The 72,089-nt window shown below is 38.0% G+C and overlaps 1 long non-coding RNA gene across 2 annotated transcripts; it reads left to right on the top strand.

Moving 5' to 3' along the window:
• Window positions 1–26,211: 26,211 nt before the first annotated feature.
• On the top strand, window positions 26,212–55,204 carry LOC129047526 (uncharacterized). 2 transcript variants are annotated; one of them, XR_008509265.2, is made up of 5 exons: window positions 26,212–26,263; window positions 27,607–27,752; window positions 39,521–39,640; window positions 43,717–43,881; window positions 54,922–55,204. It is a non-coding gene; the product is annotated as an uncharacterized LOC129047526 (long non-coding RNA). The 2 variants fall into 2 exon arrangements; XR_008509266.2 differs by lacking the exon at window positions 54,922–55,204 and adding an exon at window positions 52,246–52,416.
• The last annotated feature ends 16,885 nt before the right edge of the window (window positions 55,205–72,089 follow it).

Raw genomic sequence — 72,089 nt, 5'->3', positions numbered from 1 at the left:
GATCTTTCAAATCCTTAAGAGTGTCTTTTTCTATGAGTTAATGAAAGATTAAAATTGGCAACCATGATGGTGTATTTGTCTAATTATTTTGTTAGTTAAATCCGTTTTTTCATGTGCTTTAAGGCTATGTCATTAGATGCATAAAAATTTAGGTGCTAAAATTTGATATTGTTGTATTTTCTGATTCAAGTGACCTCTTTATCATTATGAAATATTTGTTTTTCTCCAGTAGTAATTCTTTGCTTTACAGCCGACTTTGTTGATATTAATATAGCTATGCCAACTTTAATTTTTGAACATTTTTAAATCTAGTTTTATTACCTTTGATTTATAAAATAGGGTATTTTTATTTAATATAATTAATGACATATTTGCTTTTAAATCAACTAATTCCTGTTGGTTTTATATTTGTCTCATTTGTTCTCCATTCCTATTATTTTCTTTTTCTTGAATTTTTAAAAAAGTACTTGAATTATTAGTCTTTTCTGATTACCCATTTTCCCTGTATTCAATTATTAATTAATTAATTATTATTATTTTGATGTGTACTATAGGGAAATTTTTTTTTTTTTTTTTTTTTTTTGAGACGAAGTTTTGCTCTTGCTGCCCAGGCTGGAGAGCAATGGTGCGATCTTGGCTCACTGCAACCTCCGCCTCCCAGGTTCAAGCGATTCTCCTGCCTCAGCCTTCTGAGTAGCTGGGATTACAGGCATGCAGCACCATGCCCGGCTAATTTTGTATTTTTAGTAGAGATGGGGTTTCTCCATGTTGGTCAGGCTGGTCTCGAACTCCCAACCTCAAGTGATCTGCCCACCTTGCCTCCCAAAGTGTTGGGATTACAGGCAGGAGCCACCGCACCCGGCTGGGAAATGTATTCTTATAACAGTCTACCTCAAATTTGTACTTTTACCAACTCCCAGACAAATGAAGAGTCAGTTGCCTATAAAAAAGAACTTAAAAAAAAAAACCCCAAAAGTGGGCTAATAACATGTTTATTGTTTCTCTCGCATAAAAGATATCCAGAAGTGTGCATTCTAGGGGTAATATGGGAATTTTATAAAGTCAGGAATTTTAGCATTTGGATATTATCTTAAAGCCACAGTTCCTAGAAAGCTAGCCAATAAATTCTGCTTTTATCTCATTGGCTAAAACTTAGTCACATGGCCACATCTCCCTAGGAGGCTGGGTGAGAATGTTTTTGTTTCTCTGTTGTCTTGTTTTCTTTTGTTTTTATAGCTGGGCACATTCCCCAGGATTCTCATTAGGAAGAAGGAGAGCATCAAAAAGGCAGGAGGCAAGGCAAGGGTTTTCGAATATTTATGGCAACAAAAGAAATCCCATTCAACTCTGTTTCTAGATCTAACTGGTTTTAGGGATTTTTTTTTTTTTTTTGAAAGTTTCCTTTTGTGTTTCTATTTCTATATTTTAGTTTATTTAAATGCAATGATTTTATAATCTCTAGTCAGTATGTTTACTGACATTATTTTGCTAGTGGGAATTGGGAGTCAGGGAGCAGGGAACTAATTCTACCTCTGCTGAATCTCTCATGGTTGGTTGTTTCTGTGTTTTGGAATTTCAGATTGTGAGCTCATCATCCTCAGTGTTTAATTTGTAGAAATCTCTTGCAGAATAAGATAAATGGAAGTCTTTCTGTAGTTCTTTACATTTGATTCTCTGGTAGAAACAAATGTTTCTAATACAAAAACCTCAGAAGTCATCAGTAGCTCAGAGTCACTTTGAATCTTAATTTATTAGTTTGGAGACTTCTGAAGTCTAATTCATATGAATTTGATTCCCAGACTTACATGAGGAATAGGTCTACAGTATAAATTCTCAGTGGACTTTTTTTTTTTTTCTATACTGTATAGAGCTCAGTGGGAAAGATTTTTTTGTTATCAGCCTATGGTGGTGAGTAGATTTTTCCACTAGTCCAATTTTTACTTTGGATACAGACCTTGGTGGGTTCAGAATCCAAATGAGGGATATCAGTCCCAACATCCAGTGAAGCATAGGCTCAAGGTTTCTCTCCCATCACTGGTTGTATATAAAAAACCAGTTACCCCATCCCCTAAACCCCAAATAAATTGTAGTTGATGTCTGCCCAGCAACCTGGCTTTTTAGTGTTGCTTTGTTTTTAACCCCTGGGGGACATAACTTACATTATTGTGAGCTTAGTGGTGCATTTAAAAGAAATGTTTGTTATATTTTATCCATTATTTATGGAATTTTGTATTAAAGTGTTTTTGAGTAACCTTGTCTGTCATAATTCTGTAATTAGAAGTCAAGAGTGCTTCTTTTAAAATGATTTATTGTCTATTTGAGTTTTTGAAGTTCATATCATAAACATCCAAATTCTGTAAATGGAATTTTGTGCCCTCATCAAAATGGGACCACCCTGACAGAACCTTAAGTTCCCATTATGATTGTCAGTCTCCAAAGAACTCCATCCAGTTACGCCAGTCCTCTCCTAGGCTGGAATCCAATTTTGGAGAGTCCTGGGAGCCCATTCCTGCCATGGCCTGTGTTTCTTCTCCACCCTTCTCTACCTATTAGGCCAAAATCTGATTGTAAAGTTGGACTGTGTTTTTATTTTTGCTATATAAAACCTCACACTCTCCTTTGGAGGAACTGGGATTTAGGTAGATAATAACAGTACATGTCTTTTTTTTTTTCCTGTGTATAGTCTTTTTGGTAATACAAACCTCAACACTAAGTCTAGAGAACCCTGCCCCAGTTTTTTCCTTTGACAATTACATAACTATGAACTGGCAGAACTGGGGTTCAAACCCAGAAGGACATTTTCTCTCCAGAACCAAAATTCGTAATTAACACAAGTTAGTATTTTTCTCCTTTGTGTATTTTTTCTAATCATGCATACCCTTGATTCCTTACGGTTGATCCTCAGTTTTCTTCCTTTGGCTTCTAGTATTAGCCTTTGACAAGACCAGAAGGAAAAGATTCTCTAAATGACTTCTGAAGATATGTATCTGGTTTTAAAATCCCTGTTGTTTTTCTACATATTTTTCCCCTGTGGTTTCTCACCTAAAGGTAGTGATGACAGCAGCAGCCCATCTAGAGTGACCATTGCCAAGATGCCAGCTGCAGCGGGGAGGTGGGCCCAGGCCTCCCACTCCATGGAGCAGGCAGGAGCCCTGCCCACCTGGGCCTGAGCCTCCCACTCCATGGAGCAAGTAGGAGCCCTGCTCCCTCCAGGTGCCGCTACAGTCGCCCTCCCAGGTGTAGGGGCTTGGGTGTAGGGCTTGGTGTAGGGCTTGGGTGTCTCTCCAATCTGCACCCTCGGGGGCCTGGGAAGGGCCCCCACACCTCCCATTCACAGGCTTGGGGGTGTCTGCTCCCACTGCCTGGCCTCTCCCCGCTCCCAGCACCTACTCCAATCTCAGAGTGTGATTGGACTGAGCCTGGAAGCTGTTACAGCCAAACAGGGTTTGTGCACACTCAGGGCAGCACTGACATGCTGGCCCCTTGCTGCCTCAGCCCCCTCTGGGCTTTTGGTGCTGACAAACGTGGAAGGGAAAGCTGAGTGTGGGCTGAGGGCAGCTCTGTGCTGACCTGCTGGTGCCCCTTGGTGCGAGCAGCCTAGGTGCCACGCACCGCTGCGGGAGGCAGTCAGGCTCCTGGGCGGAAGGCAGCAGGTCCCCAGTGAAGCCCCATCTTCAGGCCGGGGAAGGCCTGAAGCCTGGGGGCCAGGCTGCCAGTCCTGTGGAACAAAGGGGCAACTCATGGTGCTTTTTCCAGGGCCTGCCCATGGCTGCCCATGGACCAATCAACACAGACTTCCTCCCTCTGAGGCCTGTGGAGAGGAGCAACCCACTCCAGGGCCTCCTCCTCTCCGCTGAGGGCTGAACACTCATTGGGACACTTTGGCTGCAGAAAGGAGCTACCCACAGTGGGTCTCTGAACTGTTCTACTGCTCTGTAAAGCTCCTCTTTGTTTTGCTTACTCTTCGCTTGTCTGTGTGCCTCATTCTTCCTGGTCATAGGACAAGAACTTGGGACCTGCCAAATGGAGAGGCTAAAAGAGCTATAACACAAACAAGGGTGAAACACACCCCTTGCTCACCACGTTGCAGGCAAAGAGAGGGAGAGAAGAGCTGTGGCCCTTTGGGGACCCCAGACCTGGGAGCTCCCTGAGCCACGGCTGTGACTTCCTTTTTGAGGCCCTGCGGTTCCTGGCATCTCCAAGCTTCCAGGCGCCACTGCATTTCCTGGTGACAGTCGGGGAAGTTGCTGGCAGTGCACCTGGTCTAGCTGCAGCATCGCAGAGAGCTGGTGCCTGGGCTGGCACCTGGAACCAGCACTGACTGTGCAGTGGGCCGACCCCACACTCAGTCGCTCACATACTTCTTGTTGCTTCACGCCTGGCTTGCCCTTGGCATGCATGGGATCCAGGCCAGTAGCGTGAGCCGAGCGCAGCCTGCCAGGCTGAGTGGGTGGAACTAGTCAAGTAGGCCCGGGCAAAAGTCAAGCAAAGGCGCCACCAGCCACAATTTCCAGTGAGAACAGTGACATCCCAAAAATCCCCTGACAGTAGATTATCACTTTTTTGGTAAAAGCTGCTGGAAAACATCTTGCTAAGATTCAATTCTAAGCAAAATGTCCAAGTCAACTTAGAAACTCCAAGAAATATTCAATTTACAATGGAAATGCTGAGTTCATCATTAGATTTTGCTCTATGAATAAAGCATCCTGAGCAACACTATTTTTTAAAGCCCATAAACCACTTTGGTCTTAGTACTGCTAATCCTGTCTTTCAGTTTCTCACTTGCCAGAGCATAGCTTATAAAAAGTTACTCTTAAAGACAAGATGGAAGAAGCTCTTTGACAAAACATCCCATTCAGGGGATAAAAAGATCTTAAACCTTGAAAGGAAAGGATTATTTAGTCTGCCCTCATCAGTTTTCAGAGAAGAGAGGAGAGAATCTGAGAGGGACGTGACTTGCCCAGTATTGCATGATGGCCACATGGCAAAGCTTCCTGCAAGGTCTAGAGGCCAGGTGGCCTGAGCGCAATCCAGTCTTCTTTCCACTTCCCCACGTTTTTAATCTCATTGAATTTGGCAGTTGTTTTAGCCTGTTTTTAGAGGTTCTGTGTAATTTGTGTTACATTGCTGCTTGAACAAAGGAGCGATTTAAGGTGGTAATATACAGCACTAGAAAAAAAGTGGTATTACTTATAGGTGGCTTGGGATCTATACCTCATTACCTACTTGATCTCATTTATTCATCTATTCAATCAATAAGAACTGCTCCACACACTCAGACCACAAATGCAGTCTCCATTCTTTTCATTCATTATGGAATAACAAAGAAACACAGGTATGTCTTCTTGGCAGGAAAGAGTCCAAGATCTTCTTTAGGCTTTACTTGGAATTCCCAAAGAATTCTAAAACTGCATACAGTCTAAAAGATAGGATCAACCAGGTTTCTACAGCCATGCCAAGCTAGAGATAAAACTTTACCAGACCACAGCTGCTAATGAGTCTCAATATTCTCTGGAGTTGTAATGGAAAAAAATGGTTGGACAGAGTCACACATAAAGAGGGGCACCCACTGATTCAGATTCTAGAACTGAACACTATGGTCTTTAGAGAAGGATCCCACTCTCAATTACAAACCTATCCTCAGGTACTCTGGGAATGTGTTTGCAAGGCTGCAGTTTTTATGTTCAAATGCACAGAACCTCCAAATGAGCCAGCCACACTCCAGGATGCCTGGTGATTTATTTATTCACATAATACATATTTACCCAGTATATGAGGCAAAATGAAAAAACTCGTAGTTTTTTGTATCTTTCTTCATGCCTGGCTTCTGGTTGCTGGGGTCAGAGGCAAATATGGAGATGGGATATGAGTTAAATATTTGTAACTGGAATTAAATGATGTAATTAACTATGAATTATATAATTGTAAAGTAATAGAATAAAATATCAACTGTCCAGTTCCCAATGACATGAGAGAGTATAGAGCTCTTTCAAAGAAAAAATAAACACATTGACATCAAATATTTATAATAAAGCTAATAAGGTTACAACTAATGGTCCTGGTGTCCATGCCAAAAAATATAATTGAATGGGACCCCAAAATTAAAGGATGTGACCCAACCAAACTCACTTATAATTATAACAGAGAGATAAGCAAAATAAACCATTTAGTTAAAGAAAAACTCAACTTTGCCCTCACTGCCCCCTGAAGATTTTAGCATAGTTCTACATTAGGGGAACAAATCCTGATACCACTCTCTTTCACTCACAAAGACAGGAGTGACAGAAGAAAAGATGAAAAATAGTGTCATCTCCTGGATCCCTTCTTCCTGAAGGCTAACATGTAAGCTCATTGTTTAGCTAAGCACATTATTGAATCTTTGGATATGGAACAATGTGATGGCTAATTTTATACGTCAACATGACTGGACTACAGGGGGCCCAAATGTTTGGTTAAACACTATTTTGGGTGTGTCTGTGAGGGTGTTTCTAGATGAGATTAACATTTGAATCTGTTGACTGAGTAAACCAGATTGCCCTCACCAATGTGGGTGGCCCTCATCCAATCCACTGAAGGCCAGAAAAGATAAAAGACCAAGTAGGAAAGAATTCTCTCTCTGTCTATGTTAGAGCTTCCTTCTTTTGAAGGAAGAAGACTGATTATGTCTTCTTCCTTCAGACTGGAACTTACACCATCAACTCTCTCCTGGGTCTCCAGCTTGCCAACTGCATATCTTGAGACTTCTTAGCCTCCATAATTATATGAGCCTATTCCTTGTTTTATATAATGAATTTAGTATAAGATATATGTGTTACATATATCTTATATTTTATATAAGATACATGTATCTTTTTTTTTTGAGACAGAGTCTCGCTCTATCACCCAGGCTGGAGTGTAGTGGTGCAATCTCGGCTCACTGCAACCTCTACCTCCCAGATTCTCATGCCTCAGCCTCCTGAGTAGCTGGGATTATCGGCATGCACCACCGTGCCTGGCTAATTTTTATAATTTTTGGTAGATACAGGATTTCACCATGTTGGCCAGGCTGGTCTCAAGCTCCCGGCCTCAAGAGATCCACCTGCCTTGGATATATGTATTGGTTCTTTTTTTCTGGAAAACCCTGACTAATATACACAACCAGACACTTAGGGAAAGCAAAGTTACTCTCCATCTTAAAAAAGTGAGAGGAATTAGATTTCCAAGAAGGAGCTCAGGGAACAGGGCTCTGGCTAAGAAGAAAGTGAGGAGTCCTGCATAAAAGGAGCTTACACCAGGAAAGAGGCTACATCTATGGAGAAAGGTAGTGAATAAAAGTATTACATAGGTGAAAGAGCTTGGAGGAGAGAGATATCTTGAGTGAACTGTTTGGTTTCTTGCCAATGGGAGGAGGGACAGCCTGTGATTCAATTCCCTTTGTGACCCTAAACTTTCAGTAACATCTGCTACTCACTCAGGTGTCCTGTGGAAGTGGTCATTGGGAGGAATAATAGAAAACATAGTATATTTCAGACCTATGCTGGCATTGCAAGTACCAGGCCCAGCTCTTACAGGCACAAAGGAAAGACAATCTTCCAGAGCTGAGCTTCTAAACATTAGCATACTGACATTTCGGACTGCATAGCTTTGTTGTGGGAATCTGTGTGTTGTTGACTATTTAGCAGCAGCATATTTGTCCTCTATACATTAGATGACAGCATCACCTCCCCGTGTGGCAACAAAAAGTTCTCCAAACATTGCCAAATGTCCCTTGGGTGGAGGAAGAGAGTTCTACCTTCATTTCAGAACCTCTAGTCTAAAGTATATGTAGAAAGAGCTTTACAGAAGGGGAGATCTTACTTTAGGACAAACCTACCAGGGTCCAACCAATGGAAGGAAAGGCTAAAAATGCAAACCGGACCTCACTTTGAAGAGAAATATTTTCTTAGTCCCTCTTATGTATAAATAGTATACATTTATACTATTTATAATATAAATATACATTTATATTATATTATATATAAGTCCCTCTTATGTATAAAGAAAGAATTGTCAAATTCTTTAAACTTTGCAAAAATTAGTAAAGGTTTCCCCGACAAATTTATAAATCACTACTGCATATAACATACTGGGAGGAGAAATGAACATATTATTTTATTTATTTTATCTGACATCCTAGCATTCTCCATAAGGTCAAACACAATAAAATCGCTAACAATAAATAGATAGGTGACAGGAAGACAGGTAAATAAAATCCTTGGCTTGATTAATTATAATACTATTACTGGGAGGGGAAAGATTGGAGCAAATTAACCAAGTGGAAGGAGATCAGACTAGGTATTTGTATAGTTCATAGTAACAATAATATTGTTCAAATAATTTTTTTTTTCTGTAGCTTTACTTTGTCACCAAAAAGTAAATAATTTGGACTAGGCAAATACCGAAATTTCTTCTGTTTGATAGGGATCTTCAGTACTACTCAGTCTGGATTGAGGAAAAATAAAACATTTTCCCGAATATAGAAAAAGGACATTCCTGGAGAAAAAATGTGTTTCCAACAGTTCTACCAGCCCTTGAGAAATGAAGGGAATAAGCAAGATAATAAAGCCCATTTTTGCCTTGGACTTGATGTTAAGAAACTTCTGCCAGAAACGAAAAGAACAGAACTGCAGAGGGTCAGGACGATAAAGATGTGAGCCATCTAGAAAGTTACTGCATAAACATAGTAATTCCTTTGTGCAGAAAAACCACATGAATTCTGTGATAATCATTTGTGAAAGAAAGAAAAATATGTTGTGTTTCAGAGAAGAGTGAAGGGCTTTCGGCTCAGCATCATAAAAGTGACTATTAGAAAGGGGAAAAATACAAATCCCAAAGCAACTATTAAAACAACACCAATAACAAATAATGGTTCCTCCATAAATTTATTTTGATGGTTATACCTTGTGTTCTATCTCACAACAAACTGTCAGCAGCAAGACATGCAGACAGATGTAAGTTTTAAACTGTTTAACTCCACCTAAGAGTGAAATTAGACCACAGTTTCTGTCTTCAATGAAACTTCACTGAAACTGATGCAGATCCCTCCTCTGTGATGTCATGGTTCTCTTCTCACCAGAGAATCATCTCAAATTCCTCTGTAACGCCCCTTGATTCTACAATTTTGGATGGAATTTTACACATAAAAATCACACAAGTGTGTTTACCTTCTCATAAAAAATCATTGTATAATTCACAGGGGCCCTTCCCTGCCCGTGAAATAAGATAGCCTCCCTCTTCTCATTTGTATAGGTGCAGGATGGCACAAGAGGTCCCACACAGTTTACAGAAAGGAAGCCAGTTGATGCCCTGAATGGAAAGTACATCACAATAATAAATCTACATACAAACCATAAAATTAGAAGATGGTGAATAACTTAGGCAGAAGAGAATTTCCCGTTAAAAAATAGAGAGAGAGAGACCTTCTCTGGGGTTTCCCATTTCTCTGGGAAGTAGTATGTGGCAGGTGTTGTCTTCATTCCACTGACAGCAATGAATGAGAGGTCAAGAGTCAGTGGGTTTGAATGTGAGCTCTCTGGCTTCTAGGTTACTGCCACGCAGCCAGGACCTCTGTCCATTTGCCTGTGCAGTTGCCTCCCCATTGGCATTGGTCAAAAGAATATTCTGTGCCACTTTCCAAGAACTGCAGTCAGATACCAGTGGTCTAAGAGATATTCAGAGTTCTGGTCAGGTAAACTAGTTTCTTGTTCCAAGCCAGTAGGCATTCCCATGCTACAATTGCCAAGACTCATAGGAGAGAAGAGAGTGTTGGTCTAACCTATCCTCTTCTGAATGTAGAAGAATGTGTATTCTTTGGTCAGAAAGAGAGGGGGAGGGATCAAGAAAGATACAGTAAGAAAGAGAGGTTAAAAATAATGACAAGCATCTCATAAGATTTACAGTCTACAGCAATCTTTTGCATGCATGTTTTCATTTTCCATGCCAGCACCATTTTTTTTTAAGATGTACTGTTTTTACACAGGAAAAAAATTAAGATTCAGAGGGGCTAAGAGGTTTATCCAAGTGAGTGGAAAAACAAACAAAATATCAGAATTCCAAATCCTTGTTTTTTCTTGTTTCCTAGTACACAGGGACTTAGATTTTGTTTGGAGATTAATATTTTTGTAGGGTCTTCATTGGTCAGTTTTCTTAGGTGGACAGATAACCATTTTGCTGGATCCTATATCAATTCTGCCCTTTTCCTAACCAATTTCAATTCTTTCATTAGAGAAATGAAACAATTGACTGTCCCTCTTCTCTTCCCTCTGTCCTTGCTAGTGAGCCCCGACAAAGCAGGGAGGTGTGAAGTACTGATGAAGATGTGGAAGGTGTGTTGGCTCCTGTGCCCTAAGGAAACATGAATAAATGCAAGGATCACTTTCAACTGGTTGACTTTGATTTGAGATCCCTGTCTCTAGAGTTGGATTTCCCTTACTTATGTATCAATCATGCCCTAAATGACCTACTTTTTCCCCAAAGTCTGCACTGACTGAGGTGTCCATCTCATGTCACAATTTCTCTATAATTATGTGATTTCTATATATCTTATCCCCTCAACCATGGACACAATGTTATACCTTGGATACAAATCTTTCTATGACTGGGTCTGTGATGTTTACAGTGTGTGCCCTGATAACCACCTGCCTACTTGAACTTCTGCTGATTACCAGTTATCAGCTCACTGGCCAATTATCTTGTCAAACAATAAAAGAAATTGCTACCATTTATCGAGCATATGAGTGCCTTGTACTGTGCTAAGCACTTTACTTGAGTTATCTTATTTGCTTCTTAAAGTATCCCTGTAAGGACCATGTATCTAGATCTCTGGATCTTGAATGTCTTTTACCCTTGGATTAGGAATGGGTGAATGAAAGAGTGATTTGTGGAAAAAAAAAAAAAAATCTGTCAGACACAGATACCACTGATTCCATTTAAATGTGGGCCAGCAGGATATGTCTTCAAATATGTAAAAGCAAAGAGATATGTGTTCAAAATAACTTGGCAGGAATATTTTATATAATGGAAAATGAAGGTCTATGTGTTTTAAATCCTTATAATGCATGTATAAAAACCATAAATCCTTAAATTGCCAACTAAATAAATGCTTTGTAGTGACTTGCCCCTTAATCATCCAGGAAAATTAGATAAGAACTAAGAAGTTATAAGAGCTCTTCCTTTGGGACGTATTGTTTCACTTTGGCAAAGTGATGCGAGGTCGTGGGAGGGAAAACAAAGTGAGTTTTTTCTGCTTAGGCAAACATGAAAGTAAAAACTATCACCAGTGATTTTTGAGGCAATTGAAGCCTCTATATTGAAATGCATTGGGAGTTTGTTATGCTATTAGAAAAATACACAGTCCATTTACTATTATTTAACCACATTAATCATTATGATGAAATACGTTGTGAGCTAATTCATGAATTTCATACTTAGACGATTACAGTGCTGCATGGGGTAATGATTTTAAGCAGTGACAGGTAAACTTTTTCCATTTTGGCAAAAATGAATAAGTACAGATTTTCCTCTGCAGGGACCAGAGATTCTTGACACACCCAAACTTCTATAGACATATACCAGTAATGTGAAAATGGAATCCATCCATTATTACTTTAATGTTAACCTTCAGTTAAAAAAAAAAAATCTTCTACAAGGGTTTGACATCATTGCCTTGGCAATTATAAATTAAGCAGGGGCAGAATTCTGCCTATTATAGGGAATCTAAATTCTCAGAAATTTCACTATCCAAGCTTATGATCTCTCCAAACAATCAAATGTCAGTTCTGAAGGTCATTCCTTTTGCAGATGTCTTCTCACAATAGATGACAATGGGTATGGTGTTAATGGCTCAATGGTTCAACTAGGGTAGTGACTATATATAATTGCACATCACTGCACCCTACTCTGTAACACAGTACCTGGCACGTAATAAAAGCTCCATATGTAATGACTATTCCAGGTCCTAATATCTGACACTAATTGCCTGTGTGATTTTGGGATAGTCATTTAATACATTAAGGGATTTGAACTTAAAGGGCACTAATATCTTTTCCAACTCTGATATTTTACTAGTCATTGACTGAAGTCCCTGGGTGTTCACCAGTTTACTATAATGACTACAGAGAAAAACAGTGTTCCTCCCAAAAACACTTAAAATGAAATAATCCCTATCTCCTTCATTCAACCAATTCATGACTGTTCCTCACGCAATCTATCATTTGCCAGAGGAAAAGCCATTGCTCATCTTTTATAAAAAGTGTTCTCAAAATCCAACCCATAATGAACTAACAGTTTCTTGTCCAACATAGGAAACATATTAACCTGATTTGATTCTGTTCCCATTTTGGTTCTCAGAATTTCAATCTCCTTTGGAACCTTTATTATTGTCATTTAATTAAACCAATTCCTCCCATACCTTTTAATTTGTTTAAACAAACAAAAAACACTCTTTTCTCTACCACTAGGAGGCAGTGTTTCAGTAGGTCTAAGCTAAACAAAGACTGATCAGCCCAGAACACTGAAGTGGAATTCGACTCCTCAAACATAAAAGTTTCCCTTAGACTTTGGTTCTTCAAGAAATAGGGGAAATAACATCTTTCTCACCAAGAAATAACCAATACATATCTTTTCACCATTAAATCACTAATAGTCCTAAAAGATACATGCAAACTCCTGTTGGAATATATTTTTTAAAAGACTCTGCGGTTTATAGTGCTATTATTTGGGGTGTTCTTAATGTTTAATTTACTACTTACCCATTTAAAACAGTTCGTCATGCCATTAATAACTTCTCTATTATCATCAAATATTGAATGACACTTCTGTATTTTAAAGAATGTAACAACCCTGTCTCTACTAAAAATACAAAAAATTAGCCCGGCATAGTGGCGGGCGCCTGTAGTCCCAGCTACTCGGGAGGCTGAGGCAGGAGAATGGCGTGAACCCGGGAGGCGGAGCTTGCAGTGAACCAAGATCGCGCCACTGCACTCCAGCCTGGGCGACAGAGCCAGACTCCGTCTCAAAAAAAAAAAAAAAAAAAAAAAAAAAAAAAGAATGTAACAAGTAATTAAAGGACAAATTCCTTTAATTCTTTAGAAAGTGCTTTAATTTTTAAGTGCAGGGTAGGGTAGTAAGTTTTTAAGAAGGTCATAAGAAATGACAATGGGAAAGGAAAGGGCAGAGCATGTTCTTTAGTGCTAGGCCTATTTTACAGATTTATTGAAAACTCAAAGCAACTCCATGAAGTAAATATTATTATTCCTATTTACAAGACAGATAACTAAAGAAAAGCTTTATTTAAGGTCAAATAATTAAGTGCCCAGGATTTCAATTAAGGCCTGTCTGATTCACCAATCTACTATACTAAGTTGTCTTGCAAATAAAAACAACAACAGTAACAATAACAATAAGTGAACTGTAAAGCAACCCAAAATTTGATACAACAGTCTCTCAATTCAGTGCTCTAATCTTGATCACAGTCTGGAAATTCATCATTAATGAACACAAAGTCACTACTTGGAAGCAGAGCCAGGCACTGATTGTACTTAGGCACTGGAAGAACAACATGCACTGCATATTCACTGAGAACGTGTTTTTTCTAATTTGCATTGTTTTTATTATTAGGGACTTATTTGATACTAGCCTTCCTAAGTCTCCTTTCCTTGATTCGAAAGGCCATCACCATTGCAGTCCTAAATTATTCTTTCCAAATAATAAGAAAATCATGAAACCTCTTGCTGTACCTATGCCCAAAGCCTAAGCCCCAGGAAGATAATTTTAAAAGTAATTAGAGTAACAGTTTTCACTACAGGCTTTTAGGCCCCCTGTCTTAAGCCCCACAGTTAAGAAACTTGAATATGTGCAGGCTCGTGAGTTTTATTTTTATCAATTCCATTTTAATATTTTACTGACCATCACCTATGCCTAAGTTTTCATAATAGCAAGTAAAATGGCTGAATCTTTGCACACTCATAGAATTCTTCTTCTCAAACTATAGAAACTAAGGTAAGGGATGTCTGCAAAGAGACGTGATTAAAACCATCCTTGCCACTGGACTTCTTGCAACAAAGCAAACAAATTTTAAAAGTAATACAATTAATTGCCAAGATATTTCTCAAATATTCAAATGGAGGAGCAGTTTACCTTAACCTCAATTACCTTAACAGAATTAAGGGGTAGAATTCTTAGAAAGTATCTGTTAAGTGCTTAACATGTTCTTGTAGAATAATAATAAAGTTAGCTATTGCTCTAGTTGTCTCCCCACAGTTTTTGTGTACTAAGATGGGTAGAGAAAAATTATCAGTGCTTACTGAAAAATAGGAGCTCTAAAAATTTGGAAAGAGATTGTGAGCCTGCAATTAGATCATCAAGAAAATAACTGAAGTACATCTGGAGTGTTGGTGCACTTCTTCTCAGAGTACTAATAAAGCATCCAACAGACCTCTTAGCAACATAGAACCTCACCATCATCAGAGTGTAATCTTAAGGAAGAAAAGGTACATGCAAAGCTCCCAGTCCACAGAGGAAAGGATTGAGGGAAAGAGAAATAAAATAAATGGGGATGGGGTAAACTCAGCCCTGCTGTGAAACCCTTTACCCTCAGTAGGTGAGTGATCATTTGTAATCACATCCTCTTTGATTTGGACAGTTTCCAGTGACAAGTTAAAGAGGAGCACCTAGACCTGAAGGAGAGGAATTGGAGGAAAAAAAAAAGGGAAAAACAAATAGCTTTTTGCAGGAAATACAAATACACACACACACACACACACACACACACACCCCATTTCATGTAATGGTGATCGTGTTGCACATATTGATTGAAGAAAACATAAAATGTGGAGCAGTGTCTTAAGGTAAAGGAAATAAAGTACAGTGCACACTTCTTTTCCAGGCTCTTCCAATACAGCCTTTTCCCACCTCCCTTGGCTGTTATAAAGAGCACCAAAATAAAAAGATTACCATCGACAGCCAAATCACTGCAGCCCCCAGTTGAGGACAATGAAAACCCTAGACTAGTGTCTATGGGGAATCTCTGAAGTCATATGGTAGACTACCAGTTTTCGGGTGCTTAAATAGTCAATAAAAACGCCTATGACTTTTTTTTTTTCTTTCCAGGATAGTTCATTCTCATTATGCAAGATCATCCTAAGCTACTGCCAAATTAAATAGTCACCATAGCGCCTCCAATTTAAAAGCCAGAAAACATTTGCATTCTGATAAAATGGCTTCCATGGGATGAAGATCCTTTGACACCCACAATCCTCTAGCACTTTAAAGGCTGTTTGCTGAGAACCTTCTCTGACTTTGGGGCTCCCCTGTTTGCACTCTGTTAACAGTTTAGCAACTGGTCACAGCATAATTAGCCATTTGTTTCTTCAGCTAAGGGGCCAGTGGTGAATGTGGCTTCTAAGCCAAGAGCAGGGCCCCACCCTGAGCAAATCTGGCCTTAAAAACAGGCCTTCAAAAACATACTTCTCAGTTGCCAAATGCTCTAACATAAACACTGCCCCTTTTTTGAAAGCAAGATGGATCAGAACTAGATCAGAGTATTATTGCTTTTGCGTTCAGTTCTAATCTTCCAATGAACAATGGGGGGAAAAAAGGCCCAGCCCAGAATGTATTGCCTGACTAGCCTGTCAGAAACTGATGTCATCACAGAGCTGATACAATAAGAGAAGATTAGACTCAAAGGTCCTTGGATATATATTTACTTACGTAGATAAACATTTTTATACTATATACACATTCACTTTCATGTAAATCAACATTTATATGTATGCATATATCTGAGAGAGATTTTAACGGAAAAATGTGAAAAATTATTTTAAGTGTTCTTTATCTAAAAAAAGACCAAATCATACACTATATTTCATCAAACGAAATTTTTTAAGTGTTGTTTGTAAGCGTTTGGAAAGGAAAGAAGCCTTTATTGTGACCAAATTATTTCTTTTTTATCCCCTCCATTTCTAATTTTATTTATTTACTGAACACATATAGCACTAATATGTGCCAGGTACTATTCTAAGCACGCTATAAATAATAACTTGTTTAATCATACAACGACCCTATGAAATATGTACTATTATTATCCTTACCTGACAGATGAGGACACTGAGTAGAGAGAGGTCAAGTAACTCGCTGAGGGTCACACAGCTACCAGCGGTCAAGCTGGAATTTGAGCCAGGCATCCCATCTGTGAAATCTGTGTTCTTCACTTTGCTTCCTCCCTAAGTGAAAATTAATCTCATTTTAAAATCTTCACAGATGAGCAAGTTAAGTTACATGTTTCTATAACTAATCTATTTAACTCATGCCAAATCTGAACCAAAATATGGAAATAATTTATGCCAACTAAGGACAATAGCACTAACAAAGATATTTTCATAACACATTTATTTCTTTTAAAATTAACACCCTGGCCGGGTTGCAGTGGCTCACGCCTGTAATCCCAGCACTCTGGGAGGCTGAGGCAGGCAGATCACGAGGTCAGGAGATCGAGACCATCCTGGCTAACACGGTGAAACCCCGTCTCTACTAAAAATACAAAAAATTAGTCAAGCGTGGTGGCACGCACCTGTAATTCCAGCTACTCAGGAGGCTGAGGCAGGAGAATGGCATGAACCCGGGAGGCGGAGCTTGCAGTGAGCCAAGATCACACCACTGCACTCCAGCCTGGGCGATAGAGCGAGACTCCATCTCAATAAATAAATAAATAAATAAATAATAAAATAAAATAATAAAATTAACACCCTGGCCAGGCACGGTGACTCACGTCTATAATCCCAGCACTTTGGGAGCCAAAGTGGGAGGAGCACTTGAGGCCAGGAGTTCAAGGCCAGCCTGAGCAACATAGTGAGACCCCGTCTTTGCAAAAAATTAAAAAATAAAAATTAGCCAGGCATGGTAGCAGACCCCTAGAGTCCCAGCTACTCAGGAGGCTGAAGTGGGAGGATTGTTTGTGTCCAGGAGTTCAAGGCTGCAGTGAGCTATGACTGCAACACTGCAGTCCAGCCTGGGTAACAGAGCAAGATTCTGTCTCTAAAAATAAACATGAAAATGAAAATAAATAAATTAAAACCAGCTCTCTTCAATCTTCCTATACTCTCTTTTTTAAAGAAAAAAATTTTAATTTTTTATTTTTTTGAGATGGAGTCTTACTCTGTCACCCAGGCTGGAGTGCAATGGTGTGATCTCGGCTCACTGCAACCTCTGCCTCCAGGGTTCAGGCGATTCTTCTGCCTCAGCCTCCCGAGTAGCTGGGATTACAGGCTCACAGCACTACGCCCAGTTAGTTTTTGTATTTTTAATAGAGATGGGGTTTCACCATGTTCGCCAGGCTGGTCTTGAACTTCTGACCTCAAGTGATCCACCTGCCTTGACCTCCCAAAGTGCTGGGATTACAGGTATGAGCCACCATACCCAGCCACAATCTTCCTATACACTGTAACTTGCATTTCCTGCATATATGGTGAGCAACATAGCTCTCTGCATGCATCACCAGATGGTCCTCTAGACCTCTCTGTTCAACAGTTAGTATAGCTGAGTCACTTGGTACCTCATTCCCAATTAAGATTTACAAAGCATATTTAAAAGAGGAAAATCACACATTGGTTACCAGTTCATTGTAAAATGGTGCAAAAATTAGATTGATAATAAAATGTTTTATTAGGCACTTCCTTTTCATATCTGCTATATTACAACTTGTCTTGATTTTAGATAAAAAGGCCCTTCTAGAAGCATCTATCTAAAGTCTATACAGGTTATGTTCACACTGTTATAAAATTATAAAGTCTAGACATTAGAGTTTGCTGGGCTTTGACTTTAAACTATTAAATAAGAAAAAAAGATGATCTTAGCAAGGAAACAATGAGATAATATTCTTGATTCTCACAATATTCATTCGTGTGTGTGTGTGTGTGTGTGTGTGTGTCTGTGTTGTAGAATTTCTGGAAGGAAGTTAAAACAACAATGACTAAATCTTGCTTGATGATGACAGTATTTAATTTATATTTATTAATGGCAATAGTAATAATGGACCTTATTTTAATGTCTTCAATCTGTCCCCATCTCTCAAACCATACCACCACCACCATAGTTCATGGTTTAACACTTCTCACTGTCTAATCTTGTCTCCTCCCCTATTTAAATTATGACTGATAGATTGATCTTTCTGGAACACATATGCCACTTTCTGCTTAAAATATTTCTGTGGTTCTCTAGTCTCTTGACGACCAAATTATAACTCCTTAGAGGAGTATTTGGGATTTCTACTACTTTATTACTACCATAGCCATGTTTCAAACTCTTATGTTTTGCAAAAGCATTCTTTCACATATGTGCTTTCCCATATGTTATTCCCCAACTTGAGACATCATACCCATATCCTATCCTCACCCAATCTGGCCAATTTCATCATTCTTCAAATACCATCTCTGGTATACGCCAAAGACTTTTTCTGATCTCTCTCCTTGTCTGACTTAGATGGCTTTCTGAAAGGTTATAATAGCACCATGTTCTTATCTCTATAATTCAGTCAATTACTTATCCCTTTGGAGAACATTAAAGACCTACATTATATGCTTAAGTGTCTGTGCACTCCAGTAAATGTGAACTTTTTGAGGGAAGACGCATTTTAAAGCATTTTTCCTTCAATACCTCGCAACTAGCATGGTGCCTGGCACAGTGATCAATAAATGCTGAATAAATGGCCAAATTTCAAGAAATCACATGTACATAAGAAAATACTATGCAACCAACAAAATCACTGAATTGTGTATAATCCACTAGTCAATGTTCTTTCGTAGAACAATGGCAGTCTTACGTATAGCCCTCTCAGGGTTTTGGTGTCAATAAGAACGTACATACACAGCAATAAGATAGCCATGTGTGATGTTAATATTCACAAGAACTTTCATAAATAAAAGTGCAAGCGTGTGTGCATTCAAAACTACATTAGCAACATCCAAATAAATTGTTACAAATCTTTTCAAAATATTTGGTAATTTTTTCCAGAAGTTCCATCCTCTTTTGCATTAGATGTTTAAATACCTTCAAGTAGATGATCTTTTTTTAAAACAACTTTTAATTAAAAAGTGAGGATAATTAGGCTGGGTGCAGTGGCTCACACCTGTAATCCCAGCACTTTGGGAGGCCAACACGGGCAGATCACGAGGTCAGGAGATGGAGACCATCCTGACTAACACGGTGAAATCCCATCTCTACTAAAAATACAAAAAATTAGTCAGGCATGGTGGCGGGCACCTGTAGTCCCAGCTACTCGGGAGGCTGAGGCAGAATGGTGTGAACCTGGGAGGCGGAGCTTGTAGTGAGCGGAGATCGCACCACTGCACTCCAGCCTGGGTGACAGAGCGAGACTCTGTCTCAAAAAAAAAAAAGTGAGGATAATTAATAATTCCAAAGATCACTATCTTTTAGAATCGTTGTGCAAAGACATCCTTAAAAGTTCCTAGGAGTAAATTAAGTAGAGTTATCATTTTTAAAGATGACTGAGTTAAGCCTATCCTACTATTTGTAATTAAAATTTCTTTGGGTGTGTGTTTGTTTATTCTCTGTTGTCCACATTAGATTGTAAGCTGCCAAAGAAGTACCTGAATTTCTTACTATAATCAGTCAGCACAAAGCAAATATGAAAGAAGTGTTTTAAAATCTTCCTTTCAGCTTCAACTTCTGAAGGAGATGATTAATTCATGGAAGGACAACATATGCTCATAAAACATCAAAACCACCTGATAAATTCACATATTTGAAGAATCAGAAATCTGCAGAAGCATCCAAAGAGAGAAGAACCATTCAAAAGTGACTTGATGATCTTTAGCTCTCCTTGAAAGCATTTGCTGATCCTGGAAGGCACTATAGGTTAGAAATCTGGACTTGTCCCAGAAAGCATCCTACTGGGGGACAGAGAAACAAGGAGAACTTCAGGGAGTTGCATAGAACTGAAGTGCCAAAATTGGAGAATTAAAGGACATTAAGCACAGACTCTGTGTCTTAATGTTTGGACACTGCCAAGTTTGGAGGTTATAGGGTCAGGATACCAGAAAGCTAAGCCAACTGCCTCTCAGAGACAGAGTAGAAATTATTATGACCACTCAGGGCTAAGAAGAAAAACACCTTCTAGGCTCCCAATTAGAAAGCACTGTAAGGCCAGGCTTTAATCAGAATTAGACTGCTTATTACTAAAATTGCAACTAGCCTCTCCCCACCTCAGTTTATAATTGGATCCCATACCACCCCACATGCATATACACAATTGTCTATTTATCTAGCAGAGGAAAGAGCAAATTTTCTGTGGTGAAAGAAAACAACTAAAAATGCTAAAAATTTTAGCATTCAATCAAACATTTTTAAGAAAATAAACAGGACTATATGATTGACATACACACACACACACACACACACACACACACACAAGCATATCCACAGATGATCCACACATTAGAATTAGAGCAGATTTTGAAAGAACTATCATAAACAAAGTTTAAGATAGTAGATGAATTGATTATCAAACTAATTAAAAGGTAGACATTTCAACAAATAGTAGTATATATAATTATAATTTACAAATATTGCATGAACATTCTAGAAATTAAGGGCTGTGGATAGGTGATAGAGTTTTGATGTTTGTTCCCTCCAAATATCATGCTTAAATGTGATCCCCAGTGTTGGAAGTGGGGCCTGGTGGAAGGTGTTTGGGTCATATAAGTGGATCCCTTCCCCGAATGGCTTGGTGCCCTCCCCATGGTAATGAGTTCACACAAGATCTCATTGATAAAAATTGTGGGACCTCCCTGACCTCACTCCCTCTTTCACCATGCAAGGTGACTTCTCCTCATTCACCTTCTGCCACTAGTAAAAGCTTCCCAAGGCCTTACCAGCAGCCAAGCAGACGCTGGTGCCATGCTTGTACAGCCTGCAGAACCATGAGCCAAAGAAACCTCTTTTCTTTATAAATTACCCAGTCTCAGGTATTCCTTTATAGCAATGAAAAATGGATGAATGCAGTAGGCTCACCAGCAAGTAGACATACTTGTAAGACAAATAGCAAGTAGAAGATAAGACTAGTAATTTCAAAGACAGGTGAATAGAAAATATATATACTTAAGTAAAGAAGGAAAGGAAGAAAAGGATGACAGGAAAAGAACAAAGTATAAAAAATATATCAGACACATTTGAATGGTATAACACATGTATAAGAAGATTACAAGAAAGAAGAGATAGGAATGAGATAGAAGCACCATTTGAAGAGCTAATCACTGATAATTTTCCAAAATTGATTTAAAAAACCCCAACTCACTAATTTCAGAAGCCTACTGAAGAGTATATAAAACACTGGAAGAGTACATAAAACACTTGGTCATATTGCAGCCAAACTACTGAAAACCAAGATAAAAATAAAAACTTTAAAAGAGCCAGAGGAAAAAAAGACAAATTTCTTTCAAAATATACCCCAAAGCACTGACAGCTGACTTCAAAACAGACATAATAGAAGCCAACAGACAATTGACTGACATTTTTGCAGGGCTAAAAGAAAGTAACCATCAACTTAGAATTGTACACATAGGGGAAAAAAGTTTCCAAAATGTGACTAAAATTAAAAACACTTTTGATTAACAAAACATGTCCAGTATTTAATGCCAAAAGATTTTCATTGAAATAAATGTTAAAGAGTTTATCAGGTGAAAGGAAAATTACACTTCATAGAAACAAGGAAGTTCAGAAAGGAATGAAGAGCAATGGAAAAGGTGAATATGTATGCAAATATAAACAGATATTGACCTTATAAAGTGATATTTTGAATACCTCTTTGAATTTAAAATATAAGTAAAAATGAAATGCATGACAAAACATTGCAAATGGCAAGAAGGAATTTAGAGTTTAAAAGGTCTAAGATTTTAGCAATATTGAGAAAATAGTAAAACTAACATTTTGTACTAGATTATAATAAGTTAAGAATTCATGTTATAATCACTAGCTAATCTCTAAAAATAATAAACTTATTTTATGAAAAACAGGTATATATTATAGTTGGAATAATTTGAGCAAAAAAGAAAGGAATTGAGTAATATGATATTATAACCCCAAATATAAAAATAAATATCCATGAGTCCATGCTAATATAAATGATTGAAAATGAGTAAGAGAAAAGAGCCAACTATCTCATGAAGAACAATTCCAAATAATTTATGTAGATACTTCACCCTCAAAAAGGTAGAGCATAACTCCCCATTCCTTAAGTGTGTGCTGCACGTAGTGACTTCCTTCCAATAAATACAGTATGAAAACAGGGAAAAACTAACTTTACATTGCAGAAAACCAACACTGCTTCAGTCCTATAATGAAAAGGAACATCAACAACGATAAGTAATATTGACAGAATATACCTTTTACGTGAAATGAAAATGGTAATTTACCTCTGTGGTCTTTCTCAAACAGATTAGCTCCAATAAAATCATGAGAAGACCATCAGACAAGTCCCAGGGAGGGGCATTGTATAAGATACTTGACTAGTACTCCTTAAAACTGTCAAAGTCCTTTTTATGCTCATCAAATACAAATACAGTCTGAGAAAATGTCACAAGCAAGAGAATCCTAAGTAGTCATGAATACTAAATGCAGTGTGACACCTGAATGGATCCTGGAACAACAACAACAACAACAACAATACATTAGGTAAAAGCAAAACAAAGAAAATCTGAATCTATTTGGAGGTTAGTTAATAATCATCATTAATTGTAACAAATAGACCACATTTACATAAGGTGTTAGTAACATGGGGAAATGGAAGTAGGGGAAGTGAGAATGTTCCATACTGTCTTTGCAATTTTTTTCTGTAAATCTAAGACTGTTGGAAGTAAAAATTTTAGAAAAGGGTGATAGATGAAAAAATACAATAATAAAACAACGTGTTATTAATTTAAAAGGAAAAGGAGAAAGCAATGAATAAAGATGATTAAAATAGAAATAGTGAGAAAAATTTAAAAATCCATATTTATTATTTATTACATTAAATATAAATGGACTAAATCTACATTTAAAAAAACCCCTAAAATTACCAAAATCAATTGTTAAATGCCTACTCTAGGCTTCTTGCAAAAAACAAACTTTAAAGTATAAAATACAGTTGAAAATAAAAGTATAGAAATAAAGATACCATGCAAACACCAAAACTGATTTAGCATATTAATATTAAACAAAGTAGACATGAAGCCAGGAAGCATTATTAGACAAATAAATTTAATAATGATAACGGGTTTAATCTAATAGACATCAGTTTATAAGACAAATAACAGTATCCGAGAACATGAAGACAGAATGGAAAAATAGAGAAAATCTAATCATAGAGACTTTAATACACCACTCTAGGTAGCGGAGACAGCAAGATGTATATGTTGTGAAGAACTGTTTTATTCATTTTAGGATGTTTAGTAGCATCCCTGGCTTCTACTCGTTAAATGCTAGTGGTGCTTCCCATTCCCCAATTATAACAACTAAAACTGTCTCCAGATATTTAAAAATCTCTGCTGGTTGAGAACCATTTACTACATATAGATTTATATATATTACACACACACACCACATATAAAGTTTATATGTAATATATTACATGTAATATTGCATGTAATATGTAATACATATATTGCATATAATATACATTATACACTTATGTACATATGTATATACACAGACACAAACATGTCTACATGTAGTATATATAAAATGTACACATATCATATGTAATATATAATATAATAATATATGTAATATGTAATAATATATCACATATAATATATACACATATGTATATATGCACGTATATACACAAACATATGTATATATACACAAACATGTTTTTGTACATATTAACACATATATATGTATACACACAAAAATATACTCACACACATATACACACTATATAATACAATAAACAAACTTTACATAATTTACATATTTAGCTGACATTGCTGCCAACAGGACAGAATTCACATAATTTTTGACTCTGCATAGAAGCATAGACCAAGATACACTATATGTTGGATCATAAAGCCTCAACAAATATCAACAAATGAAAATAATTCAGCGTATATGCTTTGACCACAAAATTAACTTAGAAATAAATTATAAGCCATCAAAACATCTCCAACTACCTGGAAATGATGTACTTCTACATGATCCATGAGTCAAATAAGAATTAACAATGAAAATTTTAAAATATTATAGCTGAATCATAAAGAAGGTATCATATAAAATAAATGTGATATGCTTTAAATGTAATAAACAGAGGGTAATATATAATCACAGAATGAAAATACTGTGGAAGAAAAAATACTAAAATTAAATGATAAATATGCTTTTATCTCAAGAAGTTGTTAAATCAAATTAAACTTGGCCTAAATCTGCCTCTGTATGCAGTGAACTGTATCCTAATATAATTTGTAAATAAACTGCAGTCTAACTTGGAAGTATATTCTTCTAACAAGTAACTGATGCTTTGAGAATCACAGTAGCTGAGCTTTCAGCCAATCACAGCTGCAAATTGCTCATACTTGTTCAAATAAGGCAAATGTCAAGCTGTGACCAGCTGAGCTATTTCTGTACGTCACTCCCTTTTCCTGCCCATAAATACTGGCTGCCCACATTGCTGGGTGGAGCTCCCTGAGCCTTTATTAGTTCAGGGTGCTGCCCAATTCGTGAATGTTTCTTTGCTCAAATAAACTCTGCTAAATTTAATTTGTCTAAAGTTTTTCTTTTAACAAAGTCATAACAAAATTAAACCAAAATAATTTTTAAATAATAGCAATAAGAATGGGAATTAATGAAAACAAAACAAATGCATAATTAAAAAACCCAACAAAGCCTTTGACTAAAATGATTTATAAAACATATAAATACTTAGCAAAAATAAATAAGACACAAAGAAAACATCAGAAATGAAAAAAGCAACATCATTATTTGTAACAAAGGACTACTATTAACAATTTTAGCCAATGAATTTGATAATTTGGATTAAATTGACAAATCCCTTAAAAAACACAACTTTCTGAAACTGATACTATATATATTTAAATGTAAATTACATTAAATACACATTTATATTGTATATATTGATATACAATTACTAATTGTATTATATATTTATTAATAATACAAGATAATCAACATAATAATTAATATTATATTGCAATGTATATTAAATTTTTTGATTCTGTCATTGAAAACCTTCCTAAAACAAATGAAGATGAAAATAATTGTACTAGTTAATTCTTCCAAAAAATTAAGAATAATACCAATTTTACACCAAATCTTCCAGAGAAAGAAAACAGAGGAAATACTTTCCAGCAATTTTTATAAAACCAGGATAATCTTTATATTAAAGTACAAGAAACTGAAATTTCAGACTATTCCCTCTCATCAATATAGTTATAAAAGTCCTAAATCAGACTCAGTGATATGTAAAATATATAATATTTTTATCCAAATACCCTCAATAGTAGAACGAATCAATTGAGGTGTATTCACACATTAAAAATACTCTCTCTGTGTGAGAGTGAATGAACTACAACTACACTCAAGTAACAAATAAAATGCAGAATAAAGAAAATCAATCCCAAAAGAATTTACACTGAATTGTCCATTTATGTAATGTTTATGAGCAAAACTAATCTAAACTAATGATATTAGAGGTCAGGATATGAATTACCCTGAGAGAAGATAGTGACTAAATGGGGGTGTGGGCATGTCTTCTGGGGTATACGTGATGTTGTTTCTTGAGCTCAGAATTGTTTGCACGAGTATATTCATGCTGTAAACATTTATCATGCTCTACACTTTTGATGTGTGAATATTTCTGAATATATGTCATACTTCAATAAAAAGTTTGATTTTCTAATTATTCTTTTTATGCAGCTTCTCTATTGGCAGAAAACTCTTAATATATCTGTGAAATACATTTTGATTTCTTTTGAGGTTCATACTTGAAGTTTCTTTGCTCAAATTCAGCATTAAAAATACTTAGAGATTCTCTGCACCACATTGATGTAGGTATGAGTTTGGCTCTGCCATCGCTATTGAGCCACTTTAAAATTGCTCCCCAAGGTCTCTCTCTTATCTCTTTCCAACTCCCTCAGAAAACCGTTAGTGACGTTGGAATCTAGGCAGTTGCACAACCTTTTTAATGTCAGTCTTGGAATGAAGACTTTATGCATCACTAGCTGTGTGCATGTATAGTGAGGTAAAATTAATATCCTCTGTGTTGTTTAGTCTATATTTCACTGGCTGGCTGCCTAGAATGACTAAGGAAACTGCCTGTAAAGTTACCCCTTCCCCTCAAAAGAAAAAAGAAAAGGCAAACTCTGGAATTACTTTTACCAAAGGGAAAATAATTAAACGACTTAAAAAAATAAACAAAAGGAGAAAAGGGAGTCATGCTCGTAGATTCCTTTTTTCTCGAAAGGAAAAGTGCTTCATTCAGGCATAGTTGTAGTCAAGCCAAATTGTCACCATGCTCTGGTGATTTACAAATTGAGGGCTGATATTCACAGGCAGTGCCTGTCTCACTTCAAATCTTAATGCAAAGTTAATTGTATATCCTGCGTTATGTTCTACAGCATTTCAAGTGATATTGATGACACTAATAATATTATGTAAGGCAATTCTCTGAAAATCCATGAATACACCTTTTAATTAATCTGACCTTTGGAAGGGCTATGGTCCTATTATATACTGTAAAATAGCTCCGTGTAAATTAAGTTCTGTGTGTGTGTGTGCAGCTACTGTATACATACTCAATTACTAAATGTCAGGGAAAAGATTAAAATGTATTTTCCTCATAAACTGTTTTCAGTCATTGCAGTGCCTGAGGAGAAATGATTCCCTCTTCTGCTGACCTCCCATATAGTTTCCAGAGACCTAAATTTTCTTCTTTTGGGAGGTTACATTTTGTATCTTGTGTACACTACAGCTTTAAAGAGAAAAGAAGCTTCCTTGATGTTTGGAAGAACGCTATACATGTTTTATTGTTTTATATCCTCTGATTATTGGCAGCAGTTTTGTTTGAGGTTTCTACTGTCCTCCTTTATCCATCAGATGCTTAGGGACACCTTTAACTGATGCAGCAAGCTTCAAATCTTAGCATGAGCTGTTTCAAAGAAGGTGCAATTTAGGAAGCATAGAGCTTAAAGGAAGAAGGTACATTACTAGAATTAGAAGTACAACAAGGAAAAATACATGCTTGTTATTTCACATTGAATGACATTTAGGTCTGCAATCTTCAATGCTGGAATGAGATATTTTGTTCAGACTGAACCTAAACATGTCAGACATTAATACAATTTCCCTGCTCACTGAGACTAGATATACATGTAGGCTCTAGGAAACCATAACAAGCTGTTGCCTTTCTCTCTTGAGGTAACCCTCCTGACTTTGCAGGCTGACTTCCCATGCTTATCTGATGGTTTACTCATATGTTCCCAATACTGGAAACACTTTGTTCCCTGCTGGTGTTTCCCCTTCTGGCTCTCCAGATGGTTTTTGATCTTGTGTCTCGAAGGATCTCTCTTTTTCTTCTCTCACCAGTGACCAATCTACAACTCAAGGGCAGATTGTTTTGTCCTTCCCTCCATTTAGAAACTCTTCACCGGCATGTTGCCTCCTCAGTTTCTTGCAGTCTAGTCCTGCTTTGTGGGCTTTCAAGACTTACTGAGCAGCAATAGTGTAACAACGTGAGTTCTGATGCCAGCTGCCTGCATTCAAATCCTGGTCCTCTGCTTACTAAAATGGCAACTTCAGACAAGTTCCTTAACATCTCTTTGCCTAAATTTGTTCATCTGTAAAATGAAGCTAATAATATCATATATGTGGCATTTTTGAATGGATTCAATGAAATAATACATGCAAAAGACTTAGAATGATGTTATGTATATAGCAAGTAGTCAGTGAATATTGCCCTTTACCATTTGATCACCTTGGTCAATAATCCAAGAGCATCTAAGCTTATAATATTTTGAACTCTGTCAGTATAATAAAATCTAGTATGTAATATAGAGCATATGTTTATCCAAGAACAGTACAAATAACTTCAGGAATATTAAAGACTAACGATATAGAAAGTACGTTTGGCAGGAACCATAATGACCAAAGTCTAAGAGTAGGAGGAGAGGGTAGCAAGAGAAATGGTGATCCTGACTGCTTTCTATCTTCTCCAATATCATCATTCTAGCAGGAGACGGTGGCTCATGCCTGTAACCCCAGCACTTCGGGAGGCCGAGGTGGGAGGATCACTTGAGCTCAGGACTTGGAGACCAGCCTGGGCAACATAGTGAGATCTCACTACTAGTAAAAATCAAAAAAATTAGCTTGGCATGGTGGCACACATCTGCAGTCCTAGCTACTCACAGGCTGAGGTGGGAGGATTGCCTGAGCCTTTGAGGTCCAGGCTGCAGTGTACCATGACTGGGTCATTGCACTCCAGCCTGGGCAAAAGAGTAAGACCTGACTACTCTGTGACACAGTTATCTTATATATATGTGAAATAAAAATAATAAAATAATGTTATTATTCTGAGAATGATATCTAATAACTCAAAAGAAATACTCATTGCCTACATACCCAGATTTTCTTAAAACATACTGTAAATATTTATTAAATTTTACTGTGCCACGTCTTGTGTGAGGGACTTAAGGTATTCAAGGGACTCAGAGTCTAGTAGCAGAGACACATGCCCTACTTTCCTACCTAATTTAATTCCAAATATAGTGTGATAGAGACTTATAGAAAGGTATGGAGGCTAGGCGTGGTGGCTCATGCCTGTAATCCCAGCACTTTGGGAGGCTGGGGCAGGCAGATCACTTGAGATCAGGAGTTCAAGACCAGCCTGACCAACATGGTGAAACCCCGTTTCTACTAAAAATACAAAAAATTAGCTGGGCATGGTGGCGGGTGCCTGTATTCCCAGCTATCTGGGAGGCTGAGGCAGGAGAATTGCTTGAACCTGGGAGGTGGAGGTTGTAATGAGTTGAGATTGTACCACTGAACTCCAGCCTGGGCCACAGAGCGAAACTCCGTCTCAAAACAAAACAAAAAGGTATGAAGCAATAGGGGGTTAGGGAAGAATTTTTTATTCATACAAATTTATGAGGTACATGTGCAATTTTATTAAATGCGTAGGTTTTTTTTCTTTTTCCTTTTTTTTTTTTTTTTTGAGACGAGTCTTGCTCTGTCACCAGGCTGGAGTGCAGTGGCGCGATCTCGGCTCACTGCAACCTCCACCTCCCGGTTCAAGCGATTCTCCTGCCTCAGCCTCCCGATTAGCTGGGATTACAGGCAGGTACTACCATACCCAGCTAATTTTTGTATTTTTAGTAGAGATGGGGTTTCACCATGTTGGCCAGGATGGTCTCCATCTCTTGACTTCGTGATCACCTGCCTCAGCCTCCCAAAATGCTGGGATTACAGGCGTGAGCCACAGCGCCTGGCCACGTGTAGATTTTCATGGCGGTCAAGGCTTTTAGGGAATCCATCACCAAGTAATGTACATAGTACTCACTAATTTCTCATCCTCCTCCCTCCTTCCGCCCCCTCACCCTTCAAAGTCTCCATTATTTGTCATTCAACTCTCTGCACAAATGTGAACACATTTTATGGCACCCACTTATGGGTGAGAACATGCAATATTTGTCTTTCTGTGTCTGGCTTGTTTCATTTAAGTTAATAACCTCAATTTCCATCCATGTTGTTGAAAAAGACATGATTTTATTCTTTCTTATGGCCGAATAATATTTCATGGATATATATGCCACATTTTCTATATCCATTCATCTGTTGATGAACATTTAGGTTGATTCCATATCGTTGCTATTGTGAAGAGCGTTGTGATAAACATATGAGTGTAGGTATTATTTTGATGTATTGATTTCTTTTCCTTTGGGTAGATACCCAGTAGTGGGATTACTAGAATGAATGGTACTTCTATTTTTAGTTCTTTGAGAAATCTCTATATGGTTGTTCAGAGGAGCTGTACTAATTTACATGTCCACCAACAGTGTATAAGAGTTTTCTTTTCTCTATATTTTCATCATCATCTGTTATTTTTTGTCCTTTTGATAACAGACATTTTGACTGGGGTAGAGATGATATTCCATTGTGGTTTTCACTTACATTTCTCTGATGATTAGGGATGCTGAGCATATTTCATATGTCTTTTGGCCATTTGTAGGTCTTCTTTTGGAAAAAGTCTATTCGTGTCCTTTGCCCAATTTTTAATGGGATTATTATTATGATTTGTTGTTGCTGTTGTTGAATTGTTTAAGTTCTTTTATATTCTGGATATTAGTTCCCTGTTAGACAAATAGTTTGCAAATATTTTCTCCTATTCAGCAAGTTGTTTCCTCACTCTGTTAATTATTTCTTTTGTGGTGCAGCAGCTTTTAGTTTAATGTAGTCCCATTTGACTATTTTTTTTGTTGTTGCCTATGCTTTTGAGGTCTTAGTCATAAATGCTTTGCCTACCCCATAGTCTACAAGGCTTTTCCCTAGGTTTTTTTCTCATATATAGTTTCAGGTTTTACATTTAAGTCTTTAATCCATCTTGGGTTGATTTTTGCATAGGTGAGAGATAGGGGTCTAGTTTCATTCATCTGCATATAGCTATTCAAATTTCCCAGCATAATTTATTGAAGAAGATTTCCTTTCCCCAATATATGTTATTATCAGCTTTGTCGAAGATCAGTTGGCTGTAAATATGTGGCTTGATTTCTGAGTTTTCTATTGTGTTCCATTGATCTGTATGTCTATGTTTATAACAGTATCATGCTTTTTTGGTTACTTTAGCCTTGTAATATGATTTAAAGTCAAGTAATGTGAGGCCTCCAGCTGTGTTCTTTTTTTTCAGGATTGCTTTGGCTGATCAAGCTCTTTTTTGGTTCCATATGAATTTCAGAATTTTTTTCTAGTTCTTTGAAAAATGACACTGGTATTTTGATAGGGATTGCCTTTAATCTGTAGGGCAGTATGGTTATTTACTTACTTTTGAAGAACGAGTCTCTGTCACCCAGGCTGGAGTGCAGTGACGCGATCTTGGCTCACTGCAACCTCTGCCTCCCAGCTTCAAGCGATTCTCCTGCCTCAGCCTCCCGAGTAGCTGGGATTACAGGCACATGCCACCAGGCCTGGCTAATTTTTGTATTTTTAGTAGCGATGGGGTTTCACCATGTTGGCAAGGGTAGTCTTAAACTCCTGACTTCAGGTGATCTGCCTGCCTCAGTCTTCCAAAGTGCTGGGATTACAGGCATGAGCCATGTGCCTGGCCAGTAGGGTCATTTTAACGTTATTTCCAATCCATGAGCAAAGGATGTTTTTTCATTTTTTTGTGTCATATATAATCTCTTTAATCATTTTTATAGGTTTTTTTTGTAGAGATCTTTCATGGTTGTTTATTCCTAGGTATTTTTTGTAGATATTATAAACATGATTGCCTTCTTGATTTCTTTCTAGCTAGGTTGTTACTGGTATATACACACACTACTGATTTTTGTACATTGATTTTGTATTCTGCAACTTTACTGAATTCATTTTGCAAACCAAAGAGTTATTTGGTGAACACTTTAGGTTTTTCTAGACATAAGATCATATCATCAACAAAGAGGAATAATTTGACTTCCCCTTTTACAATTTGGATGCCATTTATTTCTTTCTCTTACGTGATTGCTCTGGCTAGGACTTTTAGTACTATGTTGAATAGGAGTGGTGAAAGCGACCATCTTTGTCTTTTTTCAGTCCATAGAGAAAATGCATTCAACTTTTCCCCAATCAGTATGATGTTAGTGGTGGGGTTGTTTTACATTACCTGTATTATTTTGAGATATGTTTCTTCTATGCCTAGTTTGCTAAGGGTTTTTATCACGAGGAGATGTTGAATTTTATCAAATTCTTTTTCTGAATCTATTGACATGATCATATGGTTATTGTCCTTGATTCTGTTTATGTGAAGTATCACATTTATTGACTTATGTGTGTTAAACCATCCTTGCTTCCCTGGTATAAAACCTCATTGACCATAGTATATATGTTTTTTTTGATGTGCTGTTGATGGGATTGCTATTTTGTTGAGGATTTTTACATCTATGGTCATCAGAGATAAAATAGTTTCTTTTCTTCTTGTGTTCTTGTCTGGTTTAGGTATCAGGGTGATACTGGCATCATAGCATGAGTTAGGAAAAGTTTCCTCCTCCTGGACATTCTGGAACAGTTTTAGGAGGACTGGTATTAATTCTTCTTTGCACATTTGGTAGAATTTGGCTGTAAATCCATCTGGTCCTGATATTCTCTTTGTTGAAAGATTTTTTATTACTGATTAAATCTCTGTATTCATTATTGATCTGTTCAGGTTTTCTATTTCTTCCTGATTCAATCTTGGGAGGTAGTACGCTTCCAAGAATTTATCCTCTAGGTTTTCTAGTTTGTGAGCATAGAGTTGTTCATAAAATCTTTTGTGTTTCTGTGGTAGGAGTTGTAACATCTCCTTTTTCATTTCTGATTTTTTCTTTGATCTGTTCTCTTCTTGGTTAGTTTAGCTAGCAGTTTATCTATTTTGTTTATTTTTTGAAGAACCAACTTTTCTTTTTGTTGATCCCTTGTACTGTTTTTGTTGTTGTCACCTCTATCTAGTTTTGTTCTGATCATTATTTCACTTCTGCTAATTTTGGGTTTGGTTTGTTCCCTGAGGTGCATCGTTACATGGTTAGTTTTTTATTTTTATTTTACTTTAAGTTCTGGGATACATGTGCAGAATGTGCTGGTTTGTTACATAGGTATACAGATGGTTAGTTTTTAATCTTTCTACATTTTTGATGGAGGCATTTAATGTTATAAACTTCCTTTTTAGCACTGTTTTTGCTGTATCCCAGAGGTTTTGGTATGTTGTTTCCAATTTAAAAAAAAAAATTCATCTAAATTTCTTTGTAGGCCTAATAGTCATTCAGGAGCATGTTGTTTACTTTCCAGGTATTTCTATAGTTTCCAATGTTCCTCTGGGTATTGATTCTTAGTGTTTTCATGTTGTGATCTGAGAAGATACTTGACATGGTTTTGGTTTTTTACATTTGTTGAGACTTATTTTGTGGCTTAAGATATGGTCTGCCTTAGAAAGTGTTCCATGTGCTGATGAAAATAATGTGTATTATGCACTTTTTGGGTAGAATGGTCTATGTTTGTTAGATCCATTTTGTCTAAAGCCCAGTTTAAAACCAATGCTTCTTTGCTAATTTTCTGTCTAGATGAACTGTCTCATGCTGTAATTGGGGTGTTGAAATACTATTTTATATTGATGTCTCTCTCTCTCTTCAGTTCTAGTAATATTTATGAATCTGAGTGCTTCAGTGTTGGATGCATATATATTTAGAATTGTTATAGCCTTTAGCTGAATTGATATTTTTATCATTATATAATGACCCTCTTTATCTTTTTTTTGTTTTAACTTAAAGTCTGTTTTATCTAATATAAGCTTGTCCTGCTCACTTTTGGTCTCCATTTGCATGAAATATATTTTTCACCCCTTTACTTTCAGTCTAAAAGTGTCCCTACAGGTAAGATGAGTTTTGTAAGCAGCATAGAGCTGAATCATGTTTTTTTTTTTTAATTTTGTTCAGCCAATTTATATGTTTTAAGTGGAGCACTTAATCCATTTATGTTCAAGGCTATTATTACTATGAGAGGTTTTGTTCCTTTCATATTGTTAATCATTTTCTATTTGTCTTATAAATTATTTCTTTTTCTCTTACACTTTGTAATTGTGGTTTCAAATTCTGTAGTGGTGCCATTTGATGCCTTTCTTTTCCTTCTTTGTGTGATTGTTTTACCAGTGAGTTTTATACTTTCATGTGTTTACATGATGGTAAATGTCCTTTTGATTCCAAGCTTAGGACTACCTTGAGCATTTCTTTAGAGATGCTCTAGTGGTGACTAATTTCCTCAGCATTTGCTTATTTGGGAGTTTATTTCTCCTTCACTTATGAAGGTTAATCTCATTGGATATCATATTCCTTACTGCCAGTATTTTCTTTCAGTATGTTTAATATATCATCCCATTCTCTTCTGGCCTGTAGGGTTTCTGCTGAGAATGATGGAGCTTCCTTTGTAGATACCAGCTGCTTTTCTTTCGCTGTTTTTAGAATTAACTCTTTCATTTTAACTTTAGACAGTCTAATTTTAAAGTGCTGTGGTAAAGTCCTTTTTGCACAGTACCTGGATATCTAAATCTCTTTCTAGACTTGGTAAGGTTTTATCTATCATTTATTAAATTGCTTTTCTAAATTTTTTATCTTTCTTCAGGTTGGGATACTGATACTTCATAAATTCAGTCATTCTATATTGTTTCAGATACCTCAAAGTCTCTGTTCATTCTTTTCATTTTTCTTTATTTTTGTGTAACTAGGTTATTTCAAAAAACCTGTCTTCAACTTCTAAAATTATTTCTTCCACTTGATCTAGTCTATTGTGGAAGCTTTCTAATGTATTTTGTATTTCCATCAATGCATTACTTAGTGTCAGCGTTTCTGTTTCAGTTGTGGAATGCTCAGGACCCTGGATTTTGTGCTTTGTCTCCTAGTGGGAGCAAAGCCAGATGGAGCCAGACTGGGTAGGCTTGTGCTCAGACCTCCCAATGGTGATTGACTGTACCAGCGATAACAGACAAGGGAAGGACAATCATCAGGTACTTGGCAGAAAGCTCAGGTGAGGGGTGACAGTTGCTTCACTGAAGTCCTGGCAAGGGGAAGGTGGGGCCATCCCCAGTGGCCACAGTCTAGAGCAGTATGTGGGATATGTGAATCTCTCTCATGTCCTGGTCCTGATGGGGCTTGCTCCTCAGTCCTGGCTATTGCAACAGACCTAGATTAACCATCAGACCCCACAGTCCATCCCTATATCGCAACTCAGCCCTTGGCCATAGGAGCCCCTGCCCAGCTAGAGACCAAGCTTCCATGGCAACTGGAATCCTGCTCAAGTCTCAGGGGTGGGCCCCACTTCCCAGCATCTGGTGGCTGCTGCCAACACCACAGTTCTGGCTGCAGAAGTTCACTCTGCCCTTGTGCCCAGTTCTGTAAGCAGCAGACCAAGTTTCCCTAATGCCTAGGACCAGTACTATTAGGATCACAGGACAGTGCACAGTCTGTTAAAAAGTTACAATAGAAAATGGTGTCTTGCCCATGGAATACTATGCAGCCATAAAGAAGGATGAGTTCATGTCCTTTGTAGGGACATGGGTGAAGCTGGAAACCATAATTCTGAGCAAAGTATCACAAGGACAGAAAACCAAGCACCTCATGTTCTCATGGGAACTGAACAATGAGAACACTTGGACACAGGGTGGGGAATATCACACACGGGGGCCTGTCGTGGGGTGGGGGAAAGGGGGAGGGATAGCATTAGGAGAAATGCCTAATGTAAATGACGAGTTAATGGGTGCAGCACACCAACATGGCACAGGTATACACATGAAACAAACCTGCACGTTGTGCACATGTACCCTAGAACATGAAACTATAATAATAAAAATAAATAAAAACAAACAAAAAAAAAAAAAAAAAGAAAGTGGTGTCTTGCTACAGCTGCTTAGGTTTCATAAAGGGAGTGGGACCTAAGGTATGTTCCCTCCCTGGGGCGGTTCCTTCTCGTAGTCTCCCAGCAGCTCCCTAACTTAGATTTAGGATTTGGGAGGGCCAAGATGCTCTCCCACAGCCTGGACTGCACAATCCTCCAATGGGAATGTGGACCACCGAAAGACTCTCACTCACCCTCTCCCCAGATAAGACAGTCACTCCCAACTCCTAGTTGTTTTTGGCCAAGCAGGCTGCCTGTTTTCCTTCTCCTTCCTCATTTTTGGTGTTTCCTGTTGCTTTTCTGTTGCATTTCTTTGTCCCTCTTGGATAATGTATTCAAAGTGTGATCGTCTACACACTATTTTGGTTGTTCTAAGTGGATGAGATGTGCTTGCAATGTCTCTCGTCAGCCATCTTGACCTCTATTCCTGACAACACTCATTCACCATCAGACTATAACTTTTTAATAATCAGTAGGATCTGTCTCTCCCCTTTACTCTCAGTATTACCATCATTATTCTGGTCACAGGGATTGCGTTAGGGATGAGAAAGTTCCAAGCCATGCTAATGAGTTTAAATTCTGAAAATTTCTAAATAACTTTTGGAATAGAGGCAGCCAGTTTTCCATTGTGATAGGGAAATGCCTCTCACCATTTTGCTCCATATCTCAGGACAAGGGAGAGACTGCCTTCAAAAGAAGTCAACTGAGTCAAGATAGGAAGGGAGAAACAGAATCCTAATAACAACACTCGAGTCTCTCAATCTAGCCATCACGAAGAAAACCCTAGGTGAAATTTGCCAGTACATAAACAAGGAATTTTTCTTTTCTTAAACAATTTTGAATTGGGTTTTCTGTCACGAACAGGGCTGCCTAATACAGAGACCTACTGATAAAAACAAAACAAAATAAAACAAAACAAAACAAAAACCTTTCCTTGCTTGATCTCTAAGCTTAGTTATTCTCTCTCTCTCTCTCTCTTTCTTCTCTGTGTCTCTCTCTCTCCCTGAAGTTTGTAGGATTCCTGTAGTAGTAAAACCCCTTTCCTGTTCTGTGACTTTGCTGATTTTTTCTCAGTTACTTTCCATCACTAACACATAACTATGCCATCTTCTCTTGCCTATCTACAGGTCTAGGGTATGAAAGCATTGGTGGATGATGCAGGAAGTGAGTGTTTGGCAGACAGTCTCTGCTCTAAATCAGATACATACTTCTCATACTTCTTATTAGTGCATTAATCACTTTGAGCATCTTATTGCTCACTTATCAATTATAATCACCTAGTTCGTTTCTCTTCTCTATGTTATCACCTGCCTATCCATAGAAGCTTGAGTAGGGTGTGTGAAGTAGTAAGATTCAGACAATAAGGATTATAGTGGCCAATACCCTAAGTTGTAGTATGTGAATGTTTTCCAATGACACCTGGTATATAGATACGTCAAAGTGGCCATAATATGTTCCCAATCCTAAAACGAAGTGAAAACAAAACAAAACAAATAAACAAAAGTAGCAACTCGATCACAAGAATTAGAATTTAATGCTCTGAAGAAATGATACGTTTTGAAAAATGAGTAAGGAAGGGTCTCTCAGAACAAGGATATCCAGATAGATTTTGTTGCATTTTTTCTACATCACAGTAGCTGCTTTAATTCTTACTTTAAACTAGGTAATCTAGAACAAGTCTCTGAGCATCAATTCAACATATCTTCTAACATGCTTCTACAGCGTTAGCACACAACATTGCACTTAGAAGGCTATAAATCGATATGTTTAATTAGTATATACCTTCATGAGTGAACATATGAATGGATGCTTATGATGATTATTGTCTCCTGAAAAGTTATATACTCTCTCTCATTTTGTTTTCAACGATTCACAAGGTCTTTTTTTTTTTTTTACCAAGTTTTCCTAATCATAACTATCCAACGTGCCAAGAGAATACCTGACCCACGATTCTGATTTAATTTCTTTTTATGATGCAGATATTTATCCAGAGATTTTCTGGTCAAAAGTCACAACTTTATCATAAAGCTGATATGTATATATCTGTCCATTCTCCAGCTGTAGTTCATTTTACAAAGATTATGCACACATATAAGTGATAAAACATGGCATATAGTTCTGATTTCATTGTTGCATATCAAGAAGTACATGGCAGTCTGGGGCTGGGTGCGGTGGCTCACACCTGTAATCCCAGCACTTTGGGAGGCCAAGGCGAGTGGATCACGAGGTCAGGAGATTGAGACCACCCTGGCCAACACAGTGACACCCTGTCTTTACTAAAAATACAAAAAATTAGCCGGGCATGGTGGTGGGTGCCTTTAGTCCCAGCTACTCGGGAGGCTGAGGCAGGAGAATGGCATGAACCCGAGAGGCAGAGCTTGCAGTGAGCCAAGATCGTGCCACTGCACTCCAGCCTGGGTGACAATGCAAGACTCCATCTCAAAAAAATAAATAAATAAATAAAAAATAAAAAGAAGTCCATGGCACTCTGACATTACATACAAACAGCAACAACAACAACAGTGATTCTTGGCCCTCTCTATCACTAGACATATACAAAGTATATGAGAAGTGATTTGCTAAATTTTGATCAAAATTAGCTTTAACAGAATATGACATAATACCAAATAGGATATCATCTATCATTTTCTACATGACTCAAATATTCCACTTCCTTTTTCACTTAGAAAATTTAAAAAATATAATTTCTGTCTTTTCTTATATTTGTATGCCCTTCTCCTCTGTCAGCCAGCCCTAATTTGCTAAAGTGTACAAAATATAACTTACCTCTTTGTCCAAAATATGCTTACTATAAAAATAACAGCCAAGAGTCAAGATGCTTTTAGTGCCTATTTAATTCAGTATCTATATTTTAAAGAGATTGGAATGGATTTTTAAAAAACAAAAACAAAACAAGCTGTTTAATATGCTCAAATTGGTTTTTGTCCCACTTTATTGTATAATATAATCTCGATCCTAATCTATTGTATCATTAAATGTACAACACTGAACAAATCAATTTGTTTCTGAGACTCTCAATTTCCCCATCTAATAAACGAAGAATTTCTAAAAATGTCCTACTAGCTATATCTCTCTATGACCCTGAAATTTAGAAAAAAAAAGTACTCTGTTTTTTTAAAAAATGGTAATTTAACTATATCCTTTGACCCTATTTAATTCCACTAATTTGAGAAATCAATCTAGCCTGAAGTAATAATCCAAATGAAAGCAAGAACCTGGCTGGGTGTGGTGGCTCATGCCTGTAATCCCAGCACTTTGGGAGGCCAAGACGGGCGGATCATGAGGTCAGGAGATCCAGACCATCCTGGATAACATGGTGAAACCCCATCTCTACTAAAAGTACAAAAAATTAGCCAGGCATGGTGGCAGGCGCCTGTAGTCCCAGCTACTTGGGAGGCTGAGGCAGGAAAATGGCGTGAACCCGGGAGGCGGAGCTTGCAGTGAGCCGAGATCACGCCACTGCACTCCAGCCTGGGTGACGGAGTAAGACTCCGTCTCAAAAAGAAAAAAAAAAGAAAGCAAGAACTTACATGCACACAGATGTTTACCATATTGTTCTTTATAAAACCCCAAAAGAAGGAGGAAGTAAATATTTGAGGACAGGAGAATGGTTAATCGAATTAGGTGGCATCCTCAACAGACTATTTTACAGCTGTAAATGATATTTAAGAAACAACAAAAATTTTCTTATATTAATTGAGAAAAGCAGACTTTCATATTGTGTGTATTCTATGGTTTCATTGTGTGAAAATGTATATACATGCAGAAAATGGCTTGAAGGAATCATAGAGTTTATTCTATTTTATTAGAATGATGAGAAATATTTTTTAATAGTCCAGATCTTCTGTGATATTATTTTCATATAAAAAATTAGTTCCCAGTTCTTTCTTCAAGGGGCATACTGTTTCCCTTTCTGAGAAAATAACTGATGACCCTCCAAGACTTGAGAGGAGTGACCTGAGTTTAGGAGATAGTAGAACCCACCTAGATCATGGTGAGTACTCTTGAGAAATCTAAATATGCAAATTAACTTGGTAACAGGTTTTGAATCTCTCTAGCTGATATTAGAAATGAAAGAAGATATAATCCAAGCTCACAAGTTTACAGTTTGGAAGGGGAGACAGTTACACAATTAGCCAATCACATTATGGACCATAAAATAAGAACTAAATTAGAGATGCATACATCATGCTGTAAGAGCACAGAAATTTAAGAAATGGTGGGGAGATTTTTTACAGAGAAGGGAGAATATGAAGGAATTATAGATAATACTGAAAAAAATTAGAGTGGAGTATGGGAAGGGCTTTACAGACAGAAGGGGTAGCACAAAGAAAGAAAAGGAGACTGAAACTGTCTTTATAGTATAAAACAACCAATGGTCCTGTGACTGCTCTAAGGAACCAAAAGGGAGAACTTAACTGTTAGCTAGACAAGAGTCTATTTGTGATAAGCCTTGTAATGTCATGTTAATTTAAAGTTTAGGCAGTGAGTAGCCATAGACATTTTGAAAACCATGGACAGATCCCAGGAATTCAAGGTTGTTTAATATTTGAAAAGCATTCAATGCAAAACCTTATTTATACAATACAGAACAAAAACCACGTGATCATGTCAATAGACATAGAAAAGACATTTAACAGAATCTAACATCCTTTTATGATTTTAAAAAACATTCAGAAAACTAGAAACAGAAGAAAAAAATTTTAAATCTCATGAAGGACATGTAGGTTAATATTACACTTAATGAGAAAAGGTTGAAACTTTTCCCCTACAATCAGGAGCAAGACATTGAAATCTGCCCTAGCTACTTCTATTCAACATTGTGTGGTGGGTCTAGCTGTAGAAATTAGGTAAGTAAAAGCAATATACAGCATCCCAAATGAAAAGAAAGAAAGAAAGAAAACTATCTCTACTTGAATATGACTTGATCTTGTATATAGAATATTCTAAAAAATCCACCAAAAAATTACTCAAACTAATGAACTAATAATCAGAAAGGTTGAAGTATATAAAATCAATATACAATAATTACCTGTATTTCTCTGTGCTACCAATGAATAATAAAAAATGAAATTAAGGAAAAAATTCTTTCATAATAGCATAAAAAATGATTAGGAAAAGACCTTATCCTACTTACTTACAAAGTAGTGTAAGACTTGTATACTTAAAGCAACAAAACATTGTGTTGTGAGAAATTAAACTTTTAAATAAATGGAAAGACATCCTATGTTTATGTATTGTAACATTTAATATTTAAAATATAGAAATACTCCACAAGTTTATTTACAGATTTAACAGAATCCCTATCAAAATCCCAGCTGGATTTTTTCAGAAATTGATAAACTGACCCTAAAATGTTTCTGGAAATCCAAAGAACCCAGAATAGCCAAAACCATGCTTACTAAGAAGGTCAAATTGAAAGACTCACACTTCCCAATTTCAAAATTTACTACAAAGCTATACTAATCAAGAATAGTGGTACTGGCACAAGAATAGCTATTTAAATAGAATGAATTAAAAGTCTACAAAAAAAGAAAAACAACAACAACACCTCACATTTGGTTACACTTTTGTTAGTTGACTTTTAACAAGGGGTTATAAGATAATTCAATGGGAAACAAAGTCTTTGCAACAAATGGTGCTGGGACACCTGTATATCCACATGCAAAAGAATGGAGGAGAGCCTCTATGCCACACGTACACAAGAATTAATGTTGATCATGGATTTAATGTAAAAGCCAAAAATTATTAAACTTTAGAAGCCACCTTAGGTGTAAAATCCTTATGACCTTGGGTTTGGCAATATATTTTTGCATGCTACACCAAAAACATTAGCAACAAAAGAAAAATTAGATATATCTGGTTAAAACAAAAATTTTGTGTTGCACACTGTAACATCATGATAGTGAAAAGACAACAAATGAAATGGGAGAAAACATTGGCAAAGCATGTATTTGATGAGGAACTTGTATCCGGAATGTATAAACGACTTGTAACCCGGTAATAAAATGACAAGCAGCCCAATTCTTAAAAGTTGGCAAAGGATCTGAATAGACATATCTCTAAAGAAGATATACAAATGAGCAACACATGCATGAAAAAATGCTCAACATCATTAATCTTTACATAATCCAAACCACAATGAGTTGAGTTACTTTTCCACATTCGTTGAGATGCCTCTAATCAAAAAGACAGATTAATATTAGAAAAGATATGAAGAAATTGGCCAGGCGTGGTGACTCATGCCTGTAATCCCAGCACTTTGGGAGGCCAAGGTGGGTGGATCACGAGATCAGGAGATCGAGACCATCCTGGCTAACACGGTGAAACCCCGTCTCTATTAAAAATAGAAAAAAATTAGCCAGGCGTGGTGGCGGGCACCTGTAGTCTCAGCTACTTAGGAGGCTGAGGCAGGAGAATGGCATGAACCTGGGAGGCAGAGCTTGCAGTGAGCCGAGATCGCGGCCACTGCACTCCAGCCTGGGCGATAGAGCGAGACTCCCTCTCAAAAAAAAAAACAAAAAACAAAAACAAAACAAAAAAAGATACGAAGAAATTAGAACCCTTGTACTTTGCAAATGGAAATATAAAATGGTGCAGCTGCTTTGAAAAACAGCATTATTTTTTGTTTCTCAAAAGATTGAACATAAACTTCCCAGATAGCTCTGCCATTTCATTGCTATGTATTTACCCAAAAGAACAGCTGCTTCCCAAAAAACCTGTACATGAATGTTCATAGTAGTATTATTCAAAATAGTCAAAAACTGAAAACAACCCAAATGTTCAACTGATGAATGAATAAATAAAAGGTGGTATATGCAAGGCAGGGGACGGTGGCTCACACCTGTAATCCCAGCACTTTGGGAGGCCAAGGTGGACAGATCACTTCAGCTCGTAAGTTTGAGACCAGCCTGGGTTACATGGCAAAACCCTGTCCCTAAAAAAAATACTAAAATTAGCCTGGCATGGTGTTGCACACCTGTAGTCCCAGCTACTTGGGAGGCTGCGGGGATGGCTTGAGCCCAGGAGGCAGAGGTTGCAGTGAGCTCATATCATGCCACTGCACTCCAGCCTGGGCAATAGAGCCAGACCTTGTCTTAAAAAAAAAAAAAAAAAAAAAAAAAAGGGGTGGCATATGCATACAATGAAATATACTTAGCAATAAAAAGTAATAAAGAATTGATACATGTTATAACATAGATGAATTCTGAAAACATGTGAAGTGAAAGAAACCAGTCACAAATGACTACATAATTGTATAATTCAATTTATATGAAATGTCCACAATGGGAAAATCTACATAAAGTAAAGTAAATTAGTTTCCTAGGGCTGAAGGGAGGGAAGATTATGAAGGAGGGAGGGAGGGAGGAAGAAACTGCTAATGGGTATACAGCTTTTTTTAGGGGTGACAAAAATATTCAAAATTTAGATTGTGGTAGATGCTGCACAATCCTGTGAATATACTAAAGACTATTTAAAGTGTCCAGGGAATTGGATACTTTAAATGGGTTCTTTATATGGTATGTGAATTATACTTTAAAAGGTATAACTTTTGTAGTTTAATATATCAAATCATTCTGGAACTTAAATTCCATAAGGTATTCCTTTTTTTTATTTTTATTTTTAGATAGAATCTCACTCTGTCACCCAGGCTGGAGTGCAGTGGCATGATCTCAGCTCACTGCAACCTCCACCTCCCAGGTGCAAACGATTCTCATGCCTCAGCCTCCCAAGTAGCTAGGATTACAGGCACGCACCATTATGTCCGGCTAATTCTTTGTATTTGTAGTAGAGATGAGGTTTCGCCATGTTGTCTAGGCTTGTCTTGAACTCCTGAGGTCAGGCAATCCACCTACCTCGGCCTCCCAAAGTGCTAGGAATACAGGCGTGAGCAACTGCGCCTGGCCTCCATAAGGTATTCTTTAAAGCAATATAACAATCCTTAATGCCCATTTTATAAGGTGAGATATTACATGTTTTGCAATTAGGCAAACTTAAAATGAAAATGTCTAGGTGTCAGTTTAGAAATCTATGAAGGGATAAAAAAGTTTTTCCAAAATTCTTTTGTAGGTCGTGCCAGCAAATCCATGTGAATGCCACTGGATTAAAAGAAGGAAATTTAGTTGAATGGTTACTACCCTCATTCACAGGAGCAGTTATCAGCACTTCCATTGAGGCAATGGCAGTGGGAAAAGGAAGGCAAATATTTATTTACCCATCCATAAACTCATAAAAGTAGGTAATCAAGACATGCTTATTAAATAAACCTTGGAAGAAACAATGTCTGAAGCACTCCACAGTATATGGCTCATTATCCTACACAGAATATTGCCACAGGACAAGTTATTTCATGTTTAGAGCAGAAATGAAATGTGTACATTTTCACAAAATCCTAGATTTTCTTTTTAGTTTTTAACTTTCCCTCCTGCCTTAGCAATATTTCACTTTGTTCCCTAACAAGTTGTAAAGCGGACTGTTTAAAGATGGTTGTTACCTTATAGGTAAGATGTGGATGAGGAAAAAAAAATGGGTCTCAAAGGAAAGGGACTAGATGATGGTTTTACTCAGATTATTTTTAGATTGAATGTGTCAGTTCTCAAATAAGGGAGACCCTGTAAGAAGAAAATTTATTTTAGAAGGGGGTGGAAGAGAGCCTTGCTATTATCATGACCTCTCGTTAGTCATGGGTAAACTGAAGGAATTTCTGACTACCCAGGGCCTACCTCTCCAATTGTAAGTCAGTGACAAAGCTCTGTTCTTCAAGAAAGCATATCAGGGGGACTTTGTTTAGGAAGTGAATCATCCCAGGGAATAGAGGTGTGGATGTTGCTTTCTTAATGTGCAAGTAGGCTTGGCAAATCTGTCACTGAAGCTCTGGTATACCGCATGTCTGCTTATTTATGCTTATGAATAGCAATGCTAAGTTTTATCATTCAGTCACTCACAAGGAGAGCTTAGTAGTTATTTGCATTAATGACAGGAAACATGTTATTTTAGTCAGAATGTGTGGTAAAGACTAGGATGAATTCCTGTCCCATTCTCCTAATCCCTTGCTATAGGTTTCTAAAATCCCATCATTAGAGAGCTATCCCCTTGGGCCAGGCTCCGTGGCTCATGCCTGTACTCCCAGCACTTTGAGAGGCTGAGGTGAGTGGAGCATTTGAGGTCAGGAGTTCAAGACCAGCCTGGCCAACATGGTGAAACCCCGTCTCTATTAAAATACAAAGATTAGCTGGGTGGTAGTGATGCTCACCTGTTGTCCCAGCTATTTGGGAAGCTGAAGCAGGAGAATTGCTTGAGCCTGGGAGATGGAGGTGGCAGTGAGCTGAGATCATGCCATTGCACTCCAGTCTAGGTGACAGAATGAGACCCTGTCTCAAAAAAAAAAAAAACAAAAAAACAAAAAAAGCGCCATCCATTCGTGTTTAAGAATAATTAGCCCCGCTCCTAGCTTCAGCTTTACAAAGCCCTTGGGAGCCATTAATTCATTAGGCATCCCATAATCAACACTCTATGATACTAATCAATTAATCAATCAACTACAAACTGCTATTACTGACCACCAAGCATAAAGTTCAATCCTCATTCCTGCCCACAAAGAGTTTACAGTGTAACTGCAGATAATAAATTACATAGAAAGCTATTGCTATAAAAATTCCTTTATGAGAGTAAAATACATAGGGCAAATATTAAAAGCTAGACTACCTAGAGACATGCTTTATCAGTTCTTCCCTCTCTCATGAATTATCAGTTATTGTTTCTGTCTAGAAATATTTTTCTCATCTAAACAAATAACAAAAACAACCATCTTCCAGGATACTGCAGTCTCCTGAAGCACCACTTTGTTGTGATTTTATAGTATAAAATTTATAGAAAATGTAGTCTATAATTCCCTTCAATCCACTTTTTCTAAAATTCACTCTAGTCAGATGACACAGCCCCCACCACGTTACCAAAATATCCAATGATCTGCACTGCCTTAAACCTAATCAATGATGATGTATTTCGCCTATTTATCAGTAGGCTTTGGATCAATGATCACTCTCCCCTCTTTGAAATATTTTTCTAGCACGGCTTTTTAGGAAATCACACTTTCTTGGTTTTCCTAACTCAGTAACTGTACTTGGTTTTCTTTTTTTTACGTCCTCCTTATCTTGCAGATCTCTAAATACTGAATGCTGAAGGCTTAATCCTATCACTACTTCTGTTCTTTCTGCATCCATTTCTGGAAGATCCCATCCAATTTCATGACTTTCACTGCCATTTTTTGCTAACAACTTCCAAATTTATATGTCCCACTCAGTATGTTCAGAACCAAACTCTAGGTCTTCTTTCCTAAACCTGTCCTGAACCATCCTTTCTCTTGCTCAGGATAAATACCTTAAAGTCCTACTTGACTCCTCTTGTCCTCTCGTATCCCACATCTGCTTTTCAATAAATCTGAATTGAACTACAGATTCAGGACAATCTCTTTCAAAATATTTCTAAGGTATTTTCCGGGATTGGCAAGTTGATTTTAAATTATCTATGAAAATGTGAAAGTTTAAGGGTAGCCAAGATTCTCAAAGAAGAAGAAAAATGTGAGGAGAATTTCTACCACATATTGATCGTGATGGTTTATTTTGTATCAGCTTGGCTTGGCTATGGTGCCCAGATGATTGGTCAAAGAACACTAGTCTCGATATTGTTGTGAAGGTATTTTCTTAGATATTATTAACATTTACATTTGTAGACTCTGAATAAAGCAGATTTCTCTCCATAATGTTTGTAAACCTCATCTAATCAGTTGAAGGCCTTAAGTTAAAAGGACTGAGGACTCCTAAGGAAGAAGAAATTCTGCCTTCAGACTGCCTTCCTACTTGAGACTGCCACATCAGCTCTTCCCAGGATCTTGAATCTCTAGCCTGCCAGCCTGCCCTGGATATTTTAAACTTGCCAGTCCTCACAATTTCTTAAAATCTCTTGATAGATAGATAGATATTTATACGCGCGCACACAAACACACACACACACACACAGTTGCTTCTATTTCTCAGGAAAGCTCTAACTAATACACAAGACTTATTATAAACCTATGATATTTAAGATTGTGTGGTATTAGCACAGATAATTGTAAATAAAGAATATCAAGTAGAACAGATAGTTCAAAAGTAAACTCATACATGTATGGATACTAAATATATGACAGAGATGAAATTATAGAACCATTGGAAAGAAAAGGCTTTTTAGTAAGTATGCTGGAGTAAGTTTAAACTCATATGGCTGAAAATGACATTGAATCCCTATCTCACCCATCCAATCAAAAAATCAATTTTCGATTTAACCAAAATCAATTTAGTCAATGTTCATAACTTACTGCCAAATATAAAAGGCAATCCTATAAAACTTTTAGAAGGAAATATGGAAGACTATCTTTACCATCTTGGTGTAGAAAATTACTTCACAAAAAATTATCAAAAGACTTTTATTGAAGGATAAAAGAATGGTAAAGTTTACTATGTTAAAATTAAGGGTCTCAATCATCATAAACTCCATTTTTAAAAGTGAAGAAATGGTCAGGCACAGTGGTTTACTCATTTACTCATTTACTCCTGTAATTCCAGCACTTTGGGAGGCCAATGCAGAAGGATGGCTTGAGCCTGGGAATTTGAGACCAGACTGGGCAACATAGGGAGACTCTATTTCTACTATAAATAAATAAATAAATAAATAAATAAATAAATAAATAAAATGAAATGAAATAAAAATGAGCTGGGCATGGTGGCACACCTGTAGTCCCAGCTACTCCAGAGCCCGAGGTGGGAGGTTTGCTTGAGCCCAGGAGGTGGAGGCTGCGGAGAGCCATGTTTGCACCATTGCACTGCAGCCTGGGTGACAGAGTAAGACCCTGTCTCAAAAAAAGAAAGAAAAGCAAAAAAGGTTAGGGCACCCATGAGTTAAAGACTTTTGGTGAAAGTGCTACTACCCTGGCTGCAGAACAAGTGCATAACCCAGAGGCAAAGGGCTCTGCGCTGCTGAGCCTGCTCTTGTTTTTTCTGAGCTTCCCGAGTGGGGACCCAGGATCTTTCTCTCCCTGGCTGCTGCTGCCACTGGAGTCACCACCACGGTGGCACTGCCTCTGCAGGGCCACCTTCACCTCTGTTGCTTGCACCAACTCTCTCACCACTGTTTGCTTTGCCACCGCCACTACTGTAAGAGTTGTAGCCCGAAACCAGAATAAAGAAGAGAATTTCTTATTTCCTCCTTCTGACTTTCAATCTTTTTCCGGTGCTTCCCAGAAAGAGCACTTTGAAAATACAGCTTACAGCATCCAAACTTCCCTAAAATACATAGCAGAGTACAGAATAAAGGGAATCAAGCTAAGAGCAAATTAATAAATAATTGGCATACGCTCTTAAAGCAAGTTCTTATCATTCTTTATTCCTCAAATTTCAACTGATTACTTGACCCTGCCTCTGAGCCACTGTTGGTGCAGTTTCTTCCTTTTAGGAGTCCTTAGCCTTCTGCCTGTGAATTCCTACGATCCAGTGTACCCTTCAAGTCCCCGTTCAGATAATGTTTTGGACATAACACGGTCCTCCCAATTTTGAAGATTATCTTTCCTGACCCTGTTCACCCACTACACTTTCAGAGTGAACTCCTGTACATGCTAATTTAATACATAAATCTTCACAAAGAGGACTAAAAAAATAAGGCCTATTCTTTCAATGAGATTGAAGTCCCAGCTGGGCGTGGTGGTTCATACCTGTAATCTTAGCACTGTGGGAGGCCCAGGCAGGTGAATTGCCTCAGCTCAGGGGTTTGAGACCAGCCTGGGCAACATGGTAAAACCCCGTCTCTACTAAAAATACAAAAAATTAGCCGGGCATGGTGGTGCAGCTACTGGGGAGACTCAGGCATGAGAATTGTTTGAAACCAGGAGGTGGAGGTTGCAGTGAGCCGAGATCATGACACTGCACTGCAGCCTGGGCGAAAGAGTGAGAGTTTGTCTGAAAATAAATAAATAAATAAATAAATACATAAATAAATAAATGTAAAAATAAAGTCCCTCTACATGGAGAATTAGAAAACCAAATAAGCAAATACAGTGTGTTAAGTTTTATGTCAGACGTATGAGTTATGATTAGGTTTGGCCATGTGAATGGAAAATAAATCTCAGGATCTCAAAATCACTAAATGAAGGCGAAAAGTCAAGCTGGGACCTGCTTAGGGCAAACCTGCCTCCCATTCTATGCCTAAAAAAGCCACGTACCTGTCTCACAGTTTGCCCACAAGGAGACAGAGGACAGACAGAACTCAAAGGCATCCCTAGGCTCACTGAGATAAATGCATATCTGATTGCTTCCTTTAGAAAAGCTAATCAGAAACTCAAAAGAATGCAACTATTTGTCACTCATTTACCTGTGACCTGGAAGCCCTCTCCTTGATTCGAGTTGTCTTGCCTTTCCAGACAGAACCAATGTACATTTTACCCATACTGATTGACGTCTCATATCTCCCTAAAATGTATAAAACCAAGCTGTGCCCCAACCATGTTGGGCACATGTCATCAGGACCACCTGACACTCTGTCATGGGCCCATCCTTAACCCTGGCAAAATAAACTTCCTAAACTGATTGAGACCTGTCAGATATTAGGGGTTCACAGCTGCATTTAAAAGAAAACCCAACATAACCTATAAAATATATAAATACATTTCTCTCTCATGTAAAAAATTATTGCCAGTAGAATAGTTCTGGTCTGATAGGGCATCTCCACTAAGTTCTCAGGAATCTATAACACAGGCTGTTGAGGTGTTTAGTCCCATAGGAAATGGAAGACACAAGCTAAGAGTCAAAGCATCACAGAGCTATGACAGACTTCAGATTTCTAATCCAACATTCTGTGTTACAGATGATGACATTCCTGTTTTTCTGCTCTGATATCCTCAATACATGGCTTCCATGCTCAAGGTCATCTCATAGACCAAGCTATAGTAGCTCGTGGATACCTAGCCAACACATCTTACAGGATAGGCCATCACAAGGAGGAACACAAAAGGGGAAGTCCTCCTCGCTGAGTCAGGTCCCTTTGGTGGCTCCCATACAGTACTTACACTCACATTTTATTGGCCAAAAATTAGTCACATGGCCACATGTAGTTGCAAAGGATACTGGGAAATATATTACTGTAGTATGTACAAAGTTACCCCAAATAAAATTGAAGTTCTGGTTCTAAAAAGAAGGGAAGAATGGATACCTATTGGCAATAGGCATTCTTGGCCACAAGCACAGTGTTATGGGGTCAAAAACTCACATTTGGGAAGCCAGAGAAGGATTCCAAGAGGAAATGATTTCTGCACTTGTCCTAGTTCACCCTGATTGAGAATTACATGTACACATGTCTGTCTTCCCCACAAGACCGTGAGCCCTGAGAGCAGGCACTCTGTCCTCTTCATATCTATAACCTCTCAGAGGGGAGCTTTTTACAAAACAGAGCCTCAGTTTATTTTTGATGAACTGAGATGAAGGCGATGAAGTTTTTGAAGAGGAAGAGGAGAAGGTGTGTCAGCTTTGTTAAAACGCTTACTGTCTTTTATCTTCAGGGAAAAAAATGCCTCAGGTTTCATATCACAAAGGGAGCTTACAAAAATAACTCTTTGAAGTATTTGTAACCTTGTAACAATTAAAATGTCTTCTTACTAATGGCTGATCCACTTTTTACTCATGTCAATGAGCAAAAGTCCTTCCTCCCACACTGTAACCCTAATCTCCACCCCAGCAGTCCTAACTTAGCCTGGAGCCTTAAAGAAAAGCCAAATTCAAACTCACGTTAAATCATAGGCTTTATGTAGGTAGAAATAGTGACTCAGGTTTGCAGTAACCATGACTTGCCATCCTTTCACAGAACACAGCTCTTGGAATAGGTATGACTATAAAACCAACATTTGGACACAGGTTATTACAATAACTGATTCCCAGATGAATCATATTAACTATTTCCAGATTTATGGGGTTATCTAAAGTTGAAAATGGCAACCACTACTTAAAAGAGTTCAAAACCCAAACTAAGACAAGTCCTGACAACAGGGGGAAATTTAAGAGCAGCTGCTAACAGACCTTCTCTTATTTCATCCCATTTCTTTTAGCTGGTTTGAGATTATGCACAAAAAGAATATCTTTGTGAGATGACTACTGATTTACCCAGAAGTGAAATCCGAGCTCTAACAGCTAGTTAACTTCCTATTTTGTTTCATTTTCTATGACTAAGAAATGATTCTCTATACAGATGTTAATTATAGCAAAGCTGATGGAAACTTGGCTACCATGTTCAGACACTGACCAAGCCTGGATCTGGCTAGAGACCTGGTTCAGTTTGAACCCTAGATTATATCTTGACTCTCTGAAATGCCTCTTCCCACTTTCTAATTCCGAGACAGCTTGATAGAGGTATGCCACAGCTGCTTCAACTCTGACATTTTTGCATTATCAGTTGAGTGTGGAGGAGAGAAAGCAGACTGAAATCCTTCAGATTCTGCTTGGTAGATGTGGAGAGTCAGGCTGGAATGTGGATTTCTGAGGATCCCTAAAACGTGTTCTTAAGTGCTTTTCAACAAACGAGCTTCTTGGAGCTTTTTCTTATCTCTTGGGAATAAGAGATAATTTTTTTCTATTGTATTTCCGGTTTTCAAATGTGATGATTTGTGAGGAAGCTACAAAGCCACAAAGTCCAACTTACTGTTTAGGACAGTGGAACTATCAAACAGGACAAACTGATAAGCTCACAAAGTCAGGTAACCTAAAGATAACTAGGAGTTGCTCATTCATCTCTTCAGCATGAGAAACACTTTAAGCACAACATCCTGAGGGAGGAAAGAGACAAGCTGCCCTTAAGAACAGAAGATGCTCTTTTCTTTAGGTAGGTCTCCAAAAATAACCAGCCCAGAACCTAAAATCCATAACACCTAGGCTGTTGAGGTGTTTAGTCCTGTAGGAAACAGAAGATAGAAGCTAAAGAGTCAAACCATCACAGACCTGTGATGGATTTTAGATTTCTAATCCAACATCCTTGTGTTACAGATGATGAAATCAAGACACAGAGAAATGTTTAAAATCTAGTCCCAATACAAATCACTAATGGAGAAGAATAGAGATCCAACACCAATTTCAGTATCTCAGGAAACCCAGCTACTTATTGCTACTTTTAGCATAAACAAGCCTGCATGTCAACTGACACATAATTTATCTGCTTTTGACTGGAATCACATCAGCTCAGCATGGTCCATTGGTTTCTCATGGTAAGATGAAATAAGAATCAGATGACTATAAGATGGTCTAATGGAAAAAAAAAATGAGTTTAATCTTGGCTCTATTAACCCTTAGCAAATTGGGCAAGCCACATAAAATCTCTGAGCCACAGCTTTTTCACCTACAAAACAGAAGATGATTCTCACCTGAATTGAAAGGATTCCAGATGAGGTATGAAAAGAAGTCAACACAGCGTTTTGCCTTGTTTGTGCTCAACAAATAGTAATTATTGTTGTTGTTGTTGTTAAGTACCAGAAAGACAAATTGCCAAACTGAAGTTGAGAGGGTAACTCGCTGAATCCTTTCTCTACAGATTGCCAACTTTACAGAGAAACTGTTTTTTCCGTTTTTGAAGAAATCCTAACTTGTCTACCTGGGAGCTCTTATTCAAGCCTTCACTTAAGCTCTTGAATCCTCCAGCGAAGTGCTGCTCAAAACTTCTTGTCCCGAATTACAGTGTGTTCTTGGTTACACTTGCATCCCACATATATTTATTGTGTTCTAAATGTTTCTGGGGTTGCCATGGTTTCAAATACTTATTTCTAATCTGCAGCAGAAAGTTTGAACTAAGGTTACTAGTTAAAGGGAGGGAAGAGACATGATCATGACAGATTTTACTGTTTTATATATGGTCACAAGTTACCAATCAAACCTTATATTTTTCTTATTTATAAAATGGAACCATTATACACCCACCTCATGTTCCTCATATTTATAAAATAGGACCATTATATAACCACTTCATAAGTTTGTCATGAGAATTACAAAAACTAATACATGTTATAACATGTAGCTTTCAGTGTATCAGGTATTTAATACATATGATTATTCTTTCTTCTCCAGGATGTCCTATCATAAACACTACATTACCATTAGTCTGATTAGCTCATCCTATCATAGACACACAGATATTTCTACCTCTCTTTTCTCTGCTCTCTTCCCAGGCAGGTTTCTCCCCCTCTCCTTTTTAACTAGTTAATCAGTTGTGATTTACTGGCTTTATTTCTCTTTATTATACCACCTGAACTAAACTGCTAAATCACTGGGTACACAAGAAAAGATCCCAGAGAGGACAGACTGTCAGTCTTAGTCATTTACATAATTCCACTGTTGAGCAAAAAGCCAGACATGTAATAGACACTCAGTACGTATCAAGAGTTAGGCATGTGACTTTAGAATCTGAAATCTTCTTGCTACCTGTGGACCTCAGACAGGTTACTTAACCTTTTTCATCTTGATTTCTTTATCTGGAAAATAGAGTTAACGGTGGAACTTTCCTCTCTGCTGTGTTGAGGACTGTGAAGTGAAATTTATGGGAGGTCATTGTTTTGGGCTGAGCCCCAACAGAACGGACAAAATCAAAATGGAGCCACTCACGCTAAGATTCCACATCATCAAACCAAAACCACATTGTTTATCTGATCTTCTGAGAAATCAGGAGACAGATCATAGCCAAATTCCCACACAGGCCAGTTTTAGCCAGCATGAATGAGGAGATCCCCTCTGCTTTAACACTAATAAGAAAAATAACCAGAAATAACCTGATGTCAGCCAATCTGCTTTTTGTATTATGCATTTCCTTACTCCTGCTCAAGCTATCTGATAAAAACCAACCATTCTGCCATGTCCGTAGGAGTTCCTTATCTAAATCTTTAGAAGAAATGCTGCCCAGTGCATAAATAGCTAACAAAAGCCAATTAGATCTTTAAATTCAATTTGTTGAAATTTTGTGTGTGTAGTTTTTTTGTTTGTTTGTTTTGTTTTGTTTTGGCTTGCTTGCTTTCTTTTTTTTTTTTTGAGACGGGGTCTTGCTCTGTCACCCAGGCTGGAGTGTAGTGGCATGATCACTGCTCACTGCAGCCACTAGCTCCCAGGCTCAACTAATCCTCCAACCTCAGCCTCAAAGTTACCTGGGGCTACAGGCACATGCCACCATGCCTGGCTAATTTTTAAATTTTTTTGAAGAGATAGGTCTCGTTGTGTTGCCCAGGCTGGTCTCAAACTCCTGGGCTCAAGTGATCCTCCCACTTCGGCCTCCCAAAGTGCTGGGATTAAAGGCATGAGCCACCATGCCCAGCCAAAATTTTGTTTTTTAATAAGATAGAATGTAAAATGCTTAGCAGGTTGCATATGTAAAAATTTTATGTATTTATAGTCATTATAACTAAATAACTCTTAAAGTATCACATATAATTGGCAGAAAATGCACAGGTAATTTGATATTATTTACCCTCTAGATCAAGGATTAGATGAGCTAGCTCAAGGCTTTTACAAAGAGGTTTAGATGGACAGCTCCCTCCTCTGACCCTTCACAAAAGGGCACCCCAGCCAAACCACACTTTCCTGTTATAATAATGTGTTTGCACAGGCACTTTATTTCATTTTGAATGCCACTTCCTTTTCAATTTTTAGAAATCCTATCCTCCTTTCAAGATTCAAACTGAATACACAGATCATCATCATGTCTTCCTGCATTCTCCAGCACCTGCCTCCCACAGTCCCCTTCTCTCCCTTCAAAATACGTCTCCCCAACTTCCACTATTCCGTGACAACCTGCTCACACCTCCCTGGCAGCACTGAATATAACTACTTGGCTGGCTTCTATGGCTTATCTCTATTAGATTATAGAGACTTCCTGTTAACCAAGTCATCTTCATTGTTTATCTCCCAGAGTAGAGAACACAGCAGGCCTCTGTTCCGTTCCATTGGATACACTGGATTGATTTAGTTGGAATTGACAGCAGCTTGTGAAATCATTTGCCTTTGCTGTGTCTCACTGCCTTGTTAATTTGACAATTTAGTCTCATTACATCTTACTGGAAGTGTATTGTCAGTTTCGTTTCTAGAAATTTGTAATTAAAACAATAAATAGGATTGAATGGGGTGGGGCTGACTTAAGAGTGATTATAAAGGGATTTTAAAGCAGTATTGTAGAGACAGGCAAATCAGTACTAAGACTCCACCTCACCTTATTCTCGGTTTTGTAAAGTCTCTATTCTTTTTTAGGAGTGAGCTGATGAACTGAACACAAGTTTTGGTGTAATCAACAAGCTGCCTGGGATATGCATGAACTCCCCCAATTTTATGGATGCCTTTAAATCTGAAAGCATCTTCTGGGAGAGCTTAGCCTTTTCCATAAGTTTGGATTTGAAAGCAAGCAGAATGGAAATAAGTCTGTGTTGTTCACATGTGCTTTAGTTTTTGTGCACTTAAAAGTTTTTAAAGAACTTTTTTTAAAAAAACCTTCTAATATAACTATTTTGTAAAAGTAATAATTAAAAGAAAATGTTTAATGATTTTAAAAAATCTTAGAGAAAAGAGCCTCCCATTACATTTCTTTCTTTTTTTTTTTTTTTTTCTGAGACGGACTCTCACTCTGTCACCCAGGCTGGAGTGCAGTGGCGCAATCTTGGCTCCCTGCAACCTCTGTCTCCTGGGTTCACGCGATTCCCCTGCCTCAGTCTCCCAAGTAGCTGGGATTACAGGCACCCACCACCACGCCCAGCTAATTTTTGTATTTGTAGTAGAGATAGGGTTTCACCATGTTGGCTAGGTGCGTGGTCTTAAACTTCTGACCTGGTGATCCACCCACCTCGGCCCCCTCAAAGTGCTGGGATTATAGGCGTGAACCACCACGCCCGGCCCTCCCATTACATTTCTAAAAAATATTTGCACAATTAAAATATCTCCATGTGGGCTGGGTGAAGTGGCTCACGCCTGTAATCCCAGCACTTTGGGAGGCCAAGGCGGGCAGTTCAAGACCAGCCTGGCCAACATGGTGAAACCCCGTCTCTAGGAAAAATACAAAAATTAGCAGGGTGTGGTGATGTGCAGGTGTAATCCCATCTACTCAGGAGACTGAGGCACGGATCCCTTGAACTCAGGAGGCAGAGGTTGCAGTGAGCTGATATCGCACCACTGCACTCCAGCCCAGGTGACAGAGCAAGATTCTGTCTCAAAACAAAACAAAACAAAACAAAACTCCATGCACATTGGTATTATATTTTAATTTTTTTAAAAAGCATATGGACCTCTTTCTGATTTTTAATGTCTTGAAAGTAAACACTCTTATTCTTTCCATATAAAGTAGTATTTTGAAATATCTCAATTGACATACATGTTACAATGAGAAAATTATGAGCCATATTAACATTGTGTGAATAATTGTAAATGAACGCATCACATTTTGAAAATGCCCCTTGAAGACTAGTGTATTTGTTCTTACACTTCTAATAAAGACATACCTAATGAGAGGTGACAGCATGCTGGCGGCCCTCACAGCCCTCGCTGGCTCTTGGTGCCTCCTCGGCCTTGGCGCCCACTCTGGCCGCGCTTGAGGAGCCCTTCAGCCCGCCGCTGCACTATGGGAACCCCTTTCTGGGCTGGCCAAGGCCGGAGCTGGCTCCCTCAGCTTGCGGGGAGGTGTGGAAGGAGAGGCGCGGGCGGGAACCGGGGCTGCGCGGGGCGCTTGCGGGCCAGCGCGAGTTCCGGGTGGGCGTGGGCTCGGAGGGCCCGGCACTCAGAGCGGCCCGCCCACAAGCCCCGGGCAGTGAGGGGCTTAGCACCTGGGTCAGCAGCTGCTCTGCTCGATTTCTCCACGGGCCTTAGGTGCCTCTCCGCAGGGCAGGGCTTGAGACCTGCAGCCCGCCATGCCTGAGCCTCCCCCGCACCCCGCCCCCGCCGTGGGCTCCTGTGCAACCTGAGCCTCCCGGACAGGCGCCGCTCCCTGCTCCACGGCTTCCAGTCCCATCAACCGCCCAAGAGCTGAGGAGTGCGGGCGCCCCGCGCGGGACGGGCAGGCAACTCCACCTGTGGCCCCGGTGCAGATCCGTTGGGTGAAGGCAGCTGGGCTCCTGAGTGTAGTGGGGACTTGGAGAACCTTTATGTCTAACTAAGGGATTGTAAATACACCAATCAGCACTCTGTAGCTAGCTCAAGGTTTGTAAACACACTAATCAGCACCCTGTGTCTAGCTCAGGGTTTGTGAATGCACCAATCGGCACTCTGTATCTAGTCTGGTGGGGACTTGGAGACCCTTTATGTTTAGCTGAGGGATTGTAAATACACCAATCAGCATTCTGTATCTAGCTCAACATTTGTAAACACACCAATCAGCACCCTGTGTCTAGCAGGGTTTGTGAATGCCCCAGTCGGCACTCTGCATCTAGTTAATCTGGAGGGGACTTGGAGAATCTTTATGTCTAGCTAAGGGATTGTGAGTGCACCAATCGGCACTCTGTATTTAGCTCAAGGTTTGTAAATGCAGCAATCAGCACTCTGTGTCTAGCTCAGGGTTTGTAAATACACCAATCGACACTCTGTATTTAGCTAATCTAGTGGGGACATGGACAACTTTTGTGTCTAGCTCAGGGATTGTAAACACACCAATCAGCACCCTGTCAAAACGGACCAATCAGCTCTCTGTAAAACAGACCAATCGGCTCTCTGTAAAATGGACCAATCAGCAGGATGTGGGTGGGGCCAGATAAGAGAATAAAAGCTGGCTGCCAGAGCCAGCAGTGGCACCCCGCTCCAGTTCTTTTTTACTGTGCGCAAGGTTCGTTCTTTTGCTGTTTGCAATAAATCCTGCTGCTGCTCACCCTTTGGGTCCACACTGCCTTTATAAGCTGTAACACTCACCGTGAAGGTCTGCAGCTTCACTCCTGAAGCCAGCGAGACCACAAACCCACCGGGAGGAACAAACAAGTCCAGATGCGCCACCTTAAGAGCTGTAACACTCACTGTGAAGGTCTGCAACCTCACTTCTGAGCCAGTGAGACCACAAACCCACCAGAAGGAAGAAACTCCAAACACATCCGAACATCAGAAGGAACAGACTCCGGAAACGTCACCTTTGAGAACTATAACACTCACTGTCAGGGTCCCCGGTTTCATTCTTGAAGTCAGTAAGACCAAGAACCCACCAATTCCAGACACACTAAGACTAGGTAATTTATAAAGTGAAGAGGGTTAATTGATTCATACTTCCACATGAGTGGGGAGACCTCACAATCATGGTAGAAGGCAAATGATAAGCAAAGTCATGTCTTACAGGGTGGCAGGCAAGAGAGCTTGTACAGGGAACTTCCATTTATAAAAGCCTCAGATATTGTGAGACTTACTACCAGGAGAGCAGTATGGGAGAAACCACCCCCATGATTCAGTTATCACCACCTGGCCCCATCTTTGCCATGTGGTGATTATTACAATTCAAGGTGAGATTTGGGTGGGGACACAGCCAAACCATATCAACTAATGCACTGCATGAGTCTGTGCCTCCTTTGAGGTCTAAAAATTAAGCAACTTTCTCAGGGTTATACAACTGAACATAGAATTTCTCAGTCTCTCTATGCTTCCCAATTATCTAGGATACTATTGGTACCGCTCTCATAAAGTGGACATGAGAATTAAAATAGAAAATGAGGCCTGGTGCAGTGGCTCACACCTGTAATCCCAGCACTTTGGGAGGCCAAGGAGGGCAGATCACGAGGTCAGGAGATTGAGACCATCCTGGCCAACAGGATGAAACCCTGACTCTACTAAAATATAGAAAATTAGCCAGGTGTGGTGGTGCACGCCTATAGTCCCAGCAGGGGAATCGCTTGAACCCAGGAAGCAGAGGTTGCAGTGAGACGAGATTACACCACTGCACTCCAGCCTGGTGACAGAGCAAGGCTCTGTCTCAAAAAGAAAAAGAAAATGCACATAAAAGGTTAGCACAGTGCCTGACTCCTACGAATACTCAATAAACATTTCTTTTTATTGCTAAAAAATATGTTAAGTTTCCAATCTTTTCTTGATGTAAACATAAAAAATGGATGCCGACCTTTCTCCTTTATTTAGAAGAAACAAAAAAGCTGAAAGAATTAAAAATATCTTCTAACTGTTGATGGCAGGAAGTTGGGCACTCAAAGCAAATAAAAATTGTTGTTTCTGAAACTGCAGTTAACCAAAACATTCTATTAATTTTGACACTTAAAAGGCTAAGGATTCTAATTCCCAAATGGAGTCTGGAGTCTTACATTGATCACATAAAGTTCCAGCTTGGCGCTCAGGTGGGCTAAAGGTTATGAACCAGGAGGGTAGACAGTGGCTTTGAGATGGCTATCCTGGATCTGCCACTTGAACAACCAGTGTTCACTGTCTCAATCGGCCTGCTTCTTTGTCTTCAAAGCCCACTTCTATTTATTTTTCAAGAGTTCAAAAGTTACTTCCTCTCTGTTTTCTATTTGCCCCACACACTTTCAGAAGGATGAATGACCGTCTCAGTGTCTCCACTGCACTCTCTTAATATTTCTGTATTATCTACTCTAAACCTACTCTCTACCTCTATCTACTATATACTTCTCCATACCTCCTGCACTCTAGACCTTCATCTACTATGTATCAACTATATCTATTCTATACCTACTTCCATCTACAATATGCCTCTATTAGTATAGAGATTAATGTGCTCTTTATTTATTTATTTTTTATTTGTTTGAAACAGAGTCTCACTCTGTCACCCAGACTGGAGTGCAGTGGTGCGATCTCAACTCACTGCAACCACCGCCTCCAGGGTTCAAGCAATTCTCATGCCTCGCCTCCTGAGTAGCTGGGATTACAGGTGTTTGCCACCATGCCTGGCTAATTTTTGTATTTTTAGTAGAGTCGGGGTTTCACCATGTTGGCCAGGCTGGTTTTGAACTCCTGATCTCAAGTGATCCGCCCTCCTCGGCCTCCCAAGGTGCTGGGATTACAGGCGTGAGACACCACACCTGGCCTCATTATTTATTTTCTAAACATGGAAGTAGGACTATTGTATCTGACCATGTTAATATGTATATCCTTATTAGATGATGTTTTGGAGATTCAACAATGATTGTCTTTCCAGAAGCTGGAGGACCTCGGATTTAGGTTGTTCATTAATTGTGTCACCATGAGGAGGTTGCTTAATATTAGACCTTAGTTTCATTCATCCAAAATGTTAATTTGGACTATATATGCCCTGTGATCCCTTTCAGTTCCAGAACACTATGAGTTTGTAGCATTAAGTAAATTAAAATCTGCACTTTTGTTACCTCTTTATTTCAAGAGTTAGAAGACCAGGGCTCAGAGAATTTCAGCAATGTTAACGGGACTTAGCAAATATAGCCTGGCATTTTAGAGATGGGCTCTGGAATCAGAATGCCTAGGTTGGAGTTGCTCTATGATTTTAGGCAAGTTGCTTAAACTTTCTGTGCCTCTGTTCCATTATGTATAAAATGGGAATAATAATGCATATCTATGGCATATAATCTTGATATAAAGATTAAACTAATTAACACGTGCAAAGTGTTGATTCATTCACAAGTATCAAATGTTAGCTTCATCTTACCCTGATATCTCACACCAGTTTACAAGACAGCGGGTTCTGGAACTTAGTCTCCTTGCCACAAAGATAGTGCTTTTGAAACTATACCACATGCTCTCTAATATGGTGGTTTAATTAATTATCAACATATACATATATACAGTGAGATTGAGCCTGCTATGTATGCAGCACAGTGCTAAGCACTTTACTCTTTAACTCTCACAATGATTTTAATGTGAATATTACAGGTCCGTGATACCTTAGGTGCAATTTCAAAATCAAAGAAGCTCCAAACACTGAAAGCATTTCAAACTTCATTGGATGACTTGAACTCCCCTAGAGGCAAAATCTGCCTTGATTGACATAAAGCTATTTGTAGACATACTTTATTCCATTTAGTGTGATATTTATCTGATTCACTACAGAAATATTAATAATATCTTTGGTTGTCTTTCTTTAGAAATAAGAGCCTTGCTCCGTTGCCCAGGCTGGAGTGCAGTGGCACAATCATAACTGCTGGCTCGAACTCCTCGCCTCAAGCGATCCTCCTGCCTCAACTTCCCGAGTAGCTGGGACTACAGCGGCAGGCCACCATGCCCTACTAATTTCTTTTTTTAATTTTCTTAGAGAGAGGGTCTTGCCGTGTTGCCCAGGCTGGTCTTGAACTCCTGGTCTCAAGCCATCCTCCTACCTCCCCAGCTTCTGGAGTAGCTGGGATTACAGATGAAAGCAATATCCTTTATAATGCAGTACTGTCCCAAATCACCTGAGAAGGTTAATATGCGTTATTACATTGTTAGATAATTATATGATTTGGATCCGTGTCCCCACCCAAATTTCATGTTCAATTGTAATCCCCAATGTTGGAGGTAGGGCCTGGTGGGAGGTGATTGGATCATAGAGACAGTTTCACATGAATGGCTTAGCACCACCCTTTTGGTGCTGTTCACGCGATAATGAGTGAGTTCTCATAAGATCTGGTTTTTGAAAAATGTGTAGCACTTCCCCACCTCCCTCTCTTGCTTCTGTTCCAGCCGTGTGAAATGGCTGCTCTCACTTTACCTTCCACCATGATTGTAAGTTTCCTGAGGTCTCTTCAGAAGCCGAGCAAATGCCAGCATTATGCTTCCTGTATACCTGCTGTCATGAGCCAATTAAACCTCTTTCTTTATAAATTACCCAGTCTCAGGTATTTCTTTTCAGCAATGTAAGAATGGACTGATACAGATGATATACAGTGTTTGCACCTCATTGACTTTCTATCGTTCAAAACTTCTACATTCTCTCTTTTCAGGATGAGGGAAATGTTTAATAACTGGGTTGTGGTGATAGCTATATACCTCTGTAAATTTACTAAAGATCAACTTAAAAACAGATACATTTTATGGTATGTAAACTATACCTTAATAATGATATCTTCATAAGACCATTAAATTGGAAAACATATGTAATTATTAAGAATAATAAGGTTGATCAGGTACACTTGTAATCTTTCAAGTTTAATATCACCACTGGCTGTGATGTTTAGTGTTTTTAGCCTGAAGTAGGGCTTAGCTGATACAAATACTTTAGTGCCATCCATCCAGGGTTTGAATTTGTAATGACATGAATGGGACTACTGTTACAATTTTCACAAAAGAGAAAAGAAAAGACAAATATTCTAAACAGAATAGTAAAAGGAACGTGAAAAATTAATGAAATTGAAGAAACAAAATAAATCCAAATACCATCTCTTTCCTACTTTTCCCTGAGTTATCTCACTCCATCAGAATTCATTTCCTCCCTCTGAGCTTCCACAGAATTGTATGTCTCTATAATGAAATTGAATAACTCATTCCAGTCATCTGCATCTATTATACAGAATAGGGGCTTATCCTATACAGCAAAGACAATTTGTACTCATTTTTACATTATTCATGGTGCCTAAAAAATGCATAAGTAGGAGTTTAATAAACATCTAAATTATATTGAACCATTGTCTCAATAGAAGTTTGTACATAAAAATGTTTTTCTTCTAAATTCCAAAACACGTCTGGGTTCCAATAGTTTTAATTAAGGCATGATAGATCATTATTATCACATCATTTTATAAAAGCAGAAACTAAAAGCTGGAAATTTTAAGTTATTTGTTTAAAATGACACAGCAGTGACTGAGTGTGGTGGCTCATGCCTATAATCCCAGCACGTTGGGAGGTCAAGGTGGGAGATTGCCTGAGCTCAGGAGTTCGAGACCAGCCTGGGCAACATGGCAAAAAAACAAAAATACAAAAATTAGCTGGGTGCAGTGGTGTGCGCCTGTAGTCCCAGCTACTCAGGAGGCTGAGGTGAGAGGATTACTTGAGTCCAGGAGGCAGAGGTTGCAGTAAGCCACGATTGTACCACTGCACTCCAGCCTGGGTGAGAGTGAGACCCTGTCTCCAAAAGAAAAGAAAAAATAATAAAATGACGTGGCTATCAAACAGTGGAGCTGGTATTTCAATCTTTGTCTAGCTCACTTAGAACTCAAATCTTTATCTGCTTCTCTTGAAGATATTTGCAACTGTGAGTCCAATATTAACAAATAAGTCATCTTGATTTAAAAAAAATTCTCTGTAATAAATTAGTCAGTGTTACAGACATGTAAAATTTTCTAATAGAGTTGGAAAAATTTTTAAGTTTGGGGAGTCAGAACATTATTTGATTTACTTTCTTCCCTTCAGAACCTACCTGTTTTAAAGGAATACTCAAAACTATTGAATTTTTATTATTTTTCTTTAACTATTCTCTTTAAACAGTAAGAATTGTGTTATTAATATGTGAGCTAAACAAAACAGTCAGAAATAGATAAGCTAGTAGAGAAAACACACACAAAAGAAAATAAAAATGTTTATCATCAATTCCGTTTTTCTCTTTTTATAAAGCACTTTAACAAATTATCTCCTAAAGTCTATCTTAGCATGATGAGTTGGGTCCCTTGCCACAATGAGAGGCCACAAGATGAACCATCAGATTTAAAAGGCAATAAATATACTACAGTCCAGTTTCCTGGGAAAGATAAAATGTTTTGAATTTGACTTCCTCTCTATCCCTAACGTTACTTCGGAAAGAAAATACTGATGAATTCCTCATTGGTCTTTTTCCTTTGTATGTTTTGTTAGTTGTTTTTTTTTCTCAAAAAGAAAAAAAAAACTGGCTGTGAAAAGTTGTTGTTCATTAATGAAACTCAAAAAATTGTCAAATCCCTTTGAAGTTTAAGACAGCATCTGTTCCAGTGTCCAAAGAGAGTAGAAAATTAACATCTCCATCACATGGGTTTGAATGTCAAGTTACTGCCACCCAGAAGTTGCAGGTGCAAGGATATAGTTTTGTTTTATAAAGCATATTTGTGTGTGTGTGTGTCTGTGTATCTGTGTGTGTGCGTGTGTACAAAATAAGGACCACATCTCAAAAAAATTTATGTTTTTAAGTAACTTGCAAACATATTGATATTTATTAAGCTAAAATTGTCTTCAGATGGATTTTTCTCAGTTATCTGTCAAAAGCCATTTAGAGTTCAGTCAATAATGATCTGGGTCCTATCACAGAAAATGAAAACTTTCTAGTGGACAACTTCACTTTACCAGTTCAGCTAATTGAAAGAAATATATTTAATAGTGGGAAGTCAGATTTAAGCAGCATATAGAAGATGCTTACATCTCTTCTCTTTCTCAGTCAGGTTTTTAAAAGTTCCATTCAAGTATTATAAAAATAATGATAAATATCATATTTTAATTTTTTTTTTTTTTGAGACAGAGTCTCACTCTGTCGCCCAGGCCCAGGATGGAGTGTAATGGCACTATCTCAGCTCACTGCAACCTCCACCTCCTAGGTTCAAGTGATTCTTGTGCCTTAGCCTTCAGAGTAGCTGGGATTGCAGGCATGTGCCACCACACCTGGCTAATTTTATATACAGATGGGGTTTTTAATTGAGATGGGGTTTTAATAGAGATGGGGTTTCTCCATGTTGGCCAGGCTGGTCTTGAACTCCTGGCTTCAGGATATCTACCTGTCTTGGCCTCCAAAGTGCTGGGATTACAGGACTGAGCCACTGTGCCTGGCACCATATTTTAATTTTAACTTTATATATATATTTGATATATATATGCATTAATTTCTCAGTATTTTTATATAGAGCTTTTTTTGTTTGTTTTTTAAGGTATAAAGTTAGGTCATTTATTTGAGATCTTTCTTCTTTTGTAATGTAGACATTTATTACTATGAACTTCTCTAGTAGTACTCCTTCTCCTGTATCCCATAAGTTTTGGTAAGTTGTAATTTCTTTTCATGGGTCTCAAGATATTTTCTAATTTTCTTTTTGATTTCTTATTTGACCCAATGATTATTGAAGACTGTGTTGCTTAATTTATACATATTTGTAAATTTTCCAGGTTTTTTTTTTTTTTTTTTTTTTTTGAGATGGAGTCTCACTCTGTCACCCAGGCTGGAGTACAGTGGTGCGATCTCCGCTCACTGCAAGCTCCACCTCCTGGATTCACGCCATTCTCCTGCCTCAGCCTCCCAAGTAGCTAGGACTACAGGCGCCCGCCACCACGCCGGTCTAATTTTTTGTATTTTTAGTGGAGATGAGGTTTCACCGTGTTAGCCAGGATGGTCTTGATCTCCTGACCTCATGATCCGCCCACCTTGGCCTCTCAAAGTGCTGGGATTACAGGCGTGAGCCACCGCGCCTGGCCCAGTTTTCTTTCTTCTATTAATTTCCAGTTTCATTCCATTGTATTCATAAAAGATATTTGATATGACTTTAGTCTTTTCAAATGTATAAAGACTTGTTTTATGACCTAACATGTAGTATATCTTGGCAAAAGATCTGTGGGCACACGAGAAGAATGTGTATTCTGCTGCTGTTGGGTGTAATGTTCTGTACATGTCATTTAGGTCCATTTAATCTATAGTGTTATTTAAGACCTCTATTTCTTTATTAAAAGCCCAGGGCTGGATAGCTCCAGTGGTGAATTATTCCAAATATTTAAAGATAAATTAATGCCAATTCTTCTCAAACTCTTCTAATAAATTGAGGAGAAGGGAACACCTTCAAGCTCATTTTGTGAGGTGTTACTCTGATACCAAACATAAAGGAATCACAAGAAAAAGAAGGAACAACAACTATAGACAAATATCCCTGATGAATATAGATGCTAAAATCTGCAACAAAACATAGCAAACCAGCCAGGCATGTAATCCCCACACTTTGGGAGGCCGAGGCAGGTGGAACACCTGAAGTCAGGAGTTCAAGGCCAGCCTGGCTTACATGGTGAAACCTTGTCTCTACTAAAATACAAAAATTAGCCGGGCGTGCTGGTGTGCACCTGTAATCCCAGCTACTCGGGAGGCTGAGGCAGGAGAATCACTTGAACCTGGGAGGCAGAGGCTTCAGTGAGCCGAAATCGTGCCACTGCACTCTAGCCTGGGTGACAGAGCAAGACTCTGTCTCAAAAAACCAAAAACAGAAACAAAAAAAAAACAGCAAACCAAATCCTAAAATAAATTTAAAATATTATATACCATGATAAAGTAGGATTTATCCCTGAGATTCAAGGATAGCCCAACATACAAAAATCAATTAATGTGATATACCACATTAACAGAATACAGAAAATAAAAGATGTGAGATAAATCACATCATCTCAATAGATTCAGAACAAATGTTTGACAAAATTCAACAACCTTTCACAATAAACGTCTCAACAAAGTTGAACCAGAAGGAAATTACTTCAACTTAATAAAGGACACTGATGAAAAGCCCAAGCTATCACCGTACTCACAGATGAAAAACTGAAAGCTTTTCTTCTAAGATCATAAAAGATCAGGAACAAGCCAAGGATGACTGCTCTTACTACTCCTATTTAAAATAGCACTACAAGTCCTAGCCAGAGCAATTAGGCAACAAAGAAACAAATGGGAGCTAAATGATGAGAATTTATGGACACAAAGAGGGCAACAACAGATATGGGGCCCACCTGAGGGTAGAGGGTGGGAGGGGGGAGGAAATCAGAAAAAAATAATATAACTATGGGGTACCAGGCTTAGTATCTGGGTAACAAAATAATCTGTATAACAAACACCTGTGACATGAGTTTACCCATATAACAAACCTGCACATGCACCCCTGAACCTAAAATCCTATATAACAAACCTGCACATGCACCCCTGAACCTAAAATCCTATATAACAAACCTGCACATGCACCCCTGAACCTAAAATCCTATGTAACAAACCTGCACATGCACCCCTGAACCTAAAATCCTATGTAACAAACCTGCACATGCACCCCTGAACCTAAAATCCTATGTAACAAACCTGCACATGCACCCCTGAACCTAAAATCCTATGTAACAAACCTGCACATGCACCCCTGAACCTAAAATCCTATGTAACAAACCTGCACATGCACCCCTGAACCTAAAATCCTATGTAACAAACCTGCACATGCACCCCTGAACCTAAAATCCTATGTAACAAACCTGCACATGCACCCCTGAACCTAAAATCCTATGTAACAAACCTGCACATGCACCCCTGAACCTAAAATCCTATATAACAAACGTGCACATGCACTCCTGAATCTAAAATCCTATATAACAAACCTGCACATGTACCCTTGAATCTAAAAGTTAAAAAAAAATACAAATCATAAAGGAAGAAGTAAAATTGTTCCTGTTTGCAGATTATATGGTCTTATATATATAAACTAAAAACTCCATTTAAAAAAACTGTTAAAACTAATAAGTCAATTTAATATAGTTGCAGGATATAAAATCAACAGCAAAAAATCAGTTGTCCTATATACTACCAATGCATTATGTGAAAAGAATATTGTGGGGGCAGGTGCGGTGGCTCACGCCTGTAATCCCAGCACTTTGGGAGGCCGAGGTAGGTGGATCACGAGGTCAGGAGTTCAAGACCAGCCTGGCCAAGATGGTGAAACTCTGTCTCTATTAAAAATCCAAAAAAAAAAAAAAAAAAAAAATAGCCGGGTGCAGAGGCAGGTGCCTGTAATCCCAGCTACTCAGGAGGCTGAGGCAGAAGAATTGCTTGAACCCAGACGGCAGAGGTTGCAGTGAGCCAAGACTGCGCCACTGCACTCCAGCCTGGGCGATAGAGTGAGACTCCATCTCAAAAATAAATAAATAAATAAATAAATAAATAAAAAGACAGAAAGAAAAAGAAAAAGAAATAAGGGAAATAATCCTATTTCAAATAGTACCAAAAAATAAAATAGCCAAGTATAGTGGCTCATGCTTATAATCCCAGGACTTTGGGAGGCTGAGGCAGGAAGATCACCTGAACCCAGGGGTTTGAGATCAGTCTGGTGACATAGCAAGATCTCATCTCTACTTTAAAAAATTGTTTTAAATTAGCTGGGAATTGTGGTGTGCCCCTGTGGTTCCAGCTGCTCGGGAGCCTGAGGCAGGAGGGTTGCTTGAGCCCAGAAGGTCAAGGCTACGGTGTTCATGCCACACTGTATTCCAGCCTGGGCAACAGAGCGAGATGCTATCTCAAAAAGAAAAAAAAAAAAAAAGAGTAAAATATTTAGGAATAAACTTAACTAAAGAGGTGAAAAATCTGTATACTGAAAAGTACAAAACATTGATGAAATGAATTTAAAAGATACAAACAAATGAGAAGGCATCTTGTATTCTTGGACTGGAAGACTTACTATAATTAAAATGTCCATACTACCCAAAATGTTCTACAGATTTAATGCAATCCAATCAAAATCCCAATGGCATAGTTATAGAAAGAGAAAAAAAAAGGATCCTAAAATTTGGAACCATGAAAGACCACAAATAGCCAAATCAATCTTGAGAGAGAAGGACAGAGCTGGAGGCATCACACTTCCTGATTTCAAAATATATTACCAAGTTACATAACATAACTGACATAAAGACAGACATATAGACCAATGGAACAGAATAGAGAGCTCAGAAACAAATTCATACAAATACAGTCAACTGATTTTCAACAAGGGGTCAAAAATACACAATGGGGAAAAGATAGTTTCTTCAACAAATGGTACTGGGAAAACTGGATATCCGCATATAAACGAATGAAATTGGACTCTTATACCATACACAAAATCATACTCAAAATGGGTTAAAAATTTAAATGTAAGACCCAAAACTATAAAACTGGAAGGAAATTAAGAGAAAAAGCTTAGTTTTGAGGATGACATCATGGATATAGCACTGAAAGCACAGGTAAAAAAAAAACAACAACAAAAATAAACATATAGAATTACATCAAACTAAAAAGTTGCTTCATAGCAAAGGAAACTAACACAGTAAAAAGGCAACTTGTGGAACAGGAAAAAATATTTCTAAACCATATATCTGATAACGGGTTAATCTCCAAAATATAGAGAGAACTTCTACAACGCATTAGTAAAAAACTAAAATGCCAATTAAAATATTAGCTAAGGACTTGAAGAGACATTTTTCCAAAGACATGCAGGCTAACAACGACATGAAAAAATGTTCAACATCACCATTCTCCAGGGAAATGCAAATCAAAACTATACAATAGCATCTCATACCTATCAGGAAGGCTATTAACAAAAAAACAAAAAACAAGTATTGCAAAGATGTGGAGAAATTGGAATCCTTGCACAGTTGTTGGGAATGAAAAATGTTGCAGCCACTATGAAAAGTAATACGGAGATTTTGCCAAAAAATTAAAACTATAATGTATTTCAGCAATCTTACTATTGGGTATTTATCCAAAAGAATTAAAATCAGAATTTTGGCCAGGCACAGTGGCTCATGCCCATAATCCCAGCACTTTGGGAACTCAAGGTGGGAGGATCACTTGACCCCAGGAGTTTGAAACCAGCCTAGGCAATGCAGTGAGACCCCATCTCTATAAATTTTTGTTGTTGTTGTTTATCAGACGGGTGTAGTGATGCATGTCTGTAGTCTCAAGTACTCAGGGGGCCAAGGTGGGAGGATCCTTTGAGCCCAGGAGTTTGAAGCTGCACTGAACTATGATTGTGCCACTGCTCCAGCCTGGGCAACAGCCTGTGCAACAGAGTAAAACCCTGTCTCAACAGCCAAAAAAATAAAATAAAATAAAATAAATAAAATAAAATAAAATAAGGAAGTTAGACAAGATATTAGCACTCTTAGTCCATTCAGAACAAAATATCTTAGAGAATTTGTCACCAAGCAGACCTACCCGAAAAGAATGGGCAAAAGATGTTCTCTAAATAGAAAGTAATAAAAAAAGGAATCTTAGAAAATCTGGAAGGAAGAAAGAACAAGAGAAAGAGTAAAGACATGAGCAAGTGCAATGCATTTTCTTTTTCTGCTTGGGTTTTCTAAATTATGTTTGATAGTGGAAATAAGTTACAACTTATATGATATGATTCTAAATATATGGAGAAGAAATTTTTAAGACAATTATAAAAGGTGGAGGCTAAAGGGAATTAAAGGGAGGTAAGGTTTTTACATTTTACTCAAGTTGATCGACTCTCAACACTAGCAGTCTTTGTGATAAGTTAGGTATATATAATGAAATATATACATTATATAAGAGTATATGTATATACAAGAGATAGACTGAAAAAAATTATAGATGAAATTTTTAAAAACATTTAAGCACCCCATCAGAAGGGAGGAAAATAAAATATAGAAATGGAAATCAGAGAGAACAAGCAGAAAATAAAAATTAAAATGGCAGGCTAAAGCCCTAATATAATAATAACATTAAATGTAAATGGTCTAAGTACATAGATTAAAAGACACAGATAAGCACATTGGAATAAAAAACATGACACAAGTATATGTAGTCTATAAGAAACTCATTTCAAATATAATGATACAGGCATGTTGAAAATAAAAAGATGGAAAAAGATATACCATACAAACATTGAAAGAAAACAGGAGTGACTGTATTGATATTACCTAAAATAGATTTCAGAGCAATGAAAATTACCATACACCAAGAAGTACATCATATAATAATAAAAAGGTCAATGTACCAAGAAAATAATAATTCTAAATGTGTATGCATCAAACAACAGAACTGTAAAATCTGTGAAGGCAAAACTGGCAGAATTGAAAGGAGAAATACACAAAGTCACAATTATAGTTAGAACTTCAACATATCTCTCTCAACAATTGAGAAAAGAACTAGAGAAAAAATCAGCAAAATAATAGAACTCAAAAACATCAAAATAATAGAACTCAAAAATATCATTAACCAACAGGCTCTAATCAACATTTATAGAACACTCCATCCAGCAGGAGCAGAATATATTCAAGTACCCACAGAACATACACCTAGAGCCGGGGGCAGTGGCTCGCGCCTTTAATCCCAGCACTTTGGGAGGCTGAGGCGGGTGGATCACCTGAGGTCAGGAGTTCGAGACCAGCCTGGCCAATATGGCGATACCCCGTCACTACTAAAAATACAAAAATTAGTTGGCCATGGTGGTGCATGCCTGTAATCCCAGCTACTCGGGAGGCTGAGGCAGGAGAATCACTTGAACCTGGGAGGTGGAGGTTGCAGTGAGCCAAGGCCGGGTCACTGCACTCCAGCCTGGGCCACACAGTGAGACTTCATCTCAAAAAACAAACAAACAAACAAACAAAAAAACCATACACCTAGAAAGACATATCGTGGTTCATAAAACAAACCTCAAAAAATTTAAAGGAATTGAAATTATAAAGAATGTGTTTTCTGACCACAATGAAATCAAACTAGAAATTGATAACAGAAAGGGCAGACAGTCACCAAACATATGGAAACTAAACAATTACATTTTAAAATAATCCATGGATCAAAGAGAAAGTATTAAAGTACACTTAAAAACACACTGAACTGAATGAAAACAAACAAAAAAAAATCCCAGCATATCAAGATATGTGGGATATAGCTAAAATAGTGCTGAGAGGGAAATTTTTGGGCTACATACTTACTTTAGAAAAGGGGAAATGTCTAAAAAGCTATGAGAATTTTAAAAAATACCTAGCTATTAATTTAGGTTTTCTTATATAGTCTTATAATCCTAGTTGCTATTTCATTCTACTACTACTAGTTTGCAACTGTATTTGACTATGAGACAAAAAAGAGATATTGCTAATTGGCAAAGTGAATAACAAATCAATAAGTATAAAAAACACATAAGCCTCTACTATGTAGCAGCAGTGGTAGAATAAGGTAACACTGATATTAAATTACTATCCTGGATTTCGTTTGGTGTATATTACCTATCATTTCCAAATTTCTACTAGTTTTTTCTTAATTCATTATATTTTGTTTGCTTAAAAAAAATCTGTTTAGTGAAAAAAAAAAATAGACTCATGAGTGTATTGTATTTGTGTTGGCCAGAATGAAATTCTGTCTCTTGTTTCCAAGTAAGCTTGACACATTTATATTCATTGTAACTGCCATTATAATTTGATTTACTTTTACCTTCTGGTTTCATATATTCTATTTATCATACAATTATATTTGTGGAAACAAACATGACATTTTAGATTTGTGCACTTCACATACCTCATACTGTTGGCTCATATGATACTAATTTATGACCAGAAGACCTGTTTATAAATACTGAAGACCTAAACAAAAGAATGATACATGAGCTAGAGAGGGGAGATTGGATTTGAAAAATATTTAAAGGTAAAATTAAAATGATTTGATTGTTAATTGAATGAGGGAAGTAGCAGACGAGAAGCTAATCTCTAGCTGGGAAAACTTAGTAAATGTTGGCACCATACAATAGATGAAGTGAAGTTACACCAAATATCCCATTCCTCTCTCTATACGTACTGTCCCTTCAGGGC

This window comes from Pongo abelii, chromosome 7 (genome assembly GCF_028885655.2).
Source record: "Pongo abelii isolate AG06213 chromosome 7, NHGRI_mPonAbe1-v2.0_pri, whole genome shotgun sequence".
NCBI lineage: Eukaryota > Metazoa > Chordata > Mammalia > Primates > Hominidae > Pongo > Pongo abelii.
The sequence above is the reverse complement of the archived record's forward strand: the minus strand, read 5'-3'. Positions and strand labels throughout refer to the sequence as shown.